Source organism: Lepidochelys olivacea (assembly GCF_965140295.1).
Source record: "Lepidochelys olivacea isolate rLepOli2 genome assembly, chromosome: 2".
NCBI classification, from domain to species: domain Eukaryota; kingdom Metazoa; phylum Chordata; order Testudines; family Cheloniidae; genus Lepidochelys; species Lepidochelys olivacea.
Genome location: NC_140412.1, coordinates 43,350,152 through 43,411,650, shown reverse-complemented (window position 1 = coordinate 43,411,650; position 61,499 = coordinate 43,350,152). Strand labels below are relative to the sequence as shown.

The window sequence follows — 61,499 nt, the reverse complement described above, 5'->3', positions numbered from 1 at the left end:
GTAGGGTCCAGGAAGTAGATCTCTTGTGCGGAATGAGATCCTTATTTATCCCTTTATGTAGCATTTTAGTATACAGGAGGCAATACAATAGATCAGGTTGGCAATCTCTTATTCAAAATCAAAAATTTTCAGGACCCCCTTCCACTTTTTACTCTGACAGTAAATTTATCATTGACAATAGTGATCTGCCTATATAATGTGTGTGTGTTTCATGAGATTGACCAAGAATACTTAATGTGAAAGGAGAAGGATGTGCAGGAAGTAGGGGAAGAAGATATTCTTTGCATTAGAGTTGCAATAAAATTTGCAATGCTTCCTGTCCCACCCACCCCCAATTGCCTTTCATGATCCTCCCTGGGGGCTGCTCCCCACCATTAGCTGAGAATCACTGCAATATATCACGGGTTCTCAGCTTGGGGACTGTGACTAGCTGTAAGGGTGATGCAACTACTCTCTGCCTTTCCCATATTGCAAAATGGGAGGAGGGTGCCAGATAGATCCTGGCTAGATGAGAGCAGGATCCCAGTATGGAAAAGGTTGAAAAACACTACAGTAGATGAAGTATGCTGAATAATTAATAAATCTCTGCCTCAAGAGTCTTACAACCTAAGGGCTCAGCTTGTACAACACACAGAATTGTGTGAGTGCTTCACAGAACAATTATCTCAGGAAAGGTGGCTGGATCATCAGAAGTTTTACTGAAGAGGGGAGGAAGGTTAGCATAATTTAGTATTAGTCTGTTGCAAGTGTATGCAGTGAAATGTAAGGAGTTAGAGTCTAGATCTCGAGTAGGCAAAAGAGACAAAAAGAGCAGTCAGAAGAGAATCACATGGAGATCAAAGAAAGCAGCAGGAGATGAGGACAGGGCTAAGAGTCTCATTAGATTTCTTTTTATTAGATTTAAGGAGAAAGAAGCCTGTATAGAAATGAAGTAAGGGAAAAATGTGGTCAGAGGAGCAGAAGATGCAGATCAGGTTTAATTGTGTCTTGTTTATCAAAATAATACACTTCTTTTCAAAGTTTAGAACTGACTGAAGTTGTTCACACTGTTTTTATTTGCTACACATTAATGTCGGGTTGGGATTCAACTCAAACACGACAATTTTCCAGAGTAGACAGAGTCATGTCATGAGCTGCGGGAACAATGTGAAACACTGTATATAGTTCATTGACTCACCCGCATCAAGAGGCACTTTCCCTAAAGGAAGACTTTGAAAACACTCCTTAATTTAATAATCCACAATAACGAAGAAGTTGCATCGAGCAGTGAGGAGACTTGGGGCAAGATCTGCACTGGGGGCGGGCAGCTCTGCACGGGGGCTTCTTTCCAAGGAGTGACCGGGCAGGGCTGTAGGGGGGACTCTCAGTGAATGAAGGGAGTGCGGCGGCGGGGGGGGGGAACTCTCTCTCCACGGAAGGAGGGGTGGGGGGCAGGCAGGTCCGGGGGGAGGGTGGAGACTCTCCAGAGCGTGAAGGGGGAGGAGTGGACTCTTTCGTCCATTCCCCCCAACGCAGAGCCCGGTAGGAAGCCTCAGAGTTTCCTCGTCCCTACACCCTCCCAAACGCTACGAAGCCCTTCCCCCCCCCCGGCTCCCAAGATGGCGGCGGCCCCTCCCCCTAGATCCCAAGGGCTGGGGCGGGGCCCCTGGAGCCCGTCCTCCCGCAGCTGGGGCCAGGGACGGTGATGTGTGAGCGCGGCTGGGCGGGCGTGGGACGGGGCTGGCAGTTAGCAGGCGCGAGCGCGGCTGGGGCCCGAGCGGAGAGAGCTGCGCGCGCCGGGCCGGGCTCTCCCTCGGTAAGTCGCGCGGCGGGGGGCCTCGTGTCCTCTCGGCACCGGCCAGGCTCGGCTGCGGCAGGAGTCGGGCGAGCGGGCGGCGGCGGGCAAACTTTCCCTGCGGGCTCCCGCTGCCTGGGCTCCGGCTGCTGCTCCGCGGCCATGTTGGGAGCCCGTGTCGCCGGGCTGGCGCGGGAGCTGCCCCTGTGGGGACGGGCAGGGCGCGACCCCGCCCTCGGGTGCGGGATCTCGGCCGACAAGCTTCGCCCGCGGGGCTTTGCTCCTGCGGGAGGTCGGTGGGGCGCGTTTGCCCCCGCATCTCCGCAGGGCAGGGTGCCGCAGCTGGCCCCGTCCCCGTGCGGGCGGCAATGGGGGTGGGGGGCGGCTCACGGCGCGGCAGCGCTGGGAGTTGTAGGTGCTCAGTGCCCGTCCCGGGCCGGTGGTTACTCACCCCTAGCCCCGCTGCAGGCAGCGCCAGCGGGCGGGACTCCGCTCCTGCCTCCCCGTAGGGGACGCACCGAGTGCCTGCAGCCCCCTGCTGCCCTGGCCCGGGGGGGTGCGTGCCCCGGCCGCGGGGTTCATGCGGCTGTCGGGCTTCAGGAGCCAGGAGACGCCCTGTAACTTGACAGCATCAGTTATGGGAGTGGATTGTGACTGGAGGGGAGCGAGCGAGCTCCCCTGTATTTGTCACTTCGACAGGACCCTGTGGTTGTGGCAGCCGCGGGTAAATCTCTCACTCGCTTAAATGGGAACAGGGTTGGGCCCATAGTCTTTAGTTGTCTGGATTTGTTGTTTCACTTCACTTATAAATCACCCTGTATTCAAACTAAAACCCCCGGATCCTGGGTAGCTGTGTGGAAATAAATATTTGGAAATAGGGATTTATTTGGGGTTTGTGCACAGTATTTTGCAGGCCAGATATTTTTTTCTTGAAAAAAAGATTACATTTGTAATCTTGTTGTTTTTTTTTTCTTAAAGCGTTGTGACAATCATGTACTGATTGCATCTCTTTTAAAGTACCCTACTAACACTTTAAAAAGCAAAAGTGCTTAAGCATAGTGTGTGAAATTCATGAGGCATCTTGCACTTTATCCCTTGAAGCAAATATATGTTCTATGACCCAGTAAATGCCAGCTGCCAAAAGAGGGATTTCTTTGGAGCTGCGCATATATATATATATATATATATATATATATATATAGCTATACAGTGCCTATTACAGACCAGCATGTAGCCTAGTGTGTGTGGACAGACCTCTGTGCAAATGTGGAGTACCCTTGAATTTAGTGAGTCTCCATGTGCGTGTGGGGATCTATCTGCCTGTATGTCATGTTACAAAATCTGGGCCTAAGCACTCTATAAATACAAAGGTTTCCAAACAAATGCAATAGTATATAGGATTTACACCAGCATTCAGTTCCTGGCCACATTCTTAATGAATGCCTTTACTATTAATATATGAAGTTTTTTAAAAGAGCAGATAGATGTTGGCTCATCAAATCAGTATGAGGTTTCTGTTAAACACAATCCTTAATTGGTATGCCATTTATTGTTACTCTTATCTCCTGCGGGCTTCCATGAAGACATTTGAATAAACATAGCAAATGGACGATAAGTGATCAAATATTTATCACTACTTAATTTGAGGACTTTGAATAAATGTGATCTGTTTAAAGTTTTTTTCAGTGTTGTTGTAGCCATGTTGGTCTCAGGGTTTGAGAGACAGGGTGGATGAGGTAATATCTCTTATTGGACCAACTTCTGTTGATGAAAGAGACAAGCTTTCGAACTACACAGCTCTTCCTCAGGTCTGGGAAATATCTTAGGGCTTGTCTTCACATACAGCGCTACAGTGGTGCAGCTGCAGCACATTGTTGAAGATGCTCTTACGCCGTCGGGAGAACATCTACCGTTCGTGTAGTTTAATCCACCTCCCTGAGAGGCAGTAGTAGCTACGTTGGTGGGAGAAACTCTCCCATTGACATGGGGGTGTCCACAAAGGGGGTTAGGCTATTATAACTACGTCTCTCAGTGAGGTGGATATAGGTCGGTATGTCTGTTGTATAGCCCTGGCCTTAAAGTGTGCGTTGACTATTATGCTAAACTATGTTCCACCTTGTATTTAGTTGTATTTTCCCAGACCTGAAGAAGAGTGCTGTGTAGCTTGAAAACTTGTCCCTTTCATCAACAGAAGTTGATTCAGTAAAAGACATTTTCACCCTCCTTGTCTGTTTAACTCTTTATTCGTAGATTTGATTAGAGGTAACTAGCTATCCTAGATGAACTAAAGAGGGTTGAAACAGTTTGATATGATCACTAAAATAAAAATTTGTAAAACTGCCTGAATCTTCCGTTTGTCAACATGACTAAGTTTGTTAGTATTTCTGTAATTTATATATTGAAGTGTATATTTGATCTGTTGAAACAGTCTCATTTTAAATGTGATGAGTTATTCTGAAAGCAATTCAAGAAAAAAGACTTAACCGTTATACATTTAAAATAAGGCAAAAGAAAGATTATTACTTTCAGTTGCTTTTTTCTCGTTTGATTTTGTGAATACTTTGTGATATTTTTCTATATTGGGGAATAATGAATTGTACTCCTAGTAAGTACTACTTGGCGTCTACTTTAGTCTAAAATGTTCCGCTTTATTTAGAAATGTGGCTGCTGCCTAGCTACTGACTAATCCTTGATTTCATCAGTATTTTTAGTAAGCAAAGCTACTGCACATACCTAGAACTATGGATTAAGGATTCCTTTGATAAATTGACTAAATTGACCATAATGGTCTAGAAGCAATATAAGACTTCATATTCATTAAATTTGTTTGGTTACTCTAGAGACTGATATCTAATACTGCCAAATAAGTTATCTGAGTTTGTAATGCATTTAACATTTTAAATTAAAACAAGATGAATTAACACAATTAGGGAAGTGAGACTAAAATTAAATTGACAAATTTTTGACTACTTCCTCCTGTTTCCCAAATACGAAACTCAAATACTTGCTCAACTTCAAGGTCCCCGTTAAGATCTGTGTAGTTTAATTGGTTATTGTTAGTGATGGACTTCAGGGATGAGAGGGGGGGGGAAACAATAACAGAAAATGTGGAAATGGCAGAAGTGCTAAATTACTTCAGTTTCAGTTTTCACTCAAAAGGTTAGTAGTGAATCGAACATTGTGAATGCTAATAAAAATGTGGTAGGATCAGTGGCTAAAATAGGGAAAGAAAAAGTTAAAAATTACATAGGCTATATCTATACTAGAGACCTTACGGTGGCACAGCTGTACCAATGCAAGGTAAGGTCTCCTGTGTATGTAGTTCTCCTGTCAGCATAATTTAACCACCCCCCGATGAGCGGCAGCAGCTATAGCAGCGGGAGAGCATCTCCCACTGACGTGGCGCTGTCCACACCAGCACATCTGTTGGTGTAACTTATGTCGCTCAGGGGTGTGAAAAAAGCTTTACCAACAAAGATGCTAGTGCAGACATAGCCTTAGACAAGTTCGATGTCTTAAAGTCACCAAGGCCTGATGAAATACATCCTAGAATACTCAAGGAGCTGACTGAGAGGATATCTGAGCCATTAATGATTATCTTTGAAAAGTCATGGAAGACTGGAATGATTCCAGAGGATTGGAAAGGGGCAAATATTGTGCAATCAGTTTGCAAACACCTAGAACATAATAAGGTGATAGTAACAGCATGGATTTGTGTTGATTTGACATGATTTATTCTTGACAACAGCTTTCTTTGACAGGGTTAACAAGCATTTTGGATGGGGGTAGCAGTTGATGTGGTATATCTTGAGTTTAAGGCTTTTGATAGCGTCTTACATGATCTTCTCATAAACAAACTAGGGAAATGCAACCTAGATGGTGTTACTATAAGGTGGGTGCATACCTGGTTGGAAAACCATTCCCAGAGAGTAGTTATCAATGGTTCACAGTCAAGCTGGAAGTCCATATCCAGTGGGGTCCTACAGGGATCAGTTTTGGGTCCGGTTCTGTTCAGTATCTTCATCTATGATTTATAATGGAATAGAGAGTACACTTATAAAGTTTGTGAACGATACCGAGCTGAGAGGAGTTGCAAGTGCTTTGGAGGCCAGGATAAATTTCAAAATGATTTGGACAAACTGGAGAAATGATTTGAAATAAATAGGATGAAATTCAATAAGGACAAATGCAAAATACTCCACTTAGGAAGGACCGAACAAGCGCACGCACACAATGGGAAATGACTACCAAGGATGGAGTACTGTTGAAAGGCATCTGGGGTTCACAAGCTAAATGAGTCAACAGTGTAACACTGATGCAAAAAAAGCAAACGTCATTCTGGGATGTACTAGCAGGAGTGTTGTAAGCAAGACACGAGAAATAATTCTTCTGCTCTACCCCGCACTGATTAGGCCTCTGCTGGAGCACTGTGTCCAGTTCTGAGTGCCACATTTCAGGAAAAATTTGGACAAATTGGAGAAAGTCCAAAGGAGAGCAACAAAAATGATTAAAGGTCTAGAAAACATGACTTTATGAGGGAAGATCGAAAAAATTGGGTTTGTTTAGTCTGGAGAAGAGAAGACTGAGAGGGGACATAACAGTTTTCAGGTACATAAAAGCTTGTTACAAGGAGGAGGGAGAAAAATTGTTCTCCTTAACCGCTGACGATAGGACAAGAAGCAATGGTCTTAAATTGCAGCAAAGGCAGGGTAGTTAATGGAATAAATTGCCTAGGGAGGTTGTAGAATCTCCATCATTGGAGAATTTTAAGAGCAGGTTGGACAAACACGTGTCAGGGATGGTCTAGAAACTCTAGATAATACTTCAGTCCCCTGCACTCATGGCAGGACTGAGTCGGATTAGATGATCTCTTGGGTCCCTTTCAGTTCTATGATTTTATGAGATGCATGTTTCTTTGAACATTCTTTTGCAGGGTTCTCATTAGTATGTGGTGTTGCTACAGATGATCTGTAGTGCTTGGGCACAACAATATGAGAAAGTAGCATCTTTAGCTCTGAATTTAAACTATAACTTTAATTATACTTTGAGAGTTAACTTTTAATTGAAGAGTGGTTAAGGAGTTGAGTGCAAAATGAGAATCTTATTTCCATTATGACTACCCACTTCAATGGCTTCCTGTACTCTGGTTCGACTAATTAAAAACTGTATATTTCCAGGCGTTTAAGTTGTTTTGAGTATTAAAATTACTGGCTCTAAATGGCATTTAGACTGAATCCAGCAGTCCTTTGTGTGCTGAATATGAATCACTAATCCCATCAACCCTGCATTCTTTTTTTTACGTGGAAAATATATCACGTGGCTCTTAGAGGGGTGTGATGGGACTTAGCCTCCATCACTTTGAAGTAAGGGCTAAAACCCCAGTTAGTAATGCTCTGCACATTGGGGGGTGGCTGATTGCCTCCGGCCAGAAGAGGTGGAACTAGGCCTTACTCTAAGTTTACTTATAGGTCTACATCACAAAGATAAACCTGTGGCTGGTCTGTGCCAGTTGACTCAAGCTCAAGGGGCTCGGGTTGCAGGGCTGTTTCATTGCTGTATGGGCTTGGGCTGGAGTCGTAGCTGGAGTCGACATACCTTAGGTTGAGTTACTGCGGGGTCTACACCCCGGGGGGTTGACGGGAGAAAATCTCCCATCGACTTACCTTACTCTTCTCATTGAAGAGTGATCTGCAGTAGATTTGTCGGGTCTTTACTGGACTCGCTAAATTGACCACCAGTGGCTCGATCTCAGAGCTGTAGTGTAGACGTGCCCTTAGTGAGCACTGCCGCAAGGGCTTTAAGAGGTTAGTGTTGCAAACAAAGCTAGGTAGATGGAACCACTTAAATTTTAAATGCAAAACTGAGCTGTAGAGGCTTGGCATGGGGAGGAAATTAGATTAGTTTCCTCCCTTGTGTCATTCAGAATTGAGAAGGCAAGATTTTGTTTTTTCTAAATATGCATTGATGGCAGGAGTGTTGCTCATTCTGTAAAGAGGGCTGAATTCCATTTTTAATTATGAGTAGTGGGCTGGGATACAAATTTAGGGTTACATACTTCCTTGATTAACAGTAGATCTCTCACTAATGCAGCGGTCCCCAAACTGTGGGGCATGCCCCCTGAGTGGGGTGCAGAGGAACATTTCAGGGGAGGGATGCAGTGGGGCCCAGGTCAGCCCTCACAAGGACAGGGGTGGGAGTACCACCCAGCCCCGCCCCCAGCTCTGGCTCAGCTCCTGTCTCTCGGCTCCCGCTCCAAGCTCTGGCCCCGTTCCTGGCTGTGGCTCTCGATCATGGCACCTGGGGTGGGGGTGCAGACTGGGCAGGGGGGGGGCATGACTGAAAACATTTGGGGACCACTGCACTAATGTCATTGGGAGTTTGTACAAAGATCCAGGGGGGAACCAACCTGGCCTTTATCTGGTAACTAAACTTTTATTTATTACCATTATTCAATATCTTATTGTCACATTCAGCATAGATTCCAAGGCTAGAAGGGACCATTGATCATCTAGTATGACCTCCTGTGTAACACAGGCCATAGAACTTCCCCAAAATAATTCCGAGAGCATCTTTCTTTTTTTTAAAAAAAATCCAGTCTTGATTTCAAAATAGCCAGTGATGGAGAATCCACTAAATGAATCCCAATCAGTTGTTCTAGTGGTTAATTAACCTCACTGTTCAAAGCTTAGGCCTTATTTCTAGTCTGAATTTCTCTAGTTTCTTTTTCCTTCCTTTGCATTTTTCTCACTGTAGCAACTTTAAAAATCTCACCCATCTGTCTAAGGTGATCAGCGATAAAATAGTTAACATTTTATCATTGAGCTAAAATATAGCTTTTAACACACACCAGTGTGATTAGTGTTGGTGAGGTGGCACAGGGCTTCACTCATCTGAGCCGGTGTTTCAGGTTGTCTGCAGACTTGAGAAGGCAATAATAGCTCTGATACACATTTTCTTTACTGCCATAATTAACTGTGCTAGCTGGATTCAAGCTAGCTCGTGTGTAGTTTTTGCTGTGTAGTCGTATCCTGGTTTTGGTCAACCCTAGAATTCCCTTACATATAGTAAACTGCTGTTCAACCTAAAATGCTCAGAATTAAGTCCTGCTTTCCCATTGGAAAGAGCAGTATTGTAAATAACTACATTCCATGGCAACATGCTTTTCATCTTTTTATTGACTTCAGAATAATTATAGTGCTTAAGCTTATATTTTTTTCAATTACTTCATATGATTTGTAATAGCAGTAGCGATATCCAGATAGGGCACTGTTGTTGACTGCATGGACAGGTAAATTAAATAATTTGATTTACTTCTGATTAAATTTTCAGTGTTTATTTTGTTTGAAGAGAAAATAAAGGTTATTATATAAAACTTACTTTTGAAGTGGAACAAAGTAAGCTTAAAAAGTTGTCCTTTTTCTCCTAAACAAATACAGAATTTTATAATGTGTTGTGATATTACTTGTGCTCGAGTAACTTAGACAAGTAATTGTTTTAATGGTGATGGGGGAGAAAAGGGATATCTGTAGACCAGAGGTGGGCAAACTACGGCCTGCGGACCACATCCAGCCTGCGCGTCCCACCTGCCTGGCCCCTGAGTTCCTGGCCCAGGAGGCTAGTCCCCGGCCCCTCCCCTGCTGTTCCCTCTACCCCGCAGCCTCAGCACACTGCACCGCCAGCGTAATGCTCTGGGCAGCCTGGCAGTGCAGTTGCAGAGCCTTGGCCTGACCTGGTGCTCTGGGCAGCTCCAGCCACCTGTGCTCCAGGCAGCGCGTTAAGGGGGCAGGGAGCAGGGGGGGTTGGATAGAGGGCAAGAAAGTTTGGAGTGGTGGATAGGGGGTTGGGGTGGTCAGAGGGTGGGAGAACGGGGGTTGGATGGGGCAAGGGTCCCAGGGCAGGGGGCAGTGAGGAATGAGGGGGGTGTTTGGATGGGACGGCAGGGGGCAGTAAGGGGTGGGGGGTACAGGGGTGGTCAGGGGACAGGGAGCAGGGGGTGGATGGGGCAGGAGTCCCTGGGGGGGCTGTCAGGGGACAGGGAACGGGGGGGTTGGATGGGGCAGGAGCCCCAGGGGAGCTGTCAGGGGGCGAGAAGCGGGGGGGGGGTGTGTCGGATAGGAGGTGGGGGCCAGGCCACGCCTGCCTGCTTTGGGAGTGACAGCCTCTCCAACCAGCCCTCCATACAATTTTGGAAACCCAATTTGGCCCTCAGGCCAAAAAGTTTGCCCGCCCCTGCTGTAGACAGTGTGGAAGAATATATTTATCACACTGAAGAATGTTGCAATGTTTTTATAAGTCATAATAATAGCTGTACTAACAAGTCAAGTCCTGCAAATTCTTATTCAGTGAGCAGTCCTGTTGAGGTAAATGGGACTGCTTGAATGAGTATGAATTGCTTACTTGGGGGCTTGCAGAATTAAGGCTGCAATTTTGCACAGTAACGCTCTTTTTGATTAAAGTGTTAATCAGGGTGGATTTGATTTAAATCAAATTGATTTAAATCACTAGTGAAGAAGACTCGATTTAATCATAGTTTTCTACATAAAAGTGCATTCTTGTTGGTTGTTATAACCTTAATACATATTCTTCACAACTCGGAGATAGATGTAGGTTTCATTTTTGAAAGGTACACACTATACATTTTTAAACAGTGATTTATTTTGAAAACTTTTCAGATTAGTTTTACAGCTATATCAGAAAATGAATGATTGTTTGGTTATTTCATTTACCAAAGGTAATTGAAGCAGATATTTATGAAGTCATTGGGAGGTGAACTATCTCCAGTTCAACAGGTTAATCATTAATATATGGAGGATTTTCTTGCCATGCTGTATTAGGAGGAGAACACCACCAGACAGAGATTTAAATTTTTATTTAACTAAAACAACAACGTTAAGTATTCTGGATTTTTTTCTTCAACAGCAAACATATAATAGTTTAACAAAGCAAGTATTTGTCCTTAACTTCTCACATTTATCTCCAGACTTCTTCTCCTTGTCCAGATGTATTTCGCCCCCAACAATCTTCTATTCATTGAACTTTTTGAAACGTTGCACTTTTAGAGAGGTAAGGGATTGACTCTGTGTACATAGATTTGCAGAGGGACAATAGAGTTGAGGTCTGTTATTTCTCACCTCTATTTATTTATTTAAAAACATTTTTGTTGTTAACAAGCATGTTATCTCTGGAGACACAAATCCACAGTTTGAGAACTGTAAAACTAAGCATCTCTGATGGTATCTTCTAGACTGAGCACTGAGTCTCATTGGGTAGATGAATTATTTAGGTTAATCTTTCTATACGGAAGCCTGTGGAACCCCATAAATTTGGGTCCTAATCCATAAACTATTGGAATTCATTTACAAAACTTTTCTTAAACATTACATGAATATATTGTCCCATACTATAGAATTAGAATTTATAGTCCCTATTCCATGATGAGATATCTTTGAGTATAATGTATCTTAATTAAAACTATCTTTAGATTGTTTTGATAGGTTTTTTTTTTCAAAAAGCATTTTATCAGATTTTTAATTTTTTTCTTTAAACAATCATTGATTTTTATCCACCCTGGTGTTAATACTGTTCTGAGTATTTTTCTCCTGCATGGTTTCGATGGGTCTTTAATCTCATAGTGTTAGAGTAAATAATGAATTTCTCTCTAGCATATTTGTTTTGACTTTACAAACAAAGATACACACATCTGTTGAGTTTTTTATTGCACTCTTGAAGTTCAATATTTCATTTTATAGAGATAGTTGCTTGAGTGGATTTTTTTCTTTAATCTGTAGGGCTCATTATTTAGCATGTAATTCAGTAGAATGTACCATGACTTCTGCATATTGTATAAAATGGAATTCAACCTCTGAAATTTGAGGACTTGAAATACTGGGGTTTTCATTTTTCATTTTTATATATAGTAATTTTGAAACTTAAAAAATAGTTTATTGGAACATTAACATGTAGCAGAGGTTCTCAAACTGTGGTCCATGGACCACCAGTGGTCCGTGAACTCCATTCAGGTGATCCACAGATAGTTCCTTCTAAGGTGCGCATCTGGGCAGCTGCACACGAGAGAATGAAGGGCTACCCACCTAATTAGTGGAGCTGCACAGGCCTGGCTTCACTAATTAGGGCTTGGACCCTGGAGAAGACATGTGTAGGGTGAGCTGGTGGCCTTGTGGGGGATTAATTTAGGGGGTATTTGGGAGGGGGCAATGGAGTGAGAAGAGAGGGTGGAGGGAATTTGGGATGTGCAGGGCTGTGGCCGCCAGAGAAAGAGGCAACTTTCCCCAGCTCCAGGGCTGCAGCTGCCAGGGAGAGACGGCCCTCCTTCACAGCCTCAGCTCTGTGGCTGCTGTGGCAGGGGAGAGAGGGAGAGACCCCCTCCTTCCCAGCTTCAGGTTGGGGGCTGCCGCAGCGGGGGGAGAAAGGGCACGTCCATTGAATTAGAAAGCTAAGACTAGTGATATTAAAATATGAGTTGTGTGGTTTTATTTGTAGAACAAAAAAATTATTATTAAGGGTTTTTTTTATACACCGCTTTTATCCAAAGCGCTTTCCAATAGTTAGCTAATGGTACAAACAACATTTGGAAAGATCATTAAGTGGTCCACGAGGCCCTCAGCAATTTTCAAGTAGTCCACCAAAAAAAGAGTTTGAGAACTACTGACATGTAGTCTCTTCGCTAGTTTGATTGTACCAGTTCAGATAACTTTGAGATCTTAGCAGGGTCTTACAATTAAAGTTAGTCATTACTCTTAAGTCATTGTTTGTCAGAATGTTGCTTCAGAATGTCCTCTAGTGACAGGTTTACTAAAAATGAGAGAAATCCCCTTTCCTACAATCTTTTACCAAAAATGAAGGAAAAGTAATTGGAGTGCAATCTAAAACTGTAGAAATAGTCTGACAAACAAGTTATTGCTAGTGTCAAGATGTTGAGGGCGCTGAGTTATTTGCATGTGTTAAGTGGATGAGAGGATGAAACGCAGGACTCTTATGCTGTACTCCACATCTTGGAACTTTTCAGAAAGCAACTTTTTAGAACAGAAGAAGACTGTGCAACGTCTTATACAACTAATTGTTTAAAAAAGGAAAGTTAACTTACCTCTAGCCTTCCTGATTTTGTAATATGGGAAACAAAACTTGACACATTTTTCGCTTGCCCCTCTTCAAGTCTGTCAGACGGAGTGAGCAGGACAGACTCAACTGTGTGAGTATGGTTGTATTGTGTATAGCAGTAGCACACAAAGGATCATGGCTGCACTGTATTTGATGATATACAAACACACAGGAAAATAGTTCTCTTCTAAAGACCTTAAAAATAATTTGAAATAGGACACAGCAAGTGAATGATAAATGGTAGGATGAAAGATGAGGATGATAGTAAGAAATTAATGTGATTAGATGGGCTAGCTGTGTGCATGTCCTGAAGGTTCAAAATTATTGAACTGTTTTTTTTTATCCCCCACCTAGCTATCATTAGCTGTCTGTGTTAAACTCCCACAGACTGACTTTCATTGTACACCTGTGCTGGAAATGTGTATGTGGAAGTGATCTCAAGACTACTCCTCTTAGACCAGGAGCTCTGTCGTGATTATGAGCTGTTTTTTCAGGAGATAGGTCACAACTACCACTGTATAAGCCCCTTATGTCGGAGGCTGAGGCAAGAGGCATTGACAGCATTGTTGTTAGAGCTACTCTTTCAATTGTTGTGAATAGTTGTGGCAGCTGTGGGTGTGTGTGAAGGACTGGAAGTCCCTGCAGTAACTCAATAGGCTGTTTTTGAGCTTCTTGATCAAGATAGAGCAGTACAGCAGTTGGATTAAATCTTCTAAATGTTGCTGAATGTTCTCATAACTGGGGATTGTGGTTGCAGCACTTGGACCTCGGCCACCTCACGAAAGGTGAGGTATTTAATGGTCTCTGTTCAGCAGTCCAGAGTGCAAAATCATAATATGTGGTATGATACCGCTAGCAGTCTATATGGTGAAGTCATGACGGAGCTATCTGTTGACCCCTTGCCTACCCTGGAGGAGTTTTCCACCTGGTTCAGTTGAACTGCTGGGAGCCCTGGTGTAGACAGGGCTTTTGTATCTAGACCTATGTTTTTTACCCCTGCTTGCAATAGGCTTAACTAAAATGTTGGTAAAATGAGATTGGCTGTGGGAATCTGTTTACGTTATGGCTCTTACTGGTAAATTAGTGTTAGCACTGATAGAATTTTTTTTTTTTTTTTTGTGCCCATCACTGGAGTAGACCTGGCTCCAAAGTCATGTCCACACTACAAGGTTAATCTCTACAAAGTGAGTAAATGTGATTGCAAACGGAATGCCCTGGTTTCACATAACACTGCTTTGAAAGTGTTCTGCAACAATGCTTCAACAATATTCCAACCCCATTAAGCAGATGATTAGATTAGCAGATTGCAGCCATATTGGCCATCTAACAATATTATAGAAATATTGTACTGTGGCTGTTTTTGAAAGTAGAAATATTTTTTATACTGGTTCAGCTTTCTGTTACTGTTTGCAGGTCTAAAGAGACTGATCTCACCAGGTCAGAAATGGAAGTTAAAATTGTATTTTTAGAGCATTCTTGCTACTGCATTTGGGCCCAGTTTTGAGCTGTGGGAATGTGTGGAATTGTGGGACCGATGTGGTGGTAGTATCTTCTGATTATCATATAGTTTTGCACCTTTAGTAGGTATGTGAATGGCCAGACGCTTTTGTACACTTAAAATAATTTGGCATGTGCACTGAAATATGCCCAAATTATTGTGTATTCATTGGTTTAGACATGCCCTCTCAACTTTCACATCTTAGTGGTCTCACTATGTGAACTGTGGAACTGCCTGAACGGCTAAATCAGTTTTTCAGCAAATTATGACTGTTTACCAGTGAGGGCCCTTCCAGGCTACAACTCTTTCTTTTTGTAACCATTTCATGACTCTTATCTGATCTGGCTACAACAAACATGGTTGAATTTTGACTACACAGCAGCTTCATAACAAAACCATGTTGAACCAAGTCAGGTAAGTCATGAAATGATTACAAAAACACTCTTGAACTTGTAGCGTGGCAGAGCGCTTACTGGTAAGCAACATTTTTTTGTCACAGAATTGAGTTAGTCTTCCCTGGCAATCCCATGTTTCCTACAGCGGGGCACCAAAGAGTGCAAGCCCAGTAAAAAAAAAAAAAAAAATCAGAAATGTATGTCTGAAAATCTAGGCAATTTGTAACGTTGAGCGAAAGTAAGGTTCTCTGCATTACATTAACCAATGTAAACAACTGTATTATTTAAAGTATTCCTTTACTATTAAATTATTATGGATAAGAAGTCAGTTCATGTGTCTGGGAAATGTGTTCTTTTGGAGATAAAGATTAAAGACGGTCAAGTATTTTATTTTTAACATACAGGAAGCTTAGTTGAATGTAGGTGTGTGTAGTTTAGAAGTGCCAAAATAAATGAGCACCTTCCTTGTATTCTAGATGCCTGATTTTTATGTATAAGAGTGGAATGAAAAGATTTGTTTTAATAAACATTTGTATAACTGATCCTAGACATGCATGGTACTTAGAGAGATTAAAGACACTGTTCTTGCTTCAAGCATACAAAGCAGCATTATCTTTTACTTTGTTCATTTGGGACCAACTTCTATTTTTCAATAACTTAGTCACTGAAAGCCTTTAATACATTTAGCCAGTTTCTGACCTGAAATACATGAGGGAAAACTTAATTTGATAAATCTTTTACTTAAGAGCAGGTTTTATTTTAGGCCTTATATTAATGGGTGACTTAGATGTACAGTAGAACCTCAGAGTTATGAACACCTTGAGAATGGAGGTTGTTCGTAACTCTGAAATGTTTGTAACTCTGAACAAAATGTTATGGTGGTTCTTTCAAAAGTTTACAACTGAACATTGACTTAATACAGCTTTGAAACTTTACTATGCAGAAGAAAAATGCTGCTTATAACATCTTAATTTAAATGAAGCAAGCACAGAAATAGTTTCCTTACCCTGTCAATTTTTTAAAGTTTTCCTTTTTTTTTTTTTTTTTTGTTTACATTTAACATGGTACTGTTCTGTACAGTATTTGCTTTTTTTTTGGCCTCTGCTGCCTGATTGTGTACTTTCGGTTCCAAATGAGGTGTGTGGTTGACCGGTCAGTTTGTAATTCTGGTGTTTGTAACTCTGAGGTTCTACTGTACTTGTATTGCATTAACACCATAATTAGTTACATAACATAAACTGGTACATATATAAAATCTGATTCATAAATGGTTACAAAATGAGTCTGGTAACATTTGTAACAAGATATTGCAACATCTAGATTGAATTTTTTATTCCACAGTTCAGAATGTTATGGCCAATAGTGCGTCCATGGTTCTGCAAAATGCTGCAAAAAGTTAAACTTATTTTAGGATTTAAAACAAATGTTTTGACTATGGGTTCCCTTTCCTTAGCCATATATTATAGCAACATTAAGGCTTCTGTTCTGCAAATACGCATTTGGGATACCATCCAATTTACAGCAAAAGCAGTGAAATTCTTTCCATTGGCTTTAATTTAAATTGGATTAGATCCATGCGTAACAAGGATGGGAGCACTTGCATGTGTTAAGTTGATCACTTGCACAAGAGTTTGCAGCACTGGGGACTTAATTTGCAAACTTCCCCAAAACTGAGCTGAAATTACTGATGCTGTTTCACAAATAAAAAGTCTACATTAGTCTCATGCAAATATGGAGTTGGAGGGGGTTATGTAAAGTATCTTTCTACATTTTCTGGCTACAGATGAAGTTTCTAAGAGTCTCGAAAGATAATGTTGTAAACAAAATTGTTCAGATTAAAACTTCTAACTTGTTCAGAGAAATTTTATGAAACTGGAAAACAATTAAAATAAAGTTGAGTGTAAAAGGCATACCATGTGTGTACATATTTGCACCATTTAAAATGTGCTGGGCATGTGCAAAATGTGTATCTGAACACTGACTTTAATCTTCAGGATTCCTCCCTTCCAGACCTTGAAAAATCTACTTGCCAGTGGAGAATAGGAAACTTTCTGACTTTTTTTTTTTTTTTTAAATTCAACCTTCTCATCACCTCATAGTTCTGTTCATAGTTCTGGTTATCCAGCTAATTTTTAACATTATTCTATAGCACCAAATTTCTGAGTTGTCTGTGTGCTTCTTGAGTCCAGCTCTCACATCCATAGAGGAGCATTTAGTAATTTAGTGTGTTTGTGCAGTTTGAACTTTCAGTAGCTTTGGAAGTTGTTGAATACATTCCCCCCGCCCCCCAAACTGTATCCTTCTCTTAATTTCTTCGTCACATTTTCCATCTGATGTTGTTAGGCTTCCTAGGTAGGGGAAACTATTCGCTTGTTCTACCATGTGACTGTCAAGATATTGGTGTTGCCTACCTTTATGTATAAATGTTTCCTTGTTATATTTTTTTTCTTCCTAATGTTGATTGTCATTCTGTGGTTCCCCCCCCTCCTCCCCCCAGATTTGAAAGTATCTTGTCCCCTTATGGGTCCTTTGGGTCAGGTGCCAGCCAGGTTAGCTGAGCTTCTTACCCTTTACAAGTAACAGGATGTTGCCTCTGGCCAGGAGGGATTTTATAGCACTGTATACAGAAAGGTGGTTACCCTTCCCTTTATATTTATGACAGGGCCACTGGCATATTTTATGTTCATGTATATACCATTGAACTGTATGCTCTGTTTGGTGTCTTATAAACTTTCCCTCATTATACCCTCTAACTGTGTTAAATAGTTGCTGAGATAGGATGCATACTTTTCTTAATGTTGCAATACTCAGTTCATAGTTTTTTGACTTGCTGCTTTCTGTCCCCATACAGGCTTTTTATTAATTATAGATCTTAGAAGTCCATATTACATTCCTCGGGAATATGTATATTCTTGTGTTGGATTTTATCAGATGCCTTCTCAAAATCCACAATACACATATAAATTTCCCTTTGCATCTCTATCATGTGATTGCATAAGATCCTCGGGGCAAAGATTGCTTCCCATATGCCTAGTACCGAGTGGAAACCAAACTGACTTCTGCTACATCTTGTCTGAAGAGGTTGATGTAGCCCTGTGCTGACAACTTTCAACAAAACTTGGTATGTGGTTTATCAGACTTATAGTTCACTGTTGTTTACATTCTCTAGCATTATTAACCCTTGGTAGAGTAATTAAGACTGAAGTCTGTTGGAAGTTCTCCTTGTGCGTATATCTGAAAAGTTTTAGCAGGTTAGTTTTTGACTCTTCATTCAGGGTTTGTAGCATTTCAAACAGAACACCATCCACTTAAGCTGCTTTTCCTCACTTTATACTTTTCATCCCTGTTTCTAGCTTTCACATTGTAGTATGCAGTGCTTTTTCTTCTCTTGAAGCGTCTATATCTCCAATTTTTCAGGATTGTCGAAAACTTCCTTCACATATTCTGTCCATCTGGAATGCTATTGGTTTTGTGGCACACTCTGCCATCCTTAGACTTAATGCAGCTAATTCCTTTTCTTGACTTCTTGATTTGTCTCATGATTCTTTTTGTAGTGTGGTGACTCTTGTGTCTGTGTCTAGTTTCACATTCTTTGATTTCATCGCTTTTCCTCTAATGGATTTCATAGAAAGGAATTTATACTGGATTTTGATGACTGACACAGTATGTTAATATTTCTATCCTGGTTTCAGAGTAACAGCCGTGTTAGTCTGTATTCGCAAAAAGAAAAGGAGTACTTGTGGCATCTTAGAGACTAACCAATTTATTTGAGCAAAAGCTTTCGTGAGCTACAACTCACTTCATCACGAAAGCTTATGCTCAAATAAATTGGTTAGTCTCTAAGGTGCCACAAGCTTTCGTGATGAAGTGAGCTGTAGCTCACGAAAGCTTTTGCTCAAATAAATTGGTTAGTCTCTAAGATGCCACAAGTACTCCTTTTCTTATTTCTATCCTGACAACTCTAAAACTCCCTCTTCCCTTCTCAGAGTATGTTAGTGTAACGGGATCCCTGGGGTACAACCTGGAACTATGGAACTGCTGTGCTTCCTTAACTCTCTAGCCTGGACTGTCTCACACAATGCTGTGCCAGAGACAAGCAGCAACACCCCTCCAAGTGCTATGATCACTCAGCCATCAGAATGTGGAGCCCCACACCCAACTAAATTGCACGAATGCTCCCTGAGTCACTCTCACAAATCATACAGAGGTAGGTACCATTCACCTCAGCCTTGCACCCCATAAATATAACCTCTTAGGACTCCCTTGGACAGTGCAAGCTCATTAATTAATTTGCCACTCTGATAAAAGGGTAGTGGATATGCAAGAGCCCTTGTTAACCTGAGCTGAGATTCCCCAAGTACTTCAACCAAAGCCACGCTGTTTTAGGTAAAATATAAAACAGACTTATTAACTACAGAAAGATAGATTTTTAAGTGATTATAAGTAGCAGGAAAAGAGATCAAAGTTGGTTACCTAGAAATAAAAATAGAAATGCACTGTAAATTCTACAAACTAAGCAATATTTGAATCAGGCAGTCTCTCATCCTAATAGATGTTACAGGCAGCTCACAGTTCTCAATACACAGGCTGGTTTTCCTTCCCAGTGTGGGACCAATTTCCCCAGTTCAAAGTCTTTGTCTTCCAGACTGTCTTCCAGGTGTTGAGATGGGGGAGGAGAGAGGCCAAGTGATGTCACTATCCCTCTTTTATACTTTTTTCCAGCTGCTAAAAAGAGTCTTGCTGTGATGTGGGGTCAGGCAGTCCTCATTGCCTGCCCTCTCTGAGAAGTCTCTGGGATCAACACCTGTCTGGCCAGTGATTTGTTCCTTTGTCCCTGCTGAAAGGCCAGCTCTGGGTGTCTCCCAACCTCACAATGTATTTCAGTAACACATATAGCAATACTTCATAACTTCATGTACAATGATAGTACATACAATCCAACAGGATATTAAGATTCAACAGTCAAGACTTTTTAAATGATACCTCATAAGGCATACTTTGTATAAAACATATCACATCACAGTGGTGAATATGGGGGTTCCAGGGTGCTACTGTCAGGTACAAGAGTGTCAGTGACTACAGTTATATTTGAGTGAAAACTATATCTGTCCTCTAAAATAGGTTGTATGTAGTACAGGGGAGATATATTTTACTGTAAAAGTTGAAATTGGACAGTGATGGCTATCATGATCTACTAGTGGGGGCAAGCGGGAAAATAGTAAAATAATAATAGCAAATGATAGACCACACGAGTGAGGTAATGTCTTTTGTTGAATCAACTTCTGAGAGAGAAGATTTCAAGTTCATGCAGAGCTCTTCGGGTGTGGGGAACGTACAGTATTTGGTGTCACGGCTAAGTACAAGGTGGAACAGATTTTTTTTGCGTAAGTACACATTTCAAGGGAGCATCAAAGGTGAAGTGGCCCATTAACACCTCTCCAGTCATGGAGGGAGAGGAAGCGGGGGAAAGCAGAGATTGCTGTAATAAGTCATAAATCCAGTGTGTCTATTCAGTCCATGATTTTTAGATGTGTCTAGCAAAGTTATGGATTTAAGCTCCCAGGCTCTACTTACGAACGTGTTTTGAAGTCTTGTGATCACTCTGTGAAAAGTGTTCACCTGTAGGTGATGTTTTTTGTCTATCATTTCCTGTGAGTTCATTTTCAAGAGTAGTGATTGTCTTTTTTCACCATATAGTTGTTATGGGGGTATTTTGTGCATTGGATGATGTACACTACATGTGTAGGACTCATGGATCTTGAAATGTATGTTGGGGGGATCTTGTAACAGTGGAGAAGTTTACAGGTTTTTCATCTGAGAGAGGCTGGTGCTGCTTTGAGTTGGTACCCTGGTCTGTGGGGAGTTTGCTTCTGATGACGAGCTTGATGAGATTTTTCTTGTTTGAAGGCCAGAAGAGGGGGTTCAGAAAAGATTATTTTCAGGATGTGGTCTGGGAGGGTTATTCCATAATTGTCTGCTCCAGGGGTTCCTGCATCTTGCTCTGAAACATCTGGTAATTGCCACTCTTAGTCAGATTAGTAGACTAGATCAGTGGTTCTCAAACTTTTCTTTTTTTGCGGACCGCTTGAAAATTGCCGAGGATCTTGGTGGACAACTTAATGATCTTTCCAAATGTTGTTTGTACCGTTAGCTAACTATTGTAAAGCGCTTTGGATAAAAGCGCTATATTAAAAAAAACTTTAATAATAAACATTTTTTTGTTCTACAAATAAAAGAGCACAACTCATATTTTAATATTGGTAGTCTTGCCTTTCTAATGCAATAGATGTGCCCTCTCTCCTCTACTGCAGCAGCCACCGAGCTTGGCTGGGAAGGAGGGGCAGGGGTCTCTTCCTCTCTCCCCCGCCGCGGCAGCCCCCGAGCTGGGGGTGGGAAGGAGGGGGGTCTCTCTGGCCGCTGCAGCTCTGCATGGCTCCTCTAATTAGGTGGGTGACCCTTCATTTTCTTGTGTGTGGCCGCCCAGGTGCGCACCTTAGAGGGAACTATCCACAGACCACCTGAATAGAGCTTGCGGACCACTGGTGGTCCGTGGACCACAGTTTGAGAACCTCTGGACTAGATGAACCTTTGTGATCCAGAGTGGCAATTCTTACATTCCTGAATCTGCAGACAGCTTTAAGATGTAGCTGTGAAAGATGAACTGTTCAATTCATGTAAATAGATGAACTCTGGATTCTTAAATATTAAATGTCAGCATTAATTTCTTTACTGCTAATCAGTTTAGCAGAAACATCAAGCTGATATTCCTATTGATAGATGTTTTAGCAGATACAGTAAGGCAATAAGGCTGTGTTTACACTATGAACCTTACAGCAGCACAGTTGTATCGCTGCAGCAGTGCTGTTGTAAGGGCTCTCATATAGCTGCTCTTGGCCGACAGGAGAGCTCTCCTGCCAGCATAATTAAACCACCCCTAATGAATGGCGTTAGCTATGTCGGCGGGAGAGTGTCTCCCGTTGACATAGCGCTGTCCGCACTGGGACTTTTGTCGGTGAAACTTATGTCAGTTGGGGGGGTGTGGGTTGGGGTTTTTTTTTTCCCCTCCCTCCCCACACCCCTGTCAGGATTTGCTCCTTCCAAACATAGTCTCCTCAACCTTTGCCTAAGAAGGGGAGGGAAAGACTAGCTGCATTTCTTCTCCCAGTGTCAGAAGCTTCAACTACATCATGCAAAAAAACCCCAAACCCCACCTCAAACTCTCAAAGGCTTATCCCCCCATCTGTTCCTTTATCATTTGATAAAACCGTTTCCCCCTGATAACTTCTATAGTATGCTTCTGCATTATCAATACAAAGACCTGCAGAACACTGAAAACTTGAGAAAACGTGCCCCTGACTGATTTAAGTTTCACAGACAAAAGCGACTGTGGACAGCACTATTTCGGCAGGGGAGGCTCTCCTGCTGACATAGCTAATGCTGCTCATTGGGGTTGGCATAATTATGCTGGCAGGAGAGCGGCTACATGGGAGACCTTACAGTGGCACAGCTGTAGCGGTACAGCTGTGCTGCTGTAAAGTCCATAGCGTAGACCAGAGGTCTCCAAACTACAGCTTGCTGGCCGGATCTGGCCCAGGGCTTCCATTTGTCTGGCCCTCCAACCAACAGAGGAGAAGCGAACAGCTGAGTAGGCACCCTGAGCAGGCAGGGGGAAGGCCCGCTGGCAGCAGCTCACATGGGGTGGCTGCACAGCTGAGCTGTGCAGAGGGGTGAGTGCCTCTGGGAGTCAGTGTCCCTCCAAAAGGGGAGCCAACTTAGGGGAGAGTCGTTGCTGCAGCGGAGCAGGTACAGGGAGAAGCAAACAGGCAGGCTGCGGGTGAGTAGGCCTGCTGAGCAGGCAGGGGGAGGGGCTGCCGGCAGCAGCTCCCGTGAGGGAGGGGGGTAGCTCAGCTGAGCTGTGCAGAGGGGTGAATGCCCCCAGGAGCCAGTGTCGTTCCCCCCCCCCCCAAAAGGGGAGCCAACTTAGGGGAGAGTTGCTGCTGCAGCCGAGCAGGCACAGGCCCCTGCCTTAGAGTAAAAATACAAGCCAGATGCTTAATTACATCTCCAATAAATGGAGTAAAGAAGATGGAAATTAACAATTTCATAATGGTTAAATTTTAACTACAGCACTAATAGAACCAAACAGTCCCAACCAACAATGGGAACCTGGAGCTTCTCTTACCAAGGTACAGCCAAACTTTCAGTCTTTTGTAATTTTCTTCAGCAGAGCAGGCACGCCTAGCAGGCATAGGGAGAAGGGAGCAGGCACGGGGCAGAGCAGACCCAAAAAGGGGAGCCAACTTACAGTACCTGCATCGATTAACTTTTATACCTGATTTGGAATTTAATGCAACACTGACAGAGTAGAGTAGTGTTGCTTTTTAAAAGATTTTGCATATATTTAATTTCTTTCACAGTTGCTTTGGCCTGCGAAGCCCCTTCAAAAATCCAATATGGCTCTTGTCTCACAAAGTTTGGAGACCCCTGGTGTGGACACATCCGTATGGGTGGTTTTCTAGATCAAGATTAGGTAGTAGGGTTAGTTTGACGGTAGTTCTGAGTCTGCCATTCCTTTACCTGTTTAGCAGAGAAATAAAGGATTTCAGGCACAACTGCTGTCAAGCTGGTATCTTTCTTAAGTACTAATCTCACTCATTTCTAAAAATGAGTTGTATGCATGATTCGTTTGCTCTTAGCTTAGTTTTCCAGTTACTGTTGTATTGCAGCAGCATTTCATTCTAATATAGCACTCTTTAAGTAAAACAGTAAAATTCCCATTATTTGAACTTCTTGGACAGCACCAAATTCATTTAGGTAATTGAGAGTCAGAACAGGAAGTCGGCTGGTTCTTGGTTGGAAAGGGAGGGCCAAGCAGTTGAGTTTTGGATGACTGTGTTTCTGCCGTGTAACAAGATTTTTCTTTATTGCCCCCTTCCCTCTCCTTTTCCAGCCGAATTACTTTTGGTACACAGAGCAAGCTTTAAATGGCTACAGTGGCAGGCTGCCAACTTTATGGTAAACTTGGTGTGTTACCTGAAAGCTTTTGTTGGAATATTTTCACAATGGGAGTTTGATAAAATATTTTGGTGTTGCTCATCTTAAGCGTAGTTCCTCTCTTTTTTGTCCTTTTCTGCCCTCCCCAGTCTGAGTTAGTGGTAGAATACTGGGTCAGATCAATGGTTCATCTGGCCAACGTTCCATCTAATTTTTTCCATCCATATAAGGAATAAATTTGGTTGTGTGCACCAAAGTAATGTGTGCATGTCCACCACCAATAGAAACAAAAAACCTAGATGTAATATTTTTTAAAAGTTACCACAGGGATAATTACTCCAGCCGGGACAGGTTAGGCATTTTAGAACTCGGTACTCAAAGAATTAAATTTAAGCATAAGAGAGAAATGAAAAATGATAAAATGCATAGACCAGTCAAAAAACTAAAATAACACACTGTGAAAGAATAAAATTATGGAGAATATATATGCATTGCAGGAAGTACCAAGAAGTAACAACAACAAAAATAATACAAGTATGTGTTGGGATGCTGTGTGTGTGTGTGAGACAGACACTGTGTGTGTGATGGTTGCTGGGGAAGTCTCTGGGAGATGCTGTGCGCTGTCTCTTTAAGGCACTGTCACTCACTGCAGGAGGGCTCAGAAGGCTCATTGGGACTTCAGACCACAACAACTGTCTTGCTCCTGAGCCCTGTCCCCCCTCCTGCCCCTGCTCTGTGGAGATCGGGTACATGGTGGGGAGGGGGAGTGAGACAGAGAGAGAAACAGAGATTGTGTGCTGGCTGCTAGGGAAGTCTCTGAGATGCTGTGTCCTATCTCTCTAAGGCACTCACCGCAGGAGGGCTCAGAAGGCTCGTTCAGACCTCAGACCACAGCACCTCTCCTGCTCCTAAGCCCTGTTCCCCTTCCCTGCTCTGCAGAGATGGGATATGGAGGGGGACACCCTGACATCAGCACCCTCTTCTCTCTGCCCTGCTCTGCACAGCCAGTCGGAGGGTCCCAGGAACAGCTGGCCAGGGGCTTCAAGGGAGAGGGCAGGAGAAATATGGCTGCAAAGCGGTGGGGGAAGGGCACATGAACACGTGCTGCCAGATGTTCGCAGCTCTGCTAATGAAGTGTGCGGTCCTTGAATCACTCCTGGGTGGCTGCCTGACTGCGCAGCTTAGAGGGAGCACAGCATCTATCCCAGCATCCTGTGTTCCGACAATGGCCAATGTGAGGTGCTTTGGAGGAAAATAAAAGAACAGGGCAATTATCGAGTTATCCATCCCCTGTCATCCACTTCCAGCTTCTGGCAGTCAGAGGCTAGGGCATGGGGTAGTGTCCCTGAGCATCTTGGCTAAGAGCCATTCTGGGACTTATTTTCCATGAACCTATTTCTATTCTTTTGTGAACCCAGTTATAAGAAGAAATACATGGGGATCAAAGTATTACTTATATGGTGCCTAAACGATGAGGTTGTTTGGATCCCAAGTTTCCTAGGCTCCTAAAAGTTCAAGAGACCAAATTTTTGGCATATGTAAGACAGTGTTAATGTGCTTCAGGAGACATGTTGAGTCCTCCTTACTTAGAGGAGGGTCACCATGTTGCAGGATTTTTGGGGGGTGATTGGAAATAAGTCACGAGGTGGCAACTTCAGGTTTTCCTCCCAATAGGATAAAAGTAATCTCCTCTCTTCGGTTTCTTATTCAGGAAGATGTGCAGCAGTAGCCTCATCAGGCTTACCTTGTGAAGCTAACTTTCATCCTCTATGGTTTTTCAGGCCCCCCACTTTGCCCCCCGAAACTTTGTGTACCATAGCTCATCCCAGGTCATAACATTTCTGGGAAGCTGGTAAAAAATCAGAACTTAGTTATTGGCTGAAATCCTGGCCCTGCTGAAGTCAATGGTGAAACTTGAATTCAGGGGGGACGATGTTTCACGCTGTTTAGAATGTCTGTGGGTTTAGGGCTCATATCTCCAAAATGGCTTGGTCTGTCAACTCCATGTTAGTTTTGTTGGCCTTGTTGAGAAATGCCTTTTTAGAGTGGTGTAGGTTTTTTGGAAGAGTGGTTAGTGGGAAGGGAAATTAGAAGTATAATATAAACAGTATTGATCTCCAAATTGAGTGCTAGTTTTCACTGCAAAGTTAACTTGAGTCACATCCTCGCATACAAACCCTTAATGTGAGTATGATGGTGCTCTTAACTCAAGTTGGCTGACTCCCAGAGGGTTTAGACTACAGCTCAAGTTAGCAAAACTTGTCCACTGCTAACACCACTATGTGTAGCTGGAGTGTGTTGCAGTGTGGCCATCCTTGCTTGAGCTAGGCGAACTCGGAAGAGTTAATTTGAGTGTGGATAATGTGTTTTCATTGCAGTTAACTCGTACACTGAGGCTATGTCTACACTACGAAATTGGGTCGAATTTATAGAACTCGATTTTTTAGAAATCGGTTTTATACAGTCGATCGTGTGTCCCCACTTAAGACCATTAAGTTGGTGAAGTGCGTCCACAGTACCAAGGCTAGCGTCGACTTCCGGAGTGTTGCACTGTGGGTAGCTATCCCACAGTTCCTGCAGTCTCCGCTGCCCATTGGAATTCTGGGTTGAGATCCCAATGCCTGATGGGGCAAAAAACATTGTTGCAGGTGGTTCTGGGTACATGTTGTCAGGCCCCCCCTCCTTCCCTCCCTCCGTGAAAGCAACGGCAGACAATCGTTTCACACCTTTTTTCCTGGGTTACCCATGCAGACGCCATATCATGGCAAGCATGGAGCCCCCGCTCAGCTTACCGTCACCATATGTCTCCTGGGTGCTGGCAGACGCAGGACTGCATTGCTACACAGCAGCAACTCATTGCCTTGTGGCAGCAGATGGTGCATTACGACTGGTAGCCACCCTCGTCGTCTCCTGGGTGCTCTTGGCCGGCCTCGGTGAGGTCGGTTGGGGTGCCTGGGCGTCATGGGTGCCCTGGCAGATCTCTGTGAGGTTGGTCGCGGTGCCTGGACATAAATGGGAGTGACTCAGGTCATTCTCTTCTTTACATTTTGTCTAATGGAGCTTCAGTCCTGCCTGGAATATTGGCAGAGGGATAGCTCAGTGGTTTGAGCATTGGCCTGCTAAACCCAGGGTTGTGAGTTCAATCCTTGAGGGGGCCATTCTGCCTCAGGCTGCTCTCCCAGCTAGCAGCACTGCAAGCACCGAGGGGACAATGACAGCTAGCAGTTGTACTACATTGTCTGCTGGCGAGCACCCCTTGCTCCCCCCTCCCTCCATGAAAGCAACGTCCGACAATTATTTCGTGCCTTTTTCCGTGCGGGCGCCATATTGCTGTCAGCATCATCATCCACCCGCCACTTCCGCTGCCACTCTGCTCTCCTGCAGACACCATACCACGACATGTATGGAGCCTACTCAGATCACCGTGGCAGTTATGACCATTCTAAACACCACGTGCATTATCCAGCAGTATATGCAGAACCAGAACCTGCAAAAGCAGGCAAGTAGGCAACGGCAGCGCGGTGAGGAGAGTGATGAGGACATGGACACAGACTTCTCTCAAAGTACGGGCCCCGGCAGTGTGGACATCATGGTGGTAATGGGGCAGGTTCATGCTGTGGAACGCCAATTCTGTTCCTGGGAAACAAGCACAGACTGATGGGACCGCATAGTGTTGCAGGTCTGGGACAATTTCCAATGGCTGTGAAACTTTTGCATGCATAAAGGTACTTTCATGGAACTTCATGACTTGCTTTTTCCTGCCCTGAAGTGCTGGATTACCAAGATGAGAGCAGCCCTCACAGTTCACAAGCGAGTGGCGATAGCCCTCTTAAAAACGTGCAATGCCAGACAGCTACCGGTCAGTCGGGAATCAATTTGGAGTGGGCAACTCTGCTGTGGGGGCTGCTGTGATCCAAGTAGCCAACGCAATTGCTGAGCTGCTGCTATCAAGGGTAGTGACTCTGGGAAACGTGCAGGTCATAGTGGATGGCTTTGCTGCAGTGGGATTCCCTAACTGTGGTGGGGCGATAGACAAACCCATATCCCTATCTTGGCACCGGAGCACCAAGGCAGCGGGTACATAAACCGCAAGGGGTACTTTTCAGTGGTGCAGCAGGCACTGGTGGATTACAAGGGACGTTTCACCAACATCAATGTGGGATGGCCGGGAAAGGTACATGATGCTCGCATCTTCAGGAACTCTGGTCTGTTTCAGCAGCTGCAGCAAGGGACTTTCTTCCCAGACCAGAAAATAACCATTGGGGATGTTGAAATGCCTATAGTTATCCTTGGGGACCCAGCCTACCCCTTAATGCCATGGCTCATGAAGCCGTACACAGGCAGCCTGGACAGTAGTCAGGAGCTGTTCAACTACAGGCTGAGCAAGTGCAGAAGGGTGGTAGAATGTGCATTTGGACGTTTAAAGGCGCGCTGGTGCAGTTTACTGACTCGCTTAGACCTCAGCGAAACCAATATTCCCATTGTTATTACTGCTTGCTGTGCGCTCCACAATATCTGAGAGAGTAAGGGGGAGACATTTATGGCAGGGTGGGCGGTTGAGGCAAATCGTCTGGCCACTGATTACGCTCAGCCAGACACCAGGGTGGCTAGAAGAGCACAGGAGGGTGGGGTGCGCACCCGAGAAGCTTAGAAAACCAGTTTCATGACTGGCCAGGCTACGGTGTGAAAGTTCTGTTTGTTTCTCCTTGATGAAAACCCCGCCCCTTGGTTCACTCTACTTCCCTGTAAGCTAACCACCCTCCCCACCCCCCCTTTATTGCCTCTGCAAGCGGTGATCAAAGTCATTGTTACTTCAAATTCATGCATTCTTTATTAATTTATCACACAAATAGGGGGATAACTGCCAAGGTAGTCCAGGAGGGATGGGGGGAGGATGGAAGGACAAGGCCACACTGCGCTTTAAAACTTACTGAATGCCAGCTTTCTGTTGCTTGGGCGGTCCTCTGGGGTGGAGTGGTTGGGTGCCCGGAGGCCCCCCCACAGAGTTCTTGGGCATCTGGGTGAGGAGGCTATGGAATTTGGGGTGGAGGGCGGTTACACAGGGGCTGTAGCGGCGGTCTATGCTCATGCTGCCTTTCCTGCACCTCAGCCATATGCCGGAGCATATCTGTTTGATCCTCCAGCAGCCTCAGCATTGACTCCTGCCTTCCGTCAGCAAGCTGACGCTACCTATCATCTTCAACACGCCACTTATTATCTTCAACCCACCACCTGTCTTCATGTTTATATTGTGCTTTCCTGGACTCTAACATTGTCTGCCTCCATGCATTCTGCTGGGTTCTTTCAGTGTGGGAGGACTGCATGATCTCAGAGAACATTTCATCGCGAGTGTGGTTTTTTTTTTCCGCCTTCTAATCTTCGCTAGCCTCTGGGAAGGAGATGATAGTGTGAGCGTTGAAACGTTTGCAGCTGCGGTAGGAAAAAAAAAAAAGGGAGAGTAATAGTTAAAAAGACACATTTTAGAGAACAATGGGTAGAGTTTTTCAGGGTGAACCTTGCTGTTAACATTACATAGCACGTGTGCATTCGGTACAAGGTCGCATTTTGCCTCTTATATTGAGGGTCTGTCAGTTTGGTGTGAGAGATCACACATGCAGGGCCAGTGGGCAACAGAATTCGGCTTGCAGGCAGCTATGGTAAGCCAGTCTTTTGGCTTCTTTAACCTACATAACATGTGGGAATGGTTTCAAACAGCAGCGCCCTCATTTCCCATACCAAACAGTTGTTGGGTTGGCCATTTAAAATGGGTTGGCAATTTAAAAGGAGGGGCTGCGGTTTTCGAGTTAACATGCAGCACAAACCCAACTAACCCCCCCCCACACACACACACAGCCCTGGTCTACACTAGGACTTTAGGTCGAATTTAGCAACGTTAAATCGATTTAAACCTGCACCCGTCCACACAGTGAAGTCCTTTATTTCAACTTAAAGGGCTCTTAAAATCGATTTCCTTACTCCACCCCTGACAAGTGGATTAGCGCTTAAATCGACGTTCCCAGCTCGAATTTGGGGTACTGTGGACACAATTCGATGGTATTGGCCTCCGGGAGCTATCCCAGAGTGCTCCATTCTGACCGCTCTGGACAGCACTCTCAACTCAGATGCACTGGCCAGGTAGACAGGAAAAGAACCGCGAACTTTTGAATCTCATTTCCTGTTTGGCCAGCGTGGCAAGCTGCAGGTGACCATGCAGAGCTCATCAGCACAGGTGACCATGATGGAGTCCCAGAATCGCAAAAGAGCTCCAGCATGGACCGAACGGGAGGTACGGGATCTGATCGCTGTTTGGGGAGAGGAATCCGTGCTATCAGAACTCCGTTCCAGTTTTCGAAATGCCAAAACCTTTGTGAAAATCTCCCAGGGCATGAAGGACAGAGGCCATAACAGGGACCCGAAGCAGTGCCGCGTGAAACTTAAGGAGCTGAGGCAAGCCTACCAGAAAACCAGAGAGGCGAACAGCCGCTCTGGGTCAGAGCCCCAAACATGCCGCTTCTATGATGAGCTGCATGCCATTTTAGGGGGTTCAGCCACCACTACCCCAGCCGTGTTGTTTGACTGCTTCAATGGAGATGGAGGCAATACGGAAGCAGGTTTTGGGGACGAAGAAGATGATGATGAGGAGGAGGTTGTAGATAGCTCACAGCAAGCAAGCGGAGAAACCGGTTTTCCCGACAGCCAGGAACTGTTTCTCACCCTGGATCTGGAGCCAGTACCCCCCGAACCCACCCAAGGCTGCCTCCTGGACCCAGCAGGCGGAGAAGGGACCTCTGGTGAGTGTACCTTTTAAAATGCTATACATGGTTTAAAAGCAAGCATGTGAAAGGATTACTTTGCCCTGGCATTTGCGGTTCTCCTAGATGTAGTCCTAAAGCCTTTGCAAAAGGTTTCTGGGGAGGGCAGCCTTATTTCGTCCTTCATGGTAGGACACTTTATCACTCCAGGCCAGTAACACATACTCAGGAATCACTGTAGAACAAAGCATTGCAGTGTATGTTTGCTGGCATTCAACCAAAATCCGTTCTTTCTCTCTCTGTGTTATCCTCAGGAGAGTGAGATATAATTCATGGTCACCTGGTTGAAATAGGGTGCTTTTCTTCAGGGACACTCAGAGGTGCCCATTCCTGCTGGGCTGTTTGCCTGTGGCTGAACAGAAATGTTCCCCGCTGTTAGCCACAGGGAGGGGGGAAGGTTGAGGGGGTAGTCACGCGGTGGGAGGAGGCAAAATGCGACCTTGTAACGAAAGCACATGTGCTATGTATGTAATGTTAACAGCAAGGTTTACCCTGAAAGAGTGTAGCGACTGTTTTATAAAATGTGTCTTTTTAAATACCGCTGTCCCTTTTTTTTTCTCCACCAGCTGCATGTGTTTCAATGATCACAGGATCTTCTCCTTCCCAGAGGCTAGTGAAGCTTAGAAAGGAAAAAAAAACGCACTCGCGATGAAATGTTCTCCGAGCTCATGCTGTCCTCCCACACTGACAGAGCACAGACGAATGCGTGGAGGCAAGTAATGTCAGAGTGCAGGAAAGCACAAAATGACCGGGAGGAGAGGTGGCGGGCTGAAGAGAGTAAGTGGCGGGCTGAAGACAGGGCTGAAGCTCAAATGTGGCGGCAGCGTGATGAGAGGAGGCAGGATTCAATGCTGAGGCTGCTGCAGGACCAAACCAGAATGCTCCAGTGTATGGTTGAGCTGCAGCAAAGGCAGCTGGAGCACAGACTGCCACTGCTGCCCCTCTGTAACCAACCGCCCTCCTCCCCAAGTTCCATAGCCTCCACACCCAGACGCCCAAGAACGCGGTGGGGGGGCCTCCGGCCAACCAGCCACTCCACAACAGAGGATTGCCCAAAAAACAGAAGGCTGTCATTCAATAAATTTTAAAGTTGTAAACTTTTAAAGTGCTGTGCTTAAAGTGCTGTGTGGCATTTTCCTTCCCTCCTCCACCACCCCTCCTGGGATACCTTGGTAGTCATCTCCCTATTTGTGTGATGAATGAATAACGAATGCATGACTGTGAAGCAGCAATGACTTTATTGCCTCTGCAAGCGGTGATTAAAGGGAGGAGGGGAGGGTGGTTAGCTTACAGGGAAGTAGAGTGAACCAAGGGGCGGGGGGTTTCATCAAGGAGAAACAAACAGAACTTTCACACTGTAGCCTGGCCAGTCATGAAACTGGTTTTCAAAGCTTCTCTGATGCGTACCGCGCCCTCCTGAGCTCTTCTAACCGCCCTGGTGTCTGGCTGCGCGTAACCAGCAGCTAGGCGATTTGCCTCAGCCTCCCACCCCGCCATAAACGTCTCCCCCTTACTCTCACAGATATTGTGGAGCACACAGCAAGCAGTAATAACAGTGGGAATATTGGTTTCGCTGAGGTCTAAGCGAGTCAGTAAACTGCGCCAGCGCGCCTTTAAACGTCCAAATGCACATTCTACCACCATTCTGCACTTGCTCAGCCTGTAGTTGAACAGCTCCTGACCACTGTCCAGGCTGCCTGTGTACGGCTTCATGAGCCATGGCATTAAGGGGTAGGCTGGGTCCCCAAGGATACATATAGGCATTTCAACATCCCCAACAGTTATTTTCTGGTCTGGGAAGAAAGTCCCTTCCTGCAGCTTTTGAAACAGACCAGAGTTCCTGAAGATGCGAGCATCATGCACCTTTCCCGGCCATCCCACGTTGATGTTGGTGAAACGTCCCTTGTGATCCACCAGAGCTTGCAGCACTATCGAAAAGTACCCCTTGCGGTTTATGTACTCGCCGGCTTGGTGCTCTGGTGCCAAGATAGGGATATGGGTTCCGTCTATAGCCCCACCACAGTTAGGGAATCCCATTGCAGCAAAGCCATCCACTATGACCTGCACATTTCCCAGGGTCACTACCCTTGATATCAGCAGATCTTTGATTGCGTGGGCTACTTGCATCACAGCAGCCCCCACAGTAGATTTGCCCACTCCAAATTGATTCCCAACTGACCGGTAGCTGTCTGGTGTTGCAAGCTTCCACAGGGCTATCGCCACTCGCTTCTGAACTGTGAGGGCTGCTCTCATCCTGGTATTCATGCGCTTCAGGGCAGGGGAAAGCAAGTCACAAAGTTCCATGAAAGTGCCCTTACGCATGCGAAAGTTTCGCAGCCACTGGGAATCGTCCCAGACCTGCAACACTATGCGGTCCCACCAGTCTGTGCTTGTTTCCCGAGCCCAGAATCGGCGTTCCACAGCATGAACCTGCCCCATTAGCACCATGATGCATGCATTGGCAGGGCCCATGCTTTCAGAGAAATCTGTGTCCATGTCCTGATCACTCACGGGACCGCGCTGACGTCGCCTCCTCGCCTGGTATCGCGTTGCCATGTTCTGGTGCTGCATATACTGCTGGATAATGCGTGTGGTGGTTGATGTGCTCCTAATTGCCAAAATGAGCTCAGCGGCCTCCATGCTTGCCTTGGTATGGCGTCCGCACAGAAAAAAGGCACGGAACGATTGTCTGCCGTTGCTCTGACGGAGGGAGGGGCGACTGACGACACGGCTTACAGGGTTGGCTTCAGGGAGCTAAAATCAACAAAGGGTGTGCCTGTACATCAAGGAGTATTTCAGGCAGGACTGCACGGAGGGTTCCAATAAGAAATGGTGCACCAAAGTTATCGTTGTTATTGGAACAAGGAGGTTAGCCTGGCCTCTGATTGATACATGGCTAGATTAACCTCGCTGCGCCTTCTCTGTGACTGACTGCAGTGTGATCTAGACAGGGGAGGAGGAAAATGAGTACAAAACAAATCTGGTCTATTTCTTGTTCTGACCCACTCCATCTATCCTTTACATCTTTGGCTGGCAGCAGAGAAAAAAGGCGCGAAATGATTGTCTGCCCTTGCTTTCACGGGGGGAGGGAGGGTGGGAACGGGGTCCTGACGATATGTACCCAGAACCACCCGCGACAATGTTTTAGCCCCATCAGGCATTGGGATATCAACCCAGAATTCCAATGGGCAGCGGAGACTGCGGGAACTGTGGGATAGCTACCCACAGTGCAACGCTCCGGAAGTCGACGCTTGCCTCGGTACTGTGGAAGCGCTCCGCCGAGTTAATGCACTTAATGCACTTAGAGCATTTTCTGTGGGGACACACACACTGGAATATATAAAACCGATTTCAAAAAAACCGACTTCTATAAATTCGACCTAATTTCGTAGTGTAGACATACCCACACACAATTCTCTGGGGTGATTGCTTCACCCCTCCCCCCACCTCGTGGCTAAAAGCAGAGAAGATTTCTGTTCAGCCATAGGCAAACTGCCCAGCAGGAATGGCCACCTCTGAATGTCCCCTTAATAAAATTCCCCTATTTCAACCAGGTGACCATGAATGATATCACTCTCCTGAGGATAACACAGAGAGATAAAGAACGGATGTTGCTTGAATTCCAGCAAACACCGGGACCATACACTGCCATGCTTTGTTATGCAATGATGCCAGACTAAGTGCTACTGGCCTGGAGTCGTAAAGTGTCCTACCACGGAGGACGGAATAAGGTTGCCCTCCCCAGAAACCTTTTGCAAAGGCTTTGGGAGTACATCCAGGAGAGCTTTATGGAGATGTCCCTGGAGGATTTCCGCTCCATCCCCATACGTTAACAGACTTTTCCAGTAGCTGCACTGGCCACAAATTAATCATTAAACACTCTTGCTTTTAAACCATGTATTATATTTACAAAGGTACACTCACAGAGGTCCCTTCTCCGCCTGGCGGGTCCGGGAACCCACCTTGGGTGGGTTGCGGGGTACTGGCTCCAGATCCAGGGTGAGAAACAGTTCCTGGCTCTCGGGGAAAACGATTTCTCCACTTGCTTGCTGTGAGCTATCTTCAGCCTCCTCCTCATCATCTTCCTCATCCCCAAAATGCGCATCCCTGTTGTGTGATAATTTATTTACGGAGTCAAAGCACAGGGGGTGGAGGGTAGTGATGGCTGCACCCCCTAGAATAACATGCAGCTCATCATAGAAGTGGCATGTTTGGGGTTCTGACCCCGAGCGGCTGTTTCCCTCTCTGGTTTTTTGGTCGGCTTGCCTGAGCTCCTTACGTTTCATGTGGCACTGCTGCAGGTCCCTGTTGTAGCCTCTGTCCTTCATGCCCTGGGAGATTTTTTTTCAAATATTTTGGCATTTCATCTTTTGGAACAGAGTTCTGATAGCACAGATTCGTCTCCCCATACAGCGATTAGATCCTGTACCTCCCGTTTGGTCCATGCTGGAGCTGTTTTGCTACTCTGGGACTCCATCATGGTCACCTCTGCTGATGAGATTTGCACTCACCTGCAGCTTGCCACGCTGGCCAAACAGGAAATGAGATTCAAAAGTTCGCGGGCCTTTTCCTGTCTACCTGGCCAATGCATCTGAGTTGAGAGCGCTGTCCAGAGCGGTCACAATGGAGCACTCTGGGATAGCTCCCGGCGGCCAATCCTGTAGAATTGCAACCACACTACCCCAAATTCAACCCGGCAAGGTCGATTTCAGTGCTAATCCCCTCATCGGGAGAGGAGTACAGAAATCGATTTTAAGAGCCCTTTAAGTTGAAGTAAATGGCTTCATCGTGTGGACGGGTGCGGGGTTAAATCGATCTAATGCTGCTAAATTCGACCTAAACTCGTAGTGCAGACCAGGGCTAAGGCAACCAAAATTGGGGGTGGCCAGGAGCTCATTAAAGCAGGGATATAAATGGAGAGCACTGGATAGCTTGTGGAAGGGCCCTGAAATAGAATAGGAAGAGTTTTCCTTGACCAGGGCAGGAAGTAAGGAGGAATTGGAGAATTGGCAATGTAGTAAGATTACCAAAGAGTTCAAATTAAATCTCTTTGCCTTTTGTTACTCCATTCATGACTCACAGTACATTGGGGCCAAGATAAAGAAATGCTCTGTGCAGAGCTGTGTGCAGCTTCAATTGTCAGGATACAATATCCTTGTTCTTCATCATTCCCACCACCCCCAACTGTTAATTGTAGATACAGCCTGAGTATGGCTCCTAGAGAGCTGCAAAGATGGTAATACAGTGGTAGGAGGCTTTATGAAAATGCTAATGTAGAAATGGCCATCGTGACTATCAGCAAATTAGAGTTAAGGCTAAAAACAGACGTTAAACAGCAGGATGCTATATAGATCAATAGAGAGACAAGCCTGAGTTTTCTGCTATTTGTTTTTGACTCTTGCTTGACAGAATTAAACTTCAATTTCTTGTTTAAATGTATACTTAAGGATGAACATGCACTATATTGACAATATTTGTTGCCTGTTTAATTGACTGATTTAACCTTTTGGGACATTGAGATGGAGAAATGAAAATACTAAGTTCTAGTATATAGTAGCTATCAAAGCTATCTTGCGGCACAAAAGCAGCAATGGTTCGCAGTTCAGTTATTATTGAACTCAAATTTCTGTATGAAATCTAATGTGTGTAAAGAGGGGGAACTGCTTAAATCATATGTTTCAGAGTAACAGCCGTGTTAGTCTGTATTCGCAAAAAGAAAAGGAGTACTTGTGGCACCTTAGAGACTAACCAATTTATTTGAGCATAAGCTTTCGTGAGCTACAGCTCACTTCATCGGATGCATACTGTGGAAACTGCAGAAGACATTATATACACAGAGACCATGTAGCTTGTTGTATAGTGTTTAATGTAGTGAAATTTACATATTACAGCAAGATACTAACTTAAAGAAGTCATAATAATACAAGTAACCTCAATAATATGAAGCCTTTGCTCAGAATCTTCAATTAGAAATGGTCTTAAAAGGTGTGTGTGAAGATCTGATAAAGTATTTTTGCAGTCTGTTAATAATTTATCTATTTTACATTCTTCAAAAAGGCCTGTAGGGAGGAGGTAATTGACTTAATGCACTCAAGGAGCATCAAGTAAAATCAGTGTTATTGTCTCATCATGTTACCACTGAGAGCATTCTGCAAAATTCAGCAAATGTTATTTGTCAGATAAATGTGGAGGCTCCAGCATGGCATTGGGGAGCATAGGCCACTGGCTGCACAGAGGTGGGAGATCACTGTGCAGCTTCCCCCCTCCCCAGGACACGGACTCAGCGGTGAGGCTTCACCCAATCGTGACACAGCACAAGGACTGGGCCTGCCCCAGAAACACCCTAGGGGCCTGCCCCTCTGTGCCAGGTGCACCAGGTATGGACAGGCAGGCTCAGCAAGGCAGGATCCAAGTGTGGACGGGTTTAGTGTGAATTGAGAGGGTTCTGTGTGGGGCAGCTCAGTGGGGGACCTGAAATCACAGGGGCTTGTTGGGGGGTTTTGGGTGCAGCGGTAATGGGACTCTGCAGGGGGGTCCAGGTGAAGGTGGTTAGGGCTCAGTAGTTTGGGGATCTGGCTTTGGGTGGCTCGTTGGGGTGGTCCAGGTGCAGGCGGAGTGGGACTTGTCAGGGAGGGTGCAGGAGTGGGGGCATGAGGCTCGGCAGGAGGATCTGAGTACGAGGGGGTCTGGATGCACAGGGGTTGGGTAGATGGGGGAGCAGCTCCCTGTACAGTGATCCCTCCCCTTGCAACTGAGGAGTGATGGGTGCAGGAAGCACCAGGGGTGAGGCGGGGGTTTGCAGAGCTTGCTACTGCTGGGGGAGAAATCTGGAGGTGGGTCTTACACAGCCCCAAATGATGTGTAGGGGAAGAGGAAGTCCCATCCTCTTCAGCCCAGCTGGGACTAGCAGCTGAGCCCAGCAGAGGGTAGGAACCACCAGCTGGGTCTTCCCCAGTCCCAACCCCTGCCCCACAATGATTTACCTCTCTGCCAGCTGCTCTGGGAACCCGATACATACTGCTGAGGAGGGTCGCATGATTGCTCTTGTGGCTTTCCTTTGCTTCCTCATCAGAAAGTCATTTTTTCGGGGGTGGAAGCAAAGAAATCTGTGAGGGACATAAGTTCTGTGCATATGCAGTAGCACATAATTCCCCCAGGAGTAATCATGTACAGTGAATTCAGCTAGTGCTAGTATGGAGTACTTGTTTCACAGGAGTGTTCAGGAATGGATGCGTAGCAAAATGTGGGTTGATTGCATTTGTGTTCAGTAATTGTTACCATATGGGTTAGGAGCAAGAGAGGAGGTTTGAATTATGCAGAATTTGTGGCCAGTCATTTTGTAAAATAAAAATAGATCTGTAAGTCTGAATGACTTAGAGTATTTTCTAAAGAGATTTAAAATACATTGCCTTTTTTTTCCCTGTTGAAGGGATTATTTATAGTATGTTGTTCAAGAGCAACATTATTGCACCAAGGTAAGAATATAGTGAAATGCTACGATGGCTCAGAGTACTGTTGTAGATAAGAATTGGTTTGGACTATGATAAACACAGTATGTCAAGATTCAAAATGTTCCTTGACTTTCACAGCAACAGAACTTCTGCCTTTAATTCTATTGTATTCAGTATATTGAGCCATTTTTCATATAATGTGATGGCTAACACACTAGTACTCCTGTTTATCTTGATTTATGTATTATGGTGCATTTAGTATCACTTGTCAACTGATTCTCTAGACAAACTTGCTTTTTGTTTTGGTATACTTGGCCTCTTGCTTGAATTCCCACGAAAAGCTTTAATTAAAGTTGCAAATGTAGATCAGTTGAATTAAAGGTGAAGAGTCCCAAGCGTTGGAGCATGAAATGAATTACAAACCAAGTTTATACATGAGATATTTAAACAGCTGTCTCGCCTGTCTTGCTTGAGGCTCAACATTTTGATCCACCACAGGGACTCTTAATAAAATTTATTTGATTATGAAAGTTTTAAACTGCAAATTTTAAACTGAAGTATTTTAATCATCCCTGTTGCTGTGGGGAGAAGTTGGTGGTACCATGTCCAACTGTCTCCACTACTTCCCCAAGAACATAGGACTTTCCATCCTTGATCAGAGCCCAGGTCCATCTAGTCTAGCATTTCTCTTCTGTAGTGGCCAACTTCAAATGCTTAAGAGGAAGGTGTAAGAACCCCAGAGTAGGTAGATATGTGATAATCTGTACTCCACATCAGGTTTGATCCTCTTCTTTCATAGTTGGATATTGGCTTAAGACCTGAAGCATAAGGTTTAATATCTCTTATGCAACACTTTGATTATGACTTTTATGGATATTCTTGATACCCATAAAATTATCCAATCCGTTTTTAATCTTGAAAGTTCTTGGCCTCAACAACTTCTTGTGGCAGCGAATTCCACAGATTTATTATACATTGTATGAAAAAGTATTTCCTTTTATTGGTTTTAATTTCCAGTCTTTTAATTTAATTTATATATCCTTATTTTTGTGTTTGAAATGGGGAGAACTGTCTCTTTATACCATTCATTATTTTATATACTTTTCATATCTACATCTCCCTTCCAAAGTAACATTCCAATCCTTTTGGTCTTGCGTTTTTTTTCCTTGCCCTCCATTGTTTTTGTAAACCTTCTTTGAACCCCTGGTAGTTCTGCAATATCCTTTTTTGAGATTGAGTGACCAGTATTGCACATAGGATTCCAGATGAGACCCCACCATTGACTTATATAAAAGCCTTCTCCATATTATTCACCATCCCATTCTTTTTGCAACTTAATGTTTTTGTTTTGTTTTTTTTTAACTACAGTTGCACACTGAGCAGAGGTCTTTGTTGAGCTTGGTACTATGATGCCTCTGTCCCTTTCCTGAGGTCATAGTAATTTATAATACCCTAAGATGATAAAATTTTCCCTCCAATGTACATTACTTTGCATTGAATTTCATTTGTTATGTTGCCTGGCATGAGCTGGGAGTGTTCTGAGCTCCCTGTTGGCCTTCTGTGCGATTGCAGAGGAGAGAACAACTCTGGTTGTTTGAATGCCTGCTTCCCTGCTGGACTGTGGGAGCTTCATGGAGTGTAGGATAGGTCTTGTGGGAACACAGGATGGCTCCCCATCCCCACAGAGTGATTTGGGACAATCCAGAAGAGGGAGCTAAAGAGAAGTTGAGAATTAGCAACCAGCTGTAGTGATGGGAATAGCTGGAATGCAGCATGTGCATTCCTTTCAGCCTCCAACACTCCCCCTACCCCCACCCCCAGAAGCTATATGGAGGGAAGCATAGCAACTGAATATGAAGGCTCTGTACTGGCTGGGAACTCTGCCTCTCTGCAGGAGGCTTGTAAGTGTTGTTTTGTTTCCCTTTGTGTCACTTGTGGAGTATTAACTATGGGGACTCTTTATCTGTCTTTGGTGTTATCTAAGCGCTTGGCTACACTTGCGAGTTAGAGCGCATTAAAGCAGCCCACTCACTCCCCGTCCACACTGGCAAGGCAGGTAGAGTGCTCTGACTCCACAGCTAGAGCGCTCCTGGTACTCCACCTCCGCGAGAAGATTAGCGCTTGGTGTGCCTTGGCTGAAACGCCCAGGCATCAGTGTGAACGGGGTGCATTACTTCGCTCTGATCACTCTCCGGAAATGTCCCATCATCCCCTTAAGTCAAGTGGCCACTGTTGTCATTGTTTTGGAATTGCTGCAGGAATGCGGATATGCCCTTTGAAAGTTCCGTTTCTGACAGCCATCGTGCTTATCTGCTCCGAGACAGACAAAGCAAGCCATTAGTGTGGAATGCTGTGTGTGAGAGAGAGCCGGGGAGGGGTCTGCAGCTGTCTGAACTTACAAGACAGCATGCTGACATGCTATCAGCCCCCCAAAAACCCACTCTCTCTTCCCCCCATATACACACAACACACTTCCTGTCACACTCCATTCCACCCCACCCCCATTTGAAAAGCGTGTTGCAGCCACTTGCATGCTGGGATAGCTACCACAATGTACTGCTCTCTGTGGCCATTGCAAGAGCTGCTAATGTGGCCATGCCAGTGTGCTTGTAGCTGTCAGTGTGGACAGATTGCAGCGCTTTCCCTACTGCACTCTACGAAGGCTGGTTTAACTCGACGCGCTCTACATCTGCAAGTATAGCCATGCCCTGAAGTTGGGCTGGTTTAACTTAAATCATCTTAGGGCATGTCTTTTAGTGTGGCTTGTGTAGTTGCGGCATAGCGCTGGGAGAGAGCTCTAAAAAAAAATCTTCACGAGGGGTGTAGCTACCAGCGCTGGGAGCGTGGCTCCTAACACTGGTGCACTGTCTACACTGGCACGTTACAGTGCTGAAACTTGCAGTGCTCAGGGGTGTGTTTTTTCACACTCCTGAGTGAGAAAGTTGCTGCACTGTAAAGTGCCAGTGTAGACAAGCCCTTAGTTAAACCAGTGACTTTTGTTTGTGGACACTTTTTTTATATCTGTTATAAACAGGTTATGTTAAGTTGGCTTTCACCTGTAAATTTACAGAGAAATTGCATCTGGTTAGAGCATGACCTGGACAACATTTAGAAATTGACACAACACTTAAACGCTGCTTAGCATTTGGTGAAAATGGGGGTCCTTCTGTTTAACATTACTGAGTGCTAAATTGTCACAACGTTTTTAATTCTCAAGACTGCTCAAGGTCATGGTTTAATATGATATAATTCTTAACTATAGACAAGCCCAAAAGGTTGTATTTGGCACTTATGGAAGGCTTCAAGAAACCACTGTCTTGTTTTCAGTCTGCTTCTTCCTGTGAAAGCTCTTAGCAGTATCAGAGACATTGAAGATATCTGTCTGTAGATTCCCCCTACATCGCTTCATGTTAGGAAAATTCTTGACTGTAAAGGTTAGAAATGTTTTGAATGAGTTCTTAAAACCTGTAGAAGTTGGCTGCATGTCACAGCAAAATGCAAGGTGGAAAAGACTGTTCAGCATAAGTAGTTTGTTCACATTGTAAGAGACCATTGAAGGTAGAGCGTCTTGTTAACACATCTCCAGTCACAGGACAAAAACAGGGAGTTAGTGGATAGCGTCTATCAGAGTATGAATGTAAGCTTCCAGGGTTGTCTTTTGAAAGTTTTCTTTGAGGATGAGGACTGTAGGCCAGATATAGAGTGATCGCTTTGTGAAGTGTTCACCCACAGGTGATGTGGTGTTTGTCTTTTATCATTTTCCTATGTAAATTCAATCAAGAGTGTAGTGATTGTTTGGTTTCACCCACTTAGTTGTTGCTGGGGCCTCTAGTGCACTGGATGAGGCTCACCACATGTTGCGATAGGCATAAGTAGCACCCATGGATCTTGAAAGGTCTTTTGTGGGGGTGTTGATCATTGTAGCGGTGGACATATGTCGGCAGGTTTTGCATCTGTTATGGCATGGCCTGGTGCCATTTTGAGTTGGAATGAGCTTGGAGGCTTTCTTGAACCCTCCCACTTAGAGAGGTTAGAGAGTTGTTTGGCCCAGCTCATCAGAAGCAAGCTGCTTCCCACAAACCAGGACATGCCAACTCAAAGCGGCACCAGAGCTAGTCTGCTGCCCTGCATAACACAGGCCATAAAACTTCCTGCACTGAGCCCAGTAACTTGTGGTTTAATAACAAGCTATAGGTGGAGTCACTAGAACCCATGTTCTGGAACCCATACATCTTAAATTGTTTTTTATCTTTAATTACCCTGGTTAGAATTTTCTCTTCGACTCACCTTGAAGCTATCCTACTAAACTTTTACCCCAAAAATTTGCTGAACAAAGTACTTTTTACAGATCTGCTTTACTCTTTCTGGATCGGATCAGGGAAGCTATGCTGTGTTCTTCAGTGGGTTAGTAAAAGCATGCAGCCACCTGGGCACAAACTGTGAAATGTATAGAAGAATCAAGTTTTGTTCTATATATTTTCATAGTTTATTTTGTGCCCAATTGGCTGTATGCTTTTAGTAATGTTTGTCTGTGAACTCAGTAGATACCTTTTGGACCAAATCTGTGACTAACTTCTGTTGCTTTGTAAATTTAATTATAAATGGCTGCTGGAATGAACATGCCTCAGCTTTGGCATCTAATCATTCACAAAAGGCTGCTTATTACAAGCATACCATTAAGCAAGAGTGGTTACACAACTAACTCTTACACAAACAAGAAATTTATCCTGTTCTTCAACAGTCAACAATCTGGACTAGTGATTTTGATCCTCAAACAGCAGCTAACAATCATAACAGATTTATTGTCAAACCTCATTTGCATCACCTCCCCAATACTAGCTGTCAGGCAGGGTATAGTCAGGCAGCAAACAATCCTATTACTTATTGTTGCTACTACTTCTCTAGAAAGTAAATGATCTTCATGCTGACAGTTGTAATGCTGATTACTTAGTTTGAAACATGAGTTACATTTTGAATTCTTCTTGTGATAGTTAGAGGTGTACTTACTCCTTAGATTTAGGACATCTAGTGGAACGTATATCTGGGTGGTGTGGCTACAATGAATAACTGTAGGTGGAATTTAATACTGAACAAGAATGGTCTTTGTGGAGTATAGGTGCATGCCACACAGTAATTCAGGCAGGATGTTTGGATTCTTTGAATATGAATAATTCTTCACTTTTTGTTTATTCAAGTTTACCCAACTAGGACAATTTAAACAGGTACTGAAATATTTCATTTTAATGTCTCAAGCATTTATGGGCTCAAAATAATGTGAGATACAGTGGAATTGTAGGAGTTCCACTATCCAGGAACTAAGGAGTTGTCTACACCGCAGGTTAGTCGGGATGTGAATAAGCCGTCCCCTGAGCGACACAAGTTACATCAACCTAAGTGCTGGTGTGGACAGCACTATGTCGGTGAGAGAGCTGCTTCTGCTGACATAGCTACCGCCTCTCGGGGAGGTGGGTTTATTATGCTGACAGAAGAGCTCTCTCCTGTGGCCAGAGAACATCCTCACCAGAAGCTGTAGCGATGCTAGTATAGACTAGCCCAGAGATGCCATAAGAGCAGTTACTGCAGTGTTTAAACCTCATAAATGGCTCACTGAGGGATTAAAAAAGCCTGTGACAAATGTAAACAAAACCTAAGAAACCTCTCTTGTCATGTACCTTTTATTTATTGGCTTCCTCTGGAGCTTGTTGCTGTAGTATGAGTGCCCCGCTGCCCTTGAGAACCAGGAGTAGTACTCTGGTGAAAAGCCCAGCCCACAGAAGCTAAGACTTCTGCTGGTATACTGTCTTTGAGCCCAATTTAGGGAAGTGGGGCTCCATTTTTTTATATTACTCTCTGGCTAGTAGGTGTCCATAAACTTCTACCCAACCACCTTTTAGCAGCTGAAAGAGAAGAGGGGCTTTCTGTTCTCCCCCTTCAGTGCCTCTTTGTTGTGAGGAAAGGTGGGAGGAAAACAGGTCTTCACTCTCCGCCTGTTTTGAGGAGGTAGGTCTTCTCTGTATAGAACTCGAATACTTGCTTTTGTTAAGATCTCTCCCAAGCATCAGCAAAAAGACACAATTCTTGAAAGTTTACTGTGGACTTTAAGGTTTTGAATAGCAACTGTGAAGCTAATCAGTCTTTCACTTCCTTTTTTCTGCCTGTTGGCAAAGCTCTGAACAACAGAAGCACTGAAAAACTATCTGCAGATGCATGAAAACACCATTGCAACAGTTTTGTTTTTGTTCATATTTGAAAAACAACTATATCTGTGCAACTATAAAGGCTAGAAACATTTTTGAGCTCTTCAATTCTGTGGAAATTGATAATTGTTTAGAAACCTATCCTCGCCAAGAAAAACTTCACAGTGAGGAGTAGGCACGTGTAGAATTTTCAGCCCATGACTGAAATGTATGTACAGTGAAACTTAGCAATATTATATATACGTGTAAGATACTATATACACCTTATATACTATACATATAACAATGCTAGATACACTTAAGAATTAAGATAATGGCTAGCTGTATTAACAGTTTTTATGCTAGTGTGTCCTGTGGTGATCCTGTTGGTGTTAACTCAGTTTCTAAACAAACCATCAGTTGTGTCAAACTTGTGAATGTTAGAGCTTGCGAATAGTGACAGACATTCAGAAATATAGTCTAGAGAACAGGTACAGCTCAGGAGTGGCTGTGCAAGTCTTTCTATGCTGGTCTACCAATGGGCATTTATCCATACCTGGAGAAGGGACAACCTCTAGGGAGAAGGAGGGTAATTCAGTCACCTACCCTGTCTCCTAATATTATCAACAAGGTTGCTTTTGGTGTCATTTATGGTGGTGGTTTCTGTGTTATGGACGCCTGTCCATTGAGAACTAGACAGATCAACTTTCTTTCAAATAGACTGCTAAAAAGTCATCCGTTGATAGAAACTTTTAATTGTTACTGACCTGAGCAGGATTTGAATAAAAAAGTGCCATCAGTTAGCAGTGCCCAGAGCCATCAGTCTTATTAGCTGTTTCAAGTAATTTGTTTTACTAAATTATTTGACTATAGAATGCTTTTGTGAATCAGTTGTCTTCTAACAAAATATTAATTTTTGTTTTAGGATACCTGTAAAAGATGGTGGATCGTTTGGCAAACAGTGAAGCAAATACTAGACGAATAAGTATAGTGGAAAATTGTTTTGGAGCAGCTGGTCAACCTTTGACCATTCCTGGTCGTGTTCTGATTGGAGAAGGAGTGTTAACAAAGCTGTGTAGGAAGAAACCTAAAGCAAGACAGTTTTTCTTATTCAATGATATTCTTGTCTATGGCAACATTGTTATCCAGAAGAAAAAATACAATAAACAGCACATAATTCCACTGGAAAATGTCACTATTGATTCCATCCAAGATGAGGGGGACTTACGGAATGGGTGGCTTATCAAGACACCAACAAAATCTTTTGCCGTTTATGCTGCCACTGCAACAGAGAAGTCTGAATGGATGAGCCACATAAATAAATGTGTTTCTGATTTGCTTTCCAAAAGTGGGAAGACACCCAGTAATGAACATGCAGCTGTCTGGGTACCTGACTCAGAAGCTACTGTTTGTATGCGTTGTCAGAAAGCAAAATTTACACCTGTCAATCGTCGTCACCACTGTCGCAAATGTGGCTTTGTTGTATGCGGACCCTGCTCTGAAAAGAGGTTTCTTCTTCCCAGTCAGTCATCCAAGCCTGTGCGGATTTGTGACTTCTGTTATGATCTTCTTTCTGCTGGGGAGATGACTACTTGTCAGCCCACTAGATCAGACTCTTACAACCAGTCACCTAAGTTCCCTTTAAATGACGTATCCGATGACGACGATGATGATGATAGCAGTGACTAAGGACCAAATTCTGTTTTCAGGCGTTGTAATTGGTGTTTTGAACCATAAAGAGCTGCTTTTGGGGAAACCTGTAGCTAGACTCCTCTGAAATTCTATCCTAGCCATAAAATTTGCCTGAGTATCTTCAATTACAATGTGCCTCAATATGAATGCTCTAGACAATAGGCTTTTCACTCTTCTGCAGGGATAGACTGTTGCAAATATATCAGAAAATTTTCCAACTTTTTATACTTGAGTTATGTCTAGAGTAGACTTGTTGTTGAAGATTGGAAAATTCAGCGTAGCTTTCTTTGTTATTTAACAACCATGCTACATTGTTTGATAGTGATACTTTATCATTTCTGTTTTTTATATGGGAAAATAATAAACATGCATGAAACTATGATAAATATATTTTGGTTAATTCCATCAAATTATTAGCTTTTTCTAACCATGTTATGTAATGATAAATTGAATTGACATTTCGTAACATATATTCATACTTCAAATGTCACGAATTTAGGGAAAAAATTGTTTTGCATTTATTTATGACCAGCAGTGCCTTGTAATGATTGTGCTGTTTCGGGAAGAAACAAACCTGTTGCATACTATCTGGATTTGCATGGCACAGATATCTGAGAATTGATGGTGCTATTGAAAATAATTGCTGTGGTAAAATAAGGTTTTGGAAAGTGCATTAATGTATTCACACCAATGCAGTGAGTGACTATGGCCCCAATCATGTAACCTAATCTGTGAGGGCAGTCCACTGGTACACATGCAAATTCCCACAAACTTGAGTGGGCTTCCACAGAAGTTGTAGAGGCTCACTTGCATGCATCAAATTACAGGGTCATTATCTCTGGTGGATAAATTTAGTGTGATCTTCTCCACATGGTTATACAATCTCATTTCTCTTCAAAATAGTTTTAAGATTTCTTACATTTTTATATTTTATAGGTATCAGAAATAGTAATTGGCAATTGCATTGTTAAATTTTGACTGGTGGTTTAAGTAACATTTTGTTCCTGAAATGTATTAAGTTGTTCTGAATTGCTTCCCAATATGACACTAATTTGTTTATTTCACATTAGCGGGAGGTATTTTTAGGTAAAGATTGGAATTTATTTTTAAATAAGCTAGTGTGAAAAATTTCTGACCAACAATCTGTGAACACATTTGGAAAAATGGCTCTTCTTTATACACAACAGACCTCAAGTTAAAAGTGGAATGCAGATTATTTTCTTTTAAACATATGTGTGTGTGTATATATATATACACACACTCATGACCAAGAAAACTGTAACGAAGTTACGAAATGGTCAGTGCAGAAAATGTCTCTAACAGAGTTCACTTTACTTTTATCAAGTTCTTTTCTACAGAAGCGTGATATTCCTATATAAATGTAAAAGTTAGTTTTGTGAAGATTTGTAAAGTCCTAAACATGTTGACATTTCTTTATTTTTATAATAGTCAATTTTTATGTGAAAAAACCTCTGAAATAATTGTATGGGAATATAGTAGCAACTGATTTTATAAAAGAAACATGATTGTTAAATTTATATATAGATGTTTATTAAGTGACAATTTCTGCACTGTTTGCCTTGGCTGGCAATAATTGGGTTAAAAGTATTTATTGAATAAACAGTCAATGCTGCATATTGCACTAGTCTCCCAATCTGTACATTGTAACTCTGTTTTTAGCAAAATTACAATGTAAAGCAATAATTCTCAATTCAGTATCTAACTAGCTAAAGAGTGCAATTAACATAAGAATTGCTGTAATTTTAAATTGAACAAAGAGTTGCTATTTTCTTTGAAAAGCATGGAAGTAAAAAATTTGATGTGCTTTAAAATAAATATTGAAAGGGGGAAAACACTTTCTGTAATTAGGTTCTACGGAACAGGGGCACTCTTTAATATTACCTGATTAAGCAATAAATGGGGGAGTGTGCTTAAAAGAATTGCTGAAATAAATCAGTGTACTCATACCTTGAGTCATAGGAAACAATGACTTGCAGAACTGAGAAAAAATGTTCTGTTCTGAGAGAGTATTTTCAGGCAACAAATCTTACCTTTGTGCTTATGCAATAATATTTCTGTTTCAGAAATGGAGGCTAAATTTAATTAGCTTAGTTTTTCTATAGAAACCTAATTCATAGACTTTGTGTAAATATCTGTGCTAATGATTAACAGTATAATTTAGTTTTCTTTTCTTAAGCTGTGGTACAAGATTAATATTCACTTGTCTTGTTTCAGAATTCCATCCTTTGTATATCTTTCCAGTATGTTTGTAAGTTGCACATATGTCTTCAGCACTTTTATTTTTTTTCTGGGAGGAAACATTTACATTTCTTCCTAAGTTATTTCTGCAGAATGTTCTTGCACCTACCCGAATCCATCATTACCTGTTAACAAAATTTGTACCATGCTGCACTGATTCCTGAAGCTGTAACCAAACTAACATCTAAAAGGGGAAAAAACATTGTTTCATCTGAAACTAATGTATACAGTCAAAGCTCTTAGAGAACATAAAAATGTTTTGGTAATATGCATATTCCATTGTGGTGTTTCAAATAATTTTTTTAATGGGTATAAATTGTCTTGTACTTTCAGATTATTCAAAGGGCTCAATACGTGACTTGTAATCTTGTTTTCGGTCAAATCTACGTATTTTACTTACAAATATATGGTGTAGCTTCAAACCTGTATGTGTTAATTCTTCTTTAACTACAGGCCTTCAAGAGTGACAGAGGGTACAGCAGTAGCATGGTAAACATGGGTAGTGGAGCTCTCTACGCTGATCAGACAAGAAATTAAAATTCAAAAGTTCCCAGGGCTTTAACAGGAGAGGGGCTATTTCCTATGTATCCTGGTTGCTGTGCAGTGAAGTTGAAAGTGCTCTCCAGAGCAGTCACAGCGGAGCACTGTGGGACACCTCCTGGAGGCCACTTAATTCAAATTACACAACATAGTGTCTACACTATCCCCAGGTTGACCCGTGGATGTCGAATCAAGCACTACACCTCTCGCAGAGGTGCAGTACAGAAGTCAACTTTACAGCTAACTTAGGTCGGCGGAAGGGACTCGGTAATGTAGACAGGTACATTATTAGATCCACTTAATGCTGCTTTCATTGACCTAAGTTTGTAGTGTAGACCAGGCCACGGTAATAGCATACTTTATTTTCCTGCCTTAAGTAAATTAAATGCAAGTAGGTTCAGTTTCAGAAGTGGCTAAATCTAATAAATTGGTGGGGAGCAAGTAATACAGGGGATCAAAATTGAGAGAAATCAGAATAGGCAGAATGTGGATTCATAAATGATTTATGTAGTTAACTAGATTCACATTAAAAATAAGACTAAGCAAGAAATGAACACAGCAGGGTGCACTGATTTAAATCGGTGGTTTAAATCAATTTTAATAATTTATATCAGGAAGCCTTGATTTAAATAGATTGTAGTCATGTTTTGCATTTGTACTCTTCAGGTATTTTCCTAAAGAAAGGTTGACTCTTGTTAGTTGTTAATGATTAAAATATGTTGATTTGCAACTAAATATAATTAAACTTGTTGCTTTTTTGCTAACCAGGAGGATACACTGTATCTATACATATTTTTTTTTAAGGAATTATATAGTTTAACACACATTTACTCAGATTCTCAATTTTTATATTGTTAGAAAATGGTGAACTATGCACTTTTTTATTTACTAGAATTAGATTAATATTTATTTATGATTTTGTGTCAAGCTATGGATGGATTCAATTAATGCACAAAAATCTCATTTTAATTTTAAAAAAACCTTAAGTGCTGGATACAGAAGAGAAAATTTATCAATACATTTTTACATTTAAAACTGATTTATTAAACTAAGGAAGTAATAGGGGTGGTGATTAATTGCAGTTAACTCACGATAAACTCAAAAAAATTAATCGCAGTTTAAATTGCACCGTTAAACAATAGAATACCAATTTAAATTTATTACATATTTTGGATGTTTTTCTACATTTTCATATACATTGTATTCTGTGTTGTAATTGAAATCAAAGTGTATATTATTTTTTATTACAAATATTTGCACTGTAAAAATGGTAAAAGAAATAGTATTTGTCAGTTCACCTCATACAAGTACTGTAGTGCAATCTCTTTGTCATAAAAGTGCAACTTACAAATGTAGTTTTTTTTTTGTTACATAACTGCACTCAAAAACAAAACAATGTAAAACTTCAGAGCCTACAAGTCCACGCAGTCCTACTTCTTGTTCAGCCAATTGCTAAGACAAACAAGTTTGTTTACATTTACGGGAGATCATGCTGCCGCCGCCTTATTTACAATCTCACCAGAAAGTGAGAACAGGCATTTGCATGGCACTTTTGTAGCTGCCATTGCAAGGTATTTACGTGCCAGATATGCTAAACAATCATATGTCCCTTCATGCTTCAGCCACCATTCCAGAAGATGTGCTTCCTTGCTGATGATGCTCATTTAAAAAAAATAATACGTTAATTAAATTTGTGACTGAACTCCATGGGGGGTGGGGAGAATTGTATGTCTCCTGCTCTGTTTTACCCACATTCTGCCATATATTTCACGTTCTAGCAATCTCGGATGATGACCCAGCACATCTTCATTTTAAGAACACTTTCACTGTAGATTTCACAAAATGTAAAGAAAGTACCAGTGTGAGATTTCTAACTGACCCAAGGTTTAAGAATCTGAAGTGCCTTCCAAAATCTGAGAGGGATGAGGTGTGGAGCATGCTTTCAGAAGTCTTAAAAGAGCAACACTCCGATGCGAAACTACAGAACCCGAACCACCAAAAAAGAAAATCAGCCTTCTGCTGGTGGGATCTGACCCAGATGATGAAAATGAACATGCATTGGTCTGCATTGCTTTGGATTGTTGTTGAGCAGAACCCATCATGGACACATGTCCACTGGAATGGTGGTTGAAGCATGAAGGGACATATGAATCTTTAGTGCATTTGTCAGGTAAATATCTTGCAACACTGGCTACAACAGTGCCATGCGAACACCTGTTCCCACTTTCAGGTGATACTGTAAACAAGAAGTGGGCAGCATTATCTCCTGCAATTGTCTTAGTGATTGGCTGAATAAGTAGTAGAACTGAGTGGACTTTCAGGCTCTAAAATTTTACATTGTTTTATTTTTGAATGCAGTTTTTTTGTACATAATTCTACATTTGTAAGTTCAACTTTCATGATAAAGAGATTGCATTACAGTACTTGTATTAGGTGAATTGAAAAATACAATTTTTTTTACAGTGCAAATACTTGCAATCAAAAATATAAAGTGAGCACGCTACACTTTGTATTCTATGTTGTAATTGAAATCAATATTTTTGAAAATGTAGAAAACATCCACAAATATTTTAATAAATGGTATTGTATTGTTTAATAGTGCGATTAATCGCGATTATTTTTTTTAAGCGCGCGACAGCCCTAGTAGTTAGTGAGTTCAACTGATCCTGGTCATAACCACCACCGAGATTTTAGAACTAGTAGATCTCATCCTCTCACCTAGTTTTTATTTATAGATTGGAAGAAGAAAAAAAGCTTTCCTGCTTTTCAACTTCCAATTGGTGTCTGAACTTTGAATGAAATAGTCATTGAACTGAGCACCAGCAGAAGAGGTAGTGCTATCAAATGCTGTTTTAGTACGTCAACCAACTCTGGTTCCAATGAGTTCAGTGGTTTGACTTTCTTTAAAAATTGGCAGCAAACATGAGCGGCTAAATATTTTTATATATAATTTAAATGATTATAATTTAATAAGTTTAGGTTGTCAATTTCATAGGTTGTCAATTTCAAATTTTAAATATTGTTTAAAAATAAACTTCTATTTAATGTATAGAATCATAGGACTGGAAGAGACCTGAAAAGGTCATGTAGTCCAGTCCCATACACTCATGGCATGATGAAGTATTAGTGGTTCTCCACCAGGGGTACACAGAGGTCTTCCAAGGGGCACATCAACTCATCTAGATTTAACAAGCTACATTAAAAGTATTAGCTAAGACAGTACAAACTAAAATTTCATACAATGACTTATTTACACTCCTCTATCTACAATATACTGAAATGTAAGTACAATATTTATATTCCAATGATTTATTTTATAATATGGTAAAAATGAGAGAGTAAGGATTTTTTCAGTAATAGTGTGCTATGGCACTTTTGTATTTTTAGGTCTGTTTTAAATTAAGTGAAACTTGGGGTACAAAAGACAAATCAGACTCCTGAAAGGGGTATAGTAGTCTGGAAAGGTTGAGAGCCACTGATCTAGACTATCCCTGACATGTGTTTGTCTAACCTGCTATTAAAATTGTCCAGTGATGGAGATTCTGCAATCTCCCAGGGCAATTTATTCCAGTGCTTAACTACCCTCACAGTTAGGAAGTTTTTCCTAATGTCCAACATAAACTACCCTTCCTGCAATTTCAGACCATTGCTTCTTGTTCTATTCTTAGAGGTTAAGGAGAATAATAGTTTTCCCCCCTCCTCCTTGTAACAACCTTTTATATACTTGAAAACTTATGTCCCCTCTCAGTCTTCTCTTCTCCAGATTGAAAAAATTGGGTTTGTTTAATCTTCCGTCATAGGTCGTTTTCTAGACATTTAATCATTTTTGTTGCTCTTCTCTGGACTTTCTCCAGTTTGTCCACATCTTTCCTGAAATGTGGTGCCCAGAACTGAACACAGTACTCCAGTTGAGGCCTAATCAGCATGGAGTAAAGAAGAATTATTTCTCGTATCTTGCTTACAACACTCCTGCTAATACATCCCAGTATGTTGGGTTTTTTTTTTTTTTTTTTTTGCAACAGTGTTACACTGTTGACTCATATTTAGCCTGTGAACCACTGTGACTACCAGATCCCTTTCTGCAGTATTCCTTTCTAGGCAGTCATTTCCCATTTTGTATGTGTGCAACTGATTTGTTCCTCCTTAAGTGGAGTACTTTGCTTTTGTCTTTATTGAATTTCATCCTGTTTACTTCAGACCATTTCTCCAGTTTATCTAGATCATTTTGAATTTTAATCCTATCCTCCAAAGCACTTGCAACCCCTCTCAGCTTGGTATTGTCCACAAACTTTATAAGTGTACTCTCTGTCATTATCTAAATCATTTAAATAAGAAAAACAGTTTTAAATGTTAAAAAATCAAGTTTTTATTTAAAAAGCCATGGATTTTTATCCATTCTGCACTCTAATATGTTACTTTTCTAAGTTGGAGTATCATAAATGGGGTCACTTTGAAAAAGTCCATGTCCATATGCTTTTTGAAGTAATACCTCTTGTTGGCTAGGTATTTGCTAGAAAATACTTGAGTTTTCCTAGCCAGTGATACTGAATTTTGTTCACTCCTAAAAGTGGTGGTAGCTGATTCATTTTGAAACAAAAACAGTAAATGACATCTCTTGTAAAAATAAATTGGAGAATATCTACTAATTTTTTGCCTTTGAGCCAACCTGTCTAAAAAGCTGTTTTAGCAGTTAGTACATGCAGTAGATCTCTTCACTTCATATTGTATATTTCCAGTTATTCACTTGCAGTAGGCTACAATTGCTGTTTATCTGATATATTCTTAATGTTGACTTGAAACAACTGGAGCCAGTGCCTGGAGCAACTATCCTCCTAGGCTCTCAATCAGTTTTATTTATCAAAGAGAGAACAGATCCAGCATCTCAAATTTCAGAGATCATATTAAAGAAATACATGTTTAGCTGAGTTCAGATTGTGAACCTTAGAGCTCTTGTAAGTGATAATGTATAAAGACACTTATAGAAGATCTAAAATAATTTCTGGTTCCCTTGCTGGAACGGTAAAGATGAAGGAAAGAGGACATCTTATGTTTGTATGGTTTTAAATAGAATTTAACTAAGGTGTCTGCATTTAAACAACGTTACCTCTGTAAGATGAAAGCCCTATCTTGAGGGGGAACATCAAATATGGCTTTTCTTTTAAGTTATTACATACAAATAACTCATTGACTAAGGCAAATTTCATATGTATCTAACCAGTCACTTAAATTGCTCCATCTAAAAAATGCTGAAGCATAGTGAAAATGTGGAATTGAGTTTAATAAAGCTTGGGGCTCTGTTGAGGTGCTCGGGCCCTTAGATATCTGCACATCTAAGAGGCAGAGAAATAAGAGTTTGAAAACGATCTGGAGAAACACTGTAGTTTCTAAAGCTTAAATTTCATCAAGCAAATGAAGTACAGATATAGTTAGTATTGTTAAATATTTAGAAAGCAGAAAACAGATTATGGTTTGTATTTTTGCCTACACTATCTCTATTGATCTAAACCGATGGAGCTTGTTTCTATTAGCAGCAGAGACTGAGAGCTGGAAAGGAGCAGACATTTTCTAAAGATTAAACATTGACTTTCAACTGCAAGTTACTGTAGTACCTGCAACAAGTTGGTTGCAATGTTACTGCCCTTCATTTGATGGGATTCAGAACTGCTCATTTGTGTCCTTAGGCCCTCTATTGCTAACACCGACATGGGATTCTCCTGCAACTCAAATTGTAGCTCTGCTTTTGAAGCAGAGAATCTCTTCTCTATTCCCTCTGTTGCAATTAAGTTTTGAGTGGCTGTGATGTGTATAATAGGAAACTGTGAAGTCCTGACCGGACACAGATTTGTTATAGAATAGCACTCTATATAAAATGCTACATTTTAGTGTGTTCATTACCAATCTGAAAAATGGAATGGGGAGTGTTAATCAAGGGGCCATTATGAAAGTTCTGACTGATTTCAGTAGGAGTGGTGAGGGTGCTCACTTACTAGTAGGATTGGGTCTCTAATGCACGGAAGCAGTGAGCCGTGGCAAATATTTTGGAACATAGGATCAAAATAGTCTATACTGTTCCGAATTGGAAAAAATGGGCTGATTCCCATAAAATGTAGTTCAATGAGGACAAATATTGCAGCTCACGAAGGACTAAGAAAGTATGTAAATATAGAATGAGAATTTTGAGAAGGCTCTGGGGTTTATAATCCACGATAAATTGAATCGGCATTGGAATGCTGTTGCTCAAAGCAAATCCTGTATTGGAGTGTTTTATGTAAAACAAGTCAGCTAGTTTTACATACCTTACATGCCCTAGCTTTACATTAGGATTCCACATACCACATTTTGTTTTTTAAATACCAGTTTGACAAACGGGTTGATATCAAAGGAAACAATAACAAGTTGAGGAAAATAACGAAGGAAAAAATGGGCCTCTTGGTTCTAGAGTAGATTGAGAGACATACCCCACGTGTGTCCACACAGCAACTGGGAGGCAAAATTCCCAACTCGGGTACGTGAGCTAGGCTCTGCTTGCACTAGTGTGCCAAGAATTAGCAGTGTAGTCATGGCTACACAGGCAGCAGGTTGGGCTAGCTGCCCGAGTACATTCCCACCCAACCCCCTGGGTACAAATTTGCGGGCAGCTAGCTCTAACTCTGCCCCTACTGCTGCAGCCACACTCCTATTTTTAGGCACTAACTCAAGCAGATCTAGCGTGTGTACAGTGTGTCCAAGATGCAAATCACCCCCCCTGGCTGTTGTGTAAACATACCCACAGACAGTTCTAATTGTCTAATGAATAATATCTGTGCATAGAACAAAATTAATAGGCTTAAGCTGCACCTGGGCATAGTTAGGGATGATACTGCTCTTCATTTTTAACCTAACAGACAATGAAATAAGTGAAGGGGGGGGGGATTGAATTTGACACATCTGTTTAAGAGCTCAAATTTTAACCTTGGTGCTCTTGAGAAAGGTACTGTAAAGAGAGTCTCTCTGGTCGAACTCAGCCCTAAGAAGAGTCCCTCTGAGTCAGGATTGAGAGTGAATATTCTGACAGCTATTTAAAATAAAAAAAAAAAAATCCCCAGTGCTGTAGAATAATACATGACTGATTATATATATTGCAAGCTGTATATTTATGAACAGGTACAGTTAGTAGTGTGATCTGCTTTGTGTTTTTATTATTGTAATATAGACTCTACTTTCTTGCTGTACAAAAACAAGGTACCAGTTAACCAAAAATTGACCACTTGGCCTGGCTATGATCCCCTTGCCATCCATCCCAGCTATGCAAAGGATAAGTGACTAAGAACTAAGCCAAATGGGAAGGCTCTGAGTATGAAAAATACCTACAGAGGGCCTCTGATGGATATCTGCCAAGAGTGTCGTACATGTGAGGCCGTGTTCTGAGCCTGAACCAGACTGAATGTTAAGCTAGATAGCAAGGTAATTCAGTTGATCTCAATTACCTTGAAGCATAAGGCTAGAGATGCAAAGACTTAATCTGTAAATAGCAAGATATTGAAGGGTGTCTGGTAACTTGATTAGGTTTTTTGATGGACCTGTGGTAAGGCTGGTACCATGTTCAAATTCATATACAGTGTAGCAGTAATTATCTGTTAAAATTAACTAACAGTTAAGGTTTTAACAATCATTTTGAAACTCCCCATAGTTGCCACCTACACTTACGTTTCATTTTAGATATGTCCTGAGTGGGACTGAAAAGGTTGTGTGGTTTTTTTTTTTGTTAGCTGCTTTGCACAAGATGTGATATTGCCACAATGCGGCTCTACCCTTTGGGCTTCTCACTAGCTCTGTGGGTGTTCTTGAAACTACTTTTGATAGAGGTGGTCAGGTGTGTGGAAGGGGAACTCGTATGTTCCACTGCCTGTGATATACATCAGCTCTGCTTCATGTGGGGGTTTTCTTGGCCACCATTTGGGTTCTTGCAGTTTTTCAGAACTATGGCTTTGAGATGAGCTGTGGTAATTGCCCCTTCTTCCATATCCAGGGTTGATCTGCCTGTGAGTTCTCTTCAGTACTTGCTTAGACTGTGACATTCTTCTGGAATTCAAGTTACATAAATAAGGCAAGATCCTGTCTCTATCTGACACACTGGCCACAGACATCCAACTAGTACTGCGATGAAGGGTGGGAAGCATCTGGCGTATAACGGACTACATCAGTGATAGAGGGGGGATTTTGGAGGAGGATGCCATGGCAAACTCCTTGCACTTGGAAAACGAATGCATTAGGATCTTTAACAACTTATATCCAAAAGGACCAACATTTTCAGCGTCATCTGAAAAATCAACACAGAAAAATTGAGGGCCCTGTAGTTTTCTGTTGAAATAGAATGACGGGCAAATAACTCCTGTGTAAATAGACCCTGAGGACCATAGACTATTCTAGGGATTCTCTTCTGAAGCTAATGCTACTATTTAAAACAGGGTGTACAGTGTGGCTGATTCTGTAATAGTATTATCATTGAGCTCACTCCTATTCTGACCTTAATGTTATAAATAACTTGGTACTTTGAGTCCAAGGGTCTAAACGTGTAAGAAGAAAACAACTCACTTCCATAACTGATGTGGGTGGGTGACATTTTTTAACAGTGAGTAGGGGAAATTGATGGACTGGTGGTGAAAGGAGGACAGTTCCAGTAGCAAGGGAAGGAGGCCCTTGCCAAGGGACAATAGGTTGCTCCTCCCATGGCAGTCTTCAGCCAATCGCCTGTTTAGAGGGTCAGGAAGGAATTTTTTCTCCCATGGGACAACTGATGGAGGACCAGGGAGTTTTGCCTTCCTTGCAGCATCTGCAAGCCACAGTGGGTTATATAGGCATGCACATGGTATCTAAGTAAAGTACTGAGATTGTGAAAAGTAAACACCACCACTCATGGCTGGTTTCCAGGGCATTTAAGAATAAAATGAATGTTCCTAGAGGTAAAAGACCTCAGGTTCTGGAGATGGGCCTTGGGCTCATGTGATTGGGTGAGACCTTGTGGCCTCTGCAGGCTGAGGACCCCACCCTGCTGTACCCTCCATCCCCCACACTGGGGGGAGGATACTGGGAATCAGAGAGAGAGCTCAGCCCTGGGAGGTGGGCTGAGGAGACCCTACCCTGCATTATGGGTTATATGGTAAGGAGCCCTGTAAGCCCCACACTAGAATCAATTAAATGCTTGGTATAGGAGAGTATGGGTGATGGTCAGGTAGCGCCCCTCCTTTGTGTTATATGTTGTGGCTTGCCACTTAGTTCCAGACATGTCTGTCCTTATTTTGCTCCTGTTAACATCAAATTTAACTGCTGCTTTTTAATTGTGTGAAATAGTGGAGGAGGAAGGAAAGACACCTATTTCTAAGTGAACTCTTCCTTCTCCCATTGGATGAAAATGGCGACTGTACAGTCATCTTCAGGAATAACCATTGCAGCTTTCAGCTGGCCCCTTTAAGTTCATAATGAGCAAAATGTAGAGAGCTGTGAAGGGAGTTTCTAGTATCCATCCAATTAAAATTAAATTCAGCAGGCAGACTGAGACCGAAAATATATTTCTAAGTCAAAATATTAATGTCCTCTTTATAGAGTGCTTTTCATCTGTATGATCCTGATGTACTAAGAATTGCCTCACTTTTAAAATTCACCAGTTATGTTGGCTGTACTGGCAAGAATGGAAATTAAGACTGACGAAAGGGTCTTAAAACAAAATACAGGGCTATGGGAATGTTGAATTCTATTCTCTTAATGCTAGTGGGGAGGGTTTCAGAGGAGAGATGATAGCTTGTCTCCTCTCTATTGGAGCTGTGCCAGAAGTGGGTTAAAGCTATGCTGGGCCTAGTGAGCTGTGACCTAGGTACCATGCCGTTAGACTAGTGGTATGAATCCGGGACTTGACTCCTCCTGTGGCTTTGAGAAAGTCACTTTGGCAAAGCTGAGGTAGAAAGGCAAATGCAGAATTGGGGTCGGGGAGGTTGTGGTGGGAAATAATCCCTGTCTACTTCATAGGGGGTGTTTGTGAAAATTAGACTGTAAAGAGCTTTGGAAATGGAATTGTTTTTATATAATTGTAAGTAGTGTTATTTTTTTAGTCTTTTTTTCTAAATAGTAAAAATTTAAGGTTCCTGCTCCCCGTTCTAGAAGCAAGAAAAAAAGGATCATTAACTGTCACTTATCACTCCCCCTCAGTTACAAAGATATCCCCCCATTCCCTCCAAAAAAGTTCCTTCCTGGGTGAAAGCTAGTATCCATGCTCCCACTAGAAGGATTTTTTCATGGAGTTTCATATCGATCTTGGATTTAGAACTTTCCAACAACAAAGCTGACATCCTTAAGTGTATCACTGCCAAAGTGATGCAATAACTTGTAACTCACCCTAGCCTCCATGTGTGAAATGCTCAAACGTTGCCTAATGCTTGTTTGTGTCTTACTGTTACATAACCCGACATATATCCTGTTACCATTGTTACTTTGTCCATGACCAAAATAACACATCTGCTCCAAGTGGTGATCTGTAACCACTCATGTAATTCTAAGAGGACTTTCCTATCCCAGCTTAAGTGCTTGTTCTTTACGTCAAAGTGTTTAATCCCTGCATAAGGATCCCGTGTCTAACATTGCGATTAACCTTCTCAGGGTGATTTGCAGGGCTGTCACACAGCTGATAGTCTAGAAGTTTGACTAAACTATGTAGGTGTAGTTAGCTGAATTTTCCTGCCCTCTGGGGGCAATATCGCCTTTTACCCTGCAGGAACTCATGATAATTCTCCCATAGGTCTCTAATCTCCCAGTGAGGTAGTAGTAATATCAGTTAATTTACATTACAGAAGTGCATGCAGGCCCTGTCTGAGAACAGGACCCAGTTGTGCTACACACTGTACAAACACATTGTAAGAGACAGTCCCGGTCCCCAAAGAGCTTACAAAACTAACAAAATGTGGAAGAAAGGAAGGAGCATCATCATCCCCCATTTTACAGATGGAGGTACAGAGGGAGAAAGTGACTTGCTCAAGCTCACACGGGAAGCTTGCAGCTGAGTTTGGATCTCCTTAGTCCAGTCCACCGCCGTAACTACAAGGCCATCATCCTTCCTCTTATTCAGGAGCTTGTGGCAATGTAGCCTCTTATTTTTCTTCTCCTTTCCTATTTGACTGTAGGTGAACTGGCCTGCACTTATTGAAATAAAACTCTCCTTGCCTGAGATCCTTGACTGTGAAGCATGGGAGGCCAAATTCTGCCCCTGGTGACTCCTGTGCAATCCCATTAGTCAATAAAAGCAAAATGATGTTGGTCTCTGAGCTTCTTGTATGCTAGTGTTGACTTTGCTAAAGTCAGCGGGTGCTAGGCTCCATGCATATCTCCATTTTACAATGTTCATGAGCTCTTACAACTAAGTTATTTTAATTTTGTTTAGCTCCTGTAACAGATAGGATGCATTTCATCTGTATTAGAATATGAAAAGGATTTAAACCTCATCTGACGTAGTTGTGTACCAATGCTATAGGTGTGAGCCAGTAAGCTTCTGTTAAGATTCTCTTCTTAAATATGGAGAATGCAAACTGCTTATCTTATATTCAAGCTGACTGTGAAAATGCTGGTATACAAGCAATAAATGACATGTTTCAGATTGGTAGTCATGTTAGTCTGTATCAGCAAAAAACCTGAGGAATACTTGTGGCACCTTAGAGACTGACAAATTTATTTGGGCATAAGCTTTCATGGGCTAAAACCCACTTCATCAGATGCATGCAGTGGAAAATACAGTAGGAAGATATATATACACAGATTCCCCTCTAGGCAAAACTTTAAAGTTACAAAAAACAGGGATAAACCTCCCTCTTAGCACAGGGAAAATTCACAAGCTAAAAACAAAAGATTATCTAATGTGCCTTGCCTTATTTACTTACTCTTTTTGCAATATTGAGACTCATTTTAGGATGATTTTGGGAGAAGGAGTTTTCTGACCTGATGCATCTCTGCTTTCCCAGAGAATACCCAAACAAAGAGCACACACAAAGCCTCCCCCGCCCAGATCTGAAAGTGTCTTCTTTCCCCATTGGTCCTTTTGGTCAGGTGCCAAACAGCTTATTTGAGCTTCTTAACCCCTTACAGGTAAGGAGGAATTCTAGACTACCCTTAGCTGTATGGTTATAACCAGTCTTTTTTCACCACCTGTGAACGACAAAAGTTTTGTCGTTCAATCAGTCAGAGTGAGATAGGGTGTATGTAGAGTTCATAGCTTGGGGGAAACACCTGCAGGGGTTGGCTTTGCCCTGTGCCATGTGGAGAGTTGAGGGTAGAAGCACAGGATTGAAAGGAGTGAGCAGGATGGGGAATGTTGTAGTGTTCATCCTCATACAGATGAACCCCCCACTACCTGGGAGGAAGGAGGCCTAAGAGAAGGACAGTGCAGCATCCCTTGTGCTCTTTACTCAGAAGTAGCTGTTTGAAGAACTGAGTGTAGTGAGAGTAGAAGAAACTTGTTAATTTTACATAAATAAATATGTAAATATGTATGTAGATAAATGTTTAATAACGTCATAATTTTTTTTTGCAATAAGTAATTCATACTTAGGCTCTTCCCTCCCATTAGCCTTAGGCTCCTCATAACCTTAATCCGGCCCTGCCCATGGGACACTACAGCAGGAGCACCAGAACCTCCCCACACCTCGTCTCTTCCCCCTGAGGCCTCACCCCCATCCGATTTCTTTCACACACACCCCAAGACCCCATACCTTGCAGTCCTGAATTTAATGTGAAATTGAAGGGCTGGGCTGAGGGCATTCATTTAGAGGCA

At 42.6% G+C, this 61,499-nt stretch overlaps 1 protein-coding gene across 2 annotated transcripts; it reads left to right on the top strand.

Annotated features, from left to right (window-relative positions):
• Positions 1 to 1,580: 1,580 nt before the first annotated feature.
• PLEKHF2 (pleckstrin homology and FYVE domain containing 2) lies at positions 1,581 to 46,262 on the top strand. Of its 2 annotated transcripts, XM_084621026.1 has the most exons (4): positions 1,581 to 1,795; positions 17,785 to 17,906; positions 18,772 to 18,992; positions 45,144 to 46,262. In XM_084621026.1, exon 4 carries the CDS (start codon positions 45,158 to 45,160, stop codon positions 45,905 to 45,907), a length of 750 nt encoding a protein of 249 aa, XP_084477152.1. In that variant the 5' UTR covers positions 1,581 to 1,795; positions 17,785 to 17,906; positions 18,772 to 18,992; positions 45,144 to 45,157; the 3' UTR covers positions 45,908 to 46,262. The 2 variants fall into 2 exon arrangements, with proteins under 2 accessions (XP_084477152.1, XP_084477151.1); XM_084621025.1 differs by lacking the exons at positions 17,785 to 17,906; positions 18,772 to 18,992 and having other exon boundaries at positions 1,583 to 1,795; positions 45,144 to 46,260.
• The last annotated feature ends 15,237 nt before the right edge of the window (positions 46,263 to 61,499 follow it).

What these genes read in the sequence shown, in the direction of transcription:
- PLEKHF2 (XM_084621026.1), top strand. Translation starts at nt 45,158, where the DNA reads ATGGTGGATCGTTTGGCAAACAGTGAAGCAAATACTAGACGAATAAGT.